Below are 71,584 nucleotides of genomic sequence, written 5' to 3'. Positions count from 1 at the left end.
CTTGAACTCTTAAAAGCCATGAACATATAAAGAAATCAGAAATTGGTTTGTTTTTTTTTTTTCAGCTCACAGAATGAATATTTTGTCATTAGAACATCATTAATGGAAAAATCCACTCTCAGCCCAGATGGAGGTTTAAAAAGAGTGAAACCAACAGAAAACAGCTGTTAAAATCAGTTTAAAGCCCCTGAAACACAACACAAGAACTACAAATTCCCATGAAACAGTGCTTGGTACTGCTGTCTTTGAAATATCATGATCCTTTACACTGATACAAAGAGCAGCTGCAGCTTGACACCAGAGTAAGGTTTACATCATTACAGCTGTTCATGCTCACGAAGCATCAGTCTGGAGATTCTTTGACACCACAGACGTGTTTCCATCATAAACCAGAAACAGAAAATCGTTTTAACACCTCTGCAGCTTTCTGCTCTCACAAAAGGAAAAAATAAACTTGAACTTGAACATGTGACTAAAGACAACAGCATGCTGTAGAGACAACACAAAGTACTAAAATACACTTTGTGTTGTAAATAATGTGGGAAATGGTTGCATGTAATTTCTCATGCCTAAAGACACAGCATACACGGACATGAAGAGGAAGATACATGTACAGGAAGTTAAGTTTCACTGTGCAGTGTGTTAAACTGAATATGAAACTGTCACTCTGTCGTCATTTTAATCCTTTGCTTTAATAAAGAGAAGTTAACCCAGCAAGGTGAGGTGGTTAGTTTGTCTTTCTAATGTCTGAGTTTTTTTACATTTACTCTTAACTTTAAATGTCAGCAAACAGCAACAATCACAGCTGATCTGCTCACTAATGCAAGTTTGTGTTAAAGGTGTTAATGGAGGAGAAACCAGGATCTGTGCTTTCAAAGGTTCATCAGTGGATCTGCACTGCTCACATCAACATCTGACCTCAAGCAGCAAATGGTTCACTGTACACTTAAATGGATCAATGAGTGAGCTCTCTGTGGATGGACAACGTGTAACGTACAACATGTCTGAAGAGAAAAAGTCAACTTTAACCATCAATGATCTAAGAGAGAGTGATGCAAACACTTACTGCTGTATGAAGACTACAGACAGACCAGGAAACTGTTCACTCAGTAACATTACTCTTCAAGTAGTTACAGGTACAGTGACTTTTACTCATGAATTACTTTCTAAATGACATCATCGTATAAGTTGTTGTCCATCATCCTCTCAGAGCTGCAGGTAAAGGTGATTCCTGCCACAGAGGGACAGACAGTAACACTGATGTGCAGCAGCAGCTGTCCTCTGACTGAAAAGCCTGCAGCCTACATCTGGTACAAGAACAGAGAGTTTCTCTATGAGGACTGGTCTCCCTGGTACCAAGAGCTGCTCAGCAGTGAGGAAGCAGTCACATACTCCTGTGCTGTCAAAGGCTACGAGCATCTCAGAGCCCCTCAAGTCTCTGTGGGTGAGTCATGATGTTTATTGTGCAACAAAACAAACACAATGAGTCACACAGTGAATCATTTGAATCAATATTATTTCTTTGTTGTACAGATTCCCTCACAGAGACCTGCTTCAGTGTGACCTATGCTAAAGGGAGAATGTGTTCTTACAGGAAGACAACAGTAGATGAGCCGTGCTCCATCACATATCCCAGAGGTGAAGCTTCAACAAATAAGCAAATATCTTCCATCAAACCTCTATATTAGTTTAATGTCATTTTCCTTATATAAGATAAGGCTAAATATTGCCTTTGTTAATAAATCTAGTAGCAGGCATTCTAAAAACAGAAATAAAATTTTGTACATTATTGTGTCTTATGAAAACTTTTTAATCATCTTTCAGAGGTTCGTGTTCAAAAAACCTCCTACACATCAGATAGTGTCACACTGACCTGTAACACCACCTGTAAGCTGTTTGACCCTCAAACTGCCTACATGAGCTGCAGAAACACAAGCGGAAACTACAAGAATCAACAATGTTTAACTCACAACAATTCAACATACAAGTTCTCTTGTGCTGTAAAAAACCACAAGTACCTTGAGTCTGCAGTAGTCTGTGAGTAATACACAACTCGTTTTTTTTTCTGTCAGTTAACTATAGATAAAAGTTTCAGCATACAGACCAATCAAACAACTCTAAATCTTCCATCTATATTTCAGGTGTTCAGGATAAAAAATGCCGGATTAGGAATTATGTCAGCAGGAGAATCTGTGCTCTGGAAGGATCTTCAGTCAACATCACATGTGAATACTCACATCCTGATAACATGAAGCCAAAGTTTAAATGTTGGAGTAAAAAATGGAGGAAAGATAAAGTGGAAGTTGAAGAGCTGATTGAGGCTGCAGGTCGTGTGAAGTATCAGGACAACATGAAGAACCAACACATCCTGACCATCAACAACCTGAAGAAGAATGACTCAGGAGGATACACATTCAGATTCAACAAAGATCATAAAGGATGGACACAGTCTGATCTGCCTGGAGTCTTCTTGATTGTCACAGGTAAATCTTAATTTCTTACTCAGCAGACTTTACTTAGAGGTTTAAGAACTGTTCAGGTCATTTAATAGCGAGAAAATATCAGCCATAACGCCATAACAAGTAAGAGTCCTGCATTTAAAAACGTCAAAATATTCAGACCTTTTAAGAAATTTATTTATCAGAATCTGAAGTACTCATTGTGTCAGTGTTTTATATTTACAGGTGATACAGTCATGTGTTCGATTCTCAGCTGTCAGTGTTTCAGGTTGTTTATTTTAAATAATCTACTTGTGGACTGTTTTAGTTGAATCTACATAAATCACATTCTTTAAGATCATCACTTCAAATGCTGACATCCTCTCACAACCATGTATCTCTGAATATTAGACTTTAAATGAACTCAGAAAAACTGCCTGTTTTCAGATTGTAGCAATTTTCCACATAATCCAGAAGGGTTTTTTTTATGCCTTACAGATCTACATACTTCAACTATCAAAATTTAAAGTGCTAATATACAAAAAGACAAAGGGATTATCTTCCAAGTTTTTTCTGCACATGAAAATGTATATGTAAACTTAACATACAAAGTAAAGAAATTTGTGTTTGGTTGATTGTTTCTTTGCTGTAACAATACATTTTATACTGTTGGAAAGCTTGTTCATTTCTCCTGAAATCTAGCCACACTGGTAATGAAAATGGATTTGTTGGTTGAGCAGAACAGTTGCGTATGTGGGCTACACCCATGAACAGCAGTTGTCAAACAGTTTATTCTCCTGTTGACTCTCCTTTAATGTTTTTTGTTGGATTGGATGAAGTAAGAACAAACAAGACAAGCATATGGAAGAACCAGACACAATCAAACCAGCCTTTCACTTCCTCCTCATACTGATCACACACTGCTGTGGGATGATATCCACAGCCAGTCAGCCAGCTTTGCCACACTTTAAACCTATGATTCAACTATCATTGGCAGAATCTAGACTCATATTGTGCAAACCTTTATTGCAAATCTGTGAAAGACAGCATAGCGGTCTTATGTGCTGAGGAGGCGAGGAAACTGTGTTCTTGCGTTGTCGTATTCTTGGGCTGGGTTAGCCCTAACACCAGCTTGAAGTTGCCCTATGGCACTGGCCCTTTCCGAATCAGTCAAACATGCTATGCTTAGAGCAGACACTGACTGTTAGCTGTAGCAGCGTCCATGCTAACAGGTGCAGCTAATCAGGCCCCAATCAGGCACACGATTGTCAGCTGCTGGGATACCAGGAGCCCAAAACAAGAGACAACATCAGAATAAGCTGTAGGGCGTGGGTGTCCAACTCCAGTCCTGGAGAGCTACTGTCCTGCAGCTTTTAGATGGATCCTTGTTCCGACACACCTGAATCAAACTTGATGGCATGCCGAAGAGGTAATCCAACCATTTGACTCAGCTGTGTTGGAGTAGGGATGCATCTAAAACCTGCAGGGACACCGGCCCTTGAGGCCTGGACTTGGACACCCATGCTGTAGGGCATTCCAGAGTGGGCAAGTTTTTTTTTTTATGCATTTAACCCACATACTCAACTCTGCTGTTTAAATCAATAAAACATTTTACTTGCAAACATATCACTATTTGATGGTAAAAAAAGGGAAAAAAAATACAGGCTTTTTTTTTTTTATATAAGATTTATTGCTACAAAGAATTGTTACAACAAAGAAATTATAAATCAAAAACTAATTTCCTACTTTTTTACATAACACTGTGCTCTTCAGGACTTTCAGATATAAAAAGTATATTTATGTGGATTCACCTCTGTTTGCACCATTTTGTTATGAGCTGTTGCGTCTGTGGATGCCAAAGAGAGAACTTTCATAATAATGGCTGGACACTGAGCTGACTCTACCTGCCTCCCGCATGTAGCACAAGCAATTACTAGTATAAGGCTGTAGAATTTGAATTTATAAAGCAAATTACAAAAACTGTTAATACTTCCAAGAACCATTGAGCAAGGCATATTACTTGATAGATGCTATTAGGAATGCTTTTAAAAGGCATCAACAGCACAGACACAGTGGATATCATTCACAGAACAAAGTTTTCAACCAGGATGTAAACATTTTTATTTCTGCTGTTATATTGATGTAATTTGACATTTTCATATGTTTTAAATGAAACAAAATTAAATGTTCACACTTCAGATGTTTTGGTAAATCCAATTATTTATTTAATGGGTTGATCGTAATTATTTATGCGTAAGATGTTATAATACCCTGGTTCACTCAGTGACTACTCTGTCTCATAAAAATCTTCTTTAATTCAGTTCAATTCAATCCAACAGTATTTACATACAAATGAACTGAACTAAAGAAAAAACCCAATAATCCCCTATGAGCAAGCACTTGGTGACAGTGGGGAGGAAAAACTACCTTTCAAAAGGTAGAAACCTCCGGCAGAACCAGGCTCAGGGAGGGGCGGCCATCTGCCGCGACCGGTTGGGGGGTGGAGCCGATGACAAAGTTATACACAACTCAATATTAAAGCAAATATTATGTGCACGGTGGCACGGTGGTGATCACTGTTGCCGCACAGCAAGAAAGTCCTGAGTTCAATTCCACCTTTCTGTGCGGAGTTTGCATGTTCCCCCCGTGTTTGCGTGGATTCTTCCAGGTACTCCAGCTTCCTCCCAGCGTCCAAAGACATGCAGTTTGTGGGGATAGGTTAATTGAGTAATTCAGATTGCCCATAGGTGTGAACGCGAATGGTTGTCTGTTTCTGTGTGTTGACCCTGCAACCGATTGGTGACTTGTCCAGGGTGTACCCCGCCTCTTGCCCTATGACAGCTGGGATAGGCTCCAGCGCTCCCCGCAACCCTGAAAAAGAGAAGCGGATGGATAAATATTAAAGTAAATATGCCTAAAAATGGATGTTTAGGCACTGGAAGTAACTGTTACTATTTAGTTGTAAATTGCTGATATTTTATTAGATGGAGTGAATAGTCTCCAAAACCAGTTGTGCTTCTTTTTCTTTTTTGGTTTTTCTTTTGGCACTTGGTCATCTCGGGCCTCTGGATTTTCTGGTTTAGTAGCGCTGGCCTCCTCTTTTTCTGGCTGATTCTCCTGAAGTGTTGCGTCTTTTTCTGGTTTGATAAACTGGCCTCTTTTCCTGATCTTGACTGATGTAGTGTCTTGTCTTGGGCTGGAGAATTTTCAGGATTGGCAACGTTGGACTGGTCTTCTTGCTTTTTTTTCTTGTCTCTTGCAGAGACAGCAAAGACTCCTGAAATGAGATCTTTTCTTACTCTGTTTGCCTGAGTTGGTTTCGGATTGTTGTGTTCTCCTGGTTTTGCTTCTCCATGATTTCCTGGTGGGAAGCTTTGGTTTCAGCTCTTCTTTTAAGTTTTGCGCCTTCAAATCATTTTTTTCACGAAGAGCCTCACTGGTGCTGAGTTTGTCTTTCATCTTAGCGAGCTCACATCGGGCTCTTTGTTCCTGATCTTTGCGCTTTGCAACTTCCTCTTCAAGATTCTTTTGAGTTTTGAGGAGCTGCTCACGGAGTTGTTCGATCTCTTCTTGCTGTTTTTTACACTGGACCTCCAACTAAGCTTCTCGATCGGTTTTCACGTCTGTAGAGTCTGTGTGTGGAGCTTCTGCAGTTCGTGTTGAAGCGTCCACACTCAGCTCTGCAGCTGTGTTGCTGTCTTCAACAGGAGCTCAGGTGTTGTTGTGTCCTCGGATCTGTGTTTCTGCAAGCCTGTTCCAGTTCTTCAAGGATGGTTTTTTTCAGCATTTTCTCTGCAGGACTGTAGCTGCAGGCGAAGCCAATTGTGGTGAGGTGTGGTGGCGGTGCCGTGCATGGAGGGCAGACGCACCTGCACAGCATCCTTAATCACGCTCGCCGAGTTAAAACCACGGGGACTCATGAGTTGGGGTGTGTTGTGGTGTGATGCAAGTCAATAATGGCTTAATACTGTGACCTGTGGACTCGCCGTGCCTTATTCACACACCACCAATTATTCTGTGTTTTAGCCGCAGCAGCTTTGTGGTTTGCAGTTGTCATTTTGTAAAGATTGGTTTTGCACATGCACTGAGCCTCCTGCAGGTGGCATCTCAGCGCACCCAGTTCATCAGTGTCATTATATGGATGACTGCCATCGTTTGGTATTAAGTGAGGTTTAGGCTGTGGTTGAGACGGCCCATCATTGGTTCTAAGGTCAGGATTGGGCTGATGTTGCACAGGCCCTTGATTTGGTAAAAACCGTGGATTTTACCATTGTTGCCCAACAATACTTTACAACACTGCCAATGTTCTTCTTTCAGAGCTGAGAGTGAAGATGAGTCCTTCTGCAGTGGTGACAGAGGGTCAGAGAGTCACACTGACCTGCAGGACCAGCTGTCCTCTAACTGACAACACAAACTACATTTGGAACTTGAACAGTCGACCTCTGACCCCGAGAGAGAACCAGAACAAACATCTGATCCTAGACCCAGTCAGCAGGGAGGATGCAGGAAGCTACTCCTGTGCTGTGAAAACCAACAAAGAGATCAGCTCTGCTCCAAAGACTCTCACTGTCCAAAGTATCACAGGAACATGGACACCAGCAGCTGCAGGAGTTTCTGCAGCTCTGCTGGTTTTAATACTTCTCACTGTCTGCTGGTGTGTTAGGTAAGTGTTGGTTCACAGCAGTAGATTCAATCTCTGCTCTGAAGTCACTAATTTTTCAGTTTATTAACTTCAACCAGGAAAAAGAGAACTTCTGGTCAGTCTCCAACAACTGAAAGGTCTGATCAAATTGAACAGGTAAAGATTAGAGTTTAAAAAAACTCATTTTTGCCAACATACAATAAAAGGAGTCAAGTTTAAAGTGCATTATAATGTAATGCTGTTTGTCTTTATCAGCTCAGTCCTGGTCCTGTGTATGAAAACGTCTCAACACAACCAAAACAGGAGGATGAAGTGCACTACAGCAGAGTCCACTTCAGAAACAAACATGTGGTTCCTCTTTGTTCCATCGTACAGTCACATCAGCCCAGACAACCGGAGTGTTCTCATTATGCTTCTGTCAGCATCAGCTCTGATGGAGCATCTGGTGTCACTCCAGCAGACACAGACTTACAGACTTACTCTACTGTGAAAGTTTGAGAGAGATGTCATGGTCAATAACTGCTTATGTCATGGCAGAGTACAACCTGAAGAGGTCACCAGAAACTCAGCCAACCTAATCAGAGGAAAAATATTTACTTGTTGAAAGCTGTTACTGTGAATGATGTGTGCATCGTGCTATTTCTCTGGTCTACATTTATTAGGAGAGTAGAAGTACATTTATTATACTCACTGCCAGAAGAGAGATAAAAGTAACTACAAAAACACATTTAAAGGATCTTGATAAGCGTGAATCCACCAAGTAGAACTACACAAATTTGATCCTTCCTCTGAAGTCTGAGTTTAATTTCCTAATTTCTTTTTCTACCGCAGGACACACCTTCTGTGTCCTTTTTTAACAACATACAAAAACCCCACCATAAATATATCTGTCACTAACTTAATTATGTGATTTTAAGCCATATTGAATATTTGTTGTTGAAAATGCTTTTCATTGTATGCTTATTATCCTAATAGTTGTCTCATAAGCAACGACTTCAGTGTTATTACTGTATAAGTTGCTAATAGGAGATGCACTGTTAGTAAAGTATATTTTCAATTCTTTTGTTGTGATAAGAGTTTTAAACTTCATTAAAGTAAAAAAAAAAACTATGATCATCCTGTTAGAAAAGAATATTGAAATAGTATAGTGTTTGTGTTTGGTAATGAAATGTTCTTTTGAAGAATTTGGTGGTAATAAACCAAGATGCACATTTAAAACTAACAAGTGTAATTCCACATTAACAATCAATAATCTAACAGAGTAATGAGAGTTTTACTGTTTTAATGAAGCTGCAAATGAGAAAACTGCCACCAAAGCAGAATTCAGCTCAGTCTTGCAGATACAGCAGACTCCACAAATTCATCCTCTATAAGGAGCGATCATTTGGAAGAACTGAAGATAATTTATTGAGAATTAATTAAGCTATTCTGCGATTAGTCTCCAATGACCCATCACGGTAGAACAAAAAGCCAGTGGTGACAGGATTTAAGATAGGACCCAGAGTCTAGATGCTGGTGATGATGAAGATGAGGCTTAGATGGAACTCGAGGTGACTTGGATGAGGTGGAGATGAAGAAGAAGATGGTTGCATGAAAGAGAGTCTGCAAGGGAGAATGACAGAACAGAATTGAGATTTAAAGTGTGAATCTTCATGCTCCATCTACCTGTCACATTGCTCCTGCCACAAAGACTGATAGAGGAAACCTTTCATGCACAACACAATGACTCTTTGCTTGCAACTCATGTGTCTGAGAATTATGATGATCTCTTACCTCAATAGTTTATGTCAACCCTGCACTCCCACTTAACGCACACTAACAAAACATTGTTGTAAAGCACCGTCTATTCTATCATTTTAAATAACCCAGTGCTTATATTATTTGCCTTCTCTCTTCAGATGAACCCAGATCCCATATATGAAAACATCTCTGCTCACCACAGCAGAATGCAGGTTAATATAAACAGTCATTCAAGATGATCTCTCTAACTTCTCTCTAAGTTTTTATGTTGGTTTTCTCTAACTTTTAAATGTTTAAAATGTTCTTTTCTAAATCTGTTGTGTCCCACAAATTAATTTGAGAATTGTAGGACATTACTATGCCAACCATTTTTAGTTTTGTAAATATCGGCTATATTGAGAGGCGTCCATGAATACTTCAGGAAGACGGCCTCTTAGATAAGCTGCTAAAAGAATGCCTCAGGCAGCTGAAGACAGATAGTGATGACAAACAGTCATAGATGACCAAGCCCCTGCATGAGATATATGGATAGATAAAGGAACTGGTTCACATCAAGAAATCCCACCAGTGGCTAGAAAAGGCCGGCTTAAAGGACAGCACAGAGGCTCTGAACTGGCGGCACAAGAACATATGCTCTTTAAACTGTGCAAAGGTGCCCCAGAGACTATCCAGCATATAGTAGCAAGATGTAAAATGCAGGTTCAGACCACACAAAAAGAGTCACAACCAAATGGGAAGTACACATTTATTTAAGGAGCTTGGAAAGAAAGTGACCTAGACTCCCAAATAAGTTGGTTTTCTGAGGTGCAAGAGCAAAGAAGCCAAATGTGAGTAAAGCAGAAACGACAGCATACACATCAGCATCGCAGGAGCCAAGCTTGTTTAGCACATGCAGAATAAAATCTGGTGTTGAATAAATGGAAACACCAGCCTCTTACAGTTGGACCCTAATCAGCTCAACAGTGTGCAGGTGTGGAACGTCTTCCAGGATTAGCAGACCTCCACAATACTCTGCATCTGCAACAAACACACTACACACTCACATTGACTGATTTGGCCTGCAAAAAGGACCACAACAGAAATAAACAGAACAAAATAAAAACTACCCAAATGGCACTTTAAAACGATGAGTCTTTAGGTGCTTTTTGAGTGAATCCACTCAACTCACAGGTCTTAGGCTGATGGGACAGTGAATTCCAAAGAGAGGGGGCCACATCTGTAAAGGGTCTGTCACCTTTAGTTTGTAGGAATGGACAATAAACCCTGATCAGATGACCTGAGAGTCCTACTGGTGACATATGGCTGCAAAGTCTATTGACACAGATGCTTTACCATACAAAGCCTAAATGTAATATAGAACCAGTGCAGTGAGATCAGTAGAGGTGTGACATGAGAATGTTTGGAGGAGAATGATTTCAAAAGTCAGCAGCAGCAGAGTTTAAGAAGAGGAGCAGCTCATGAAGACTGCAAACTAGCAAAATACAAAACATTCCTTGGTCAATCCTCACTTTCATTTAAAGGCCTCAGATTTGGAACAGTTTATGAAAACCAGAACAGATCCTAGTTTCTAAGGCTACGTCCACACATACACGGGTATTTTTGAAAACGCAGATTTCTCTATGCGTTTGCACCGTTCGTCCACACGTAAAACAGAGATTTTTAAAAACTCCGTTTTTGCATTTACGTGTGGATGAGGAAAACAGAGAAAATGCAGCGTCAAAGGTGTGCGCCTTTTTTGACATCACACTGTGCGCCACGTTATTGTTTCGGTGAAATGAATTTCTACAATGGCGGACTTAGAAAAAATACTGTTACTGTTAATTGTACTCTCTGCAGTGTTTAAATACTTACATATACACACACAGTTACTGTCCCTCCACACATAGGACTCAGTTCTACTTCTATGAGCCATCTTTGTTTATTCTTTCCCACCCAGGCTTCTAGACTTCTGATTGGGCAACATTTCTACATGGTTAGGTATATATCTCCAAAAGTTGTTTCTGTTCATCTGGACGTAACGTTTTGTGTGAGAAACGTTTCGTCACTCATCCAAGTGACTTCTTCAGTCTCAGCTGACTCCAGGTTTCCCCAAATCTTATAAACAGTACATTTGCATAATGACTGAAACCAGCCCACTGAAGGAACGATGGGCTGGGTTCGATCCTTGGCTTCCCCAGTCATCGGAGTGTGAATGTGTGTGAATGTTTATTAGTTTGCACTTGAGTTTAGAAGTGCTTGTATGAGTAGGGGAGAATGAGGAATGTTGTATACAGCGCTTTGAGTACTCAGGGTGAGTAGAAAAGGGCTATAAAAAATCAGTCCATTTACCGTTATTTACATTATTTTAATGAACCAAATGTTTGAAGAAGTTCAAAATAAATGCATCAACTGTCTCATCTCCTCAGATTAACCCTGATCTCATGCATGAAATGATCTCAGCTCAGTGAGCAGAGCAGGATGATCATCACTAAATAGCTTCATGTTTATTTAAAGGGACCTTCTCCTGTAAATGTTTTGTGTCTAAAATAACTTCAGTATCATAACAGAGACACCACAGCTGTCTGCCAGTGTTTGTATGTGGTGTTAGTGTTGTGTAAAATAAATGACATGCTTTGGGTTGAGTTACTTTCTGTGTGATTTGCAGCTTTGAATGTAAAACATTAGGACTGTTTAACTGAGAAGTTAAAGCTTTAAAGTCATCATGTCGGCAAGTTTAACATATATTAAGTTTTGTTTTTTTTAAACCTCAAAATAATCCCTGACAGCTTCATGTCTCTCTCCTCTCACTGTGAGCACTAACAGCTTTTTAATGACAATATAACAAAATGTGGTCGTATCACACGTTTAACTGGGATACTGTGATAAACTAAAACAATAAAGCCCATAATTGTGATGATAAATATGAAGTAATTCATTCAATGGTTCTGTATTATGTGAACTGGCTCATGCAGTACAATGATTCTACACTAGAGGGCTCTTCTTTTAAGGAAAATAGAAATGAGGAAGTGCTGGTGTTAAAGCTGGATGCAGTTTGTCTGCAGACACACTCACACAAGTCAGTTCTCAGCCTTTCATGTTAGACGCCTGTTGATTTTTTTAACATTTATTAATATTTTTGGTATTTTCTAATCTCTGATGAGAGCAGCAGCAGTAATCAGGTCTTTAAAATCATCATACAGTCTTCTTTCTGACTTGAGGGTTGAGGGTTCTCTGCAATATCTTCTATTGCCGTTCCTATGACTGTGCTCTTCTGTACAGAGATCTCTGATGCTGTACCTGAAATCTGATGGAGACAATCTGTTTAGCCTACTGTACATCCACCCCATTCTGCCCTTCACACACACAGTGACAGGCATGAAGTGAAGTCTGTTGTCAGAGAAAATCTACCTGAAAAACTGATAAGTGAGAAGAAGTGAGGAATGAAAGTGTGATTCCCAGAGAATAAGAAGAAACTAGCTTTATTGGTCACATACAGAGTACAACATGCCTTTAAATGTATCATGTCCGAGCAGCAGACGTGGTGTTATGGTATGGGGGACCTAGCCAGGTCCCTTGCTGGATACCAGGAGGGAATCAAACTTGAGATCTCCGCTCTAAAGGTGTGTGGTCTTACCATTATACTATCCAGCTGCCCTGAAGTACATTTTGTGAAAGGAGGTGGTCGGACATATTAATTGACATTGGTCTCTATTTTCTGTTTGTATTGCTGATTTTTACTTTGAGTGACCGTAAAGGAATGAAATTTGTTCACTGACAGTGTTTTTTGGAATTATTCCCAAACCCATGCAGTGATTTCCATGACAGAATCTTGCATATTTTCATTGCAGCCCTGCCTGAAAGCCCAAAGATCACAGGCCTTTAAGTGTTGTCTTTGTCTTGTTCCTAGCCCAGAGTGTTTTCTCCAGATTCCCAGAATTGTTCAGCGATGTGCTGTAGATTAGGCCTCGGTCACACTACAGGGGAAAAAAGGCCAACCACCAGGAAACCACGAAAAATTGGTGGTAAGCAATTAAATTTCCACTGAAATGTTTCATTTTGTGGGCACATTTGTGGGCAACCATGTGGGAGAGAACTAGGAAAGCAAGCACTGCCAAAGCCCTACAAAATGACCTCCAGTAGGCATCTGATGTTAATGTTATTAACCAAACAATTAGAAACAGACTTCCATCAAATTCAGCCCTCTGAAGGTTGATGGTTTTCATTTCCATCAAACAATGTGCCATCAGTCTGTATCAGTATAGATATCCACTGTGACGCTTTCCCCATTGAGATCAGATGAGGTGTTTTTTAAGCTTTACATTCGTTGTTTTTCTAAATTGTGTATGTATGAAAATAATACTACTGATTACTGCTGTTCTCAAAACAAATAAAGCATGTTTGTTCCCTTGCTTGGCAGGAACTGTTTACTTAAAAGAAAGAAAAACACTAAGCTTCACACTTCTCCAGCCTCAGTCAGGCAAATGTAGAGAAATTTCTGCTGTTTAAAAAAACTCCACAAGTTAAATTTAAGCTTAAGAAGTCTGCTCTTTCTAAAAAACACCATGCAGGAGGAAGTTTGATGGTGTTAAAGCTGCAGTTTATATTTGGCTGAACTAACTTTAGTCGTGTCAGTTCGGGTTTTTAAGCTTTAGTTCCTGTGTGACGAACAATGCACTTAACTTTCTGACTAGAAGCTGAAATCTGACAGTCATGATCTCGGCAGAAGATGGATTTTTGGTTTGGGGATTCATTCAGTTTGTCTCAGGTAGGAATGTTTCTCCTCCTAAAGCATTCATGGATGAATGTTTTAAACGTAGGAAAACTCTGGAAAGTTATTAAAGGATGTTAGAAAACACGAGATTCACTGTTAATCAGCAGGACTTAAAGTTTCCGCTTTGATGAGCTCTTGAAGTGAGCTAATGAATGTTAAAGCAGTTCAGGGGAAACTGAACAACAACCGAGCAGAAAGCTGGAGTCTGAGATGATGTCAATATACAAAGACATCAGAAATGGCCTCCTTTCAGCTCACTGTATAAATATTTTGTTGGTACGACATCATTACTGGAATAGTCCACTCCGAGCCCTGACAGTTATTCTAGTAAAACAACCAGAAAACAGTGATGTCAACAAAAACTTTTCAAACTCTATGACAGAGGTTTGATTGCGGAAACATGTCAGAGTTTTTTAGGCTAGATTAGTTTTTAGGTCGCTCGATAATAAATATGATCCTTTACATTGATACAAAGAGCAGCTGCAGCTTGACAGCAGAGTAAGGTCTACATCATCACAGCTGTTCATGCTGATCACTGAGCTTCAGCCTGGAGATTCTTTGTCACCACAGACGTGTTTCCATCATAAACCAGATACAGACAACAGTTTTAACACCTCTGCAGCTTTCTGCTCTTTGAACAATAACTTGTGATTAAAGACAACCTATAATAAGTCAAATACAGACAAAACATCATTATAGGAGGAATAATTGCACAAAATATTTCAGGTAAAAAGACACAACATGCACATACAAAGAAAAGACAAAAGGAAAGAAGGAAGTTAAACTTTGCTACGATGTGTTAGACAGCTGAATGTGTCATTTTCATCATTCACACTCAAAGAGAGAAGTTGACCCAGCAAGATGGAGCTAGAGCTGTTTGTATTGTTTGAATTATTTTAGATTGATACTGCATCATTTAAGCAACACTTTGTAAATTCATCTAAGATTTTACAGAACAAATATATAACATTATTATTTAATGATTAATGGAAAAAAAAAGAAAAAAAAACAGGTAATAACAGCAATCTAATAAGCAAATCTCTAATAAATCTGTTACTAATAAACTTCCTGTTAAAGGTGTTAATGGAGGAGAAACCAGGATCTGTGCTCTCAAAGGTTCATCAGTGGATCTGCACTGCTCACATCAACATCTGACTTCAAGCAGCAAATGGTTCACTGCACACTTGACTGGATCAATGAGTGAGCTCTCTGTGGATGGACAACGTGTAACATACAACATGTCTGAAGAGAAAAAGTCAACTTTAACCATCAATGATCTAAGAGAGAGTGATGCAAATACTTACTGCTGTATGAAGACTACAGACAGTGCAGGAAACTGTTCACTCAGTAATATTACTCTTCAAGTAGTTACAGGTACAGTGACTTTTACTCATTAATAACTTTCCAAATGACATCATTGTATAAGTTGTTCTCCATCATCCTCTCAGAGCTGCAGGTAAAGGTGATTCCTGCCACAGAGGGACAGACAGTAACACTGATGTGCAGCAGCAGCTGTCCTCTGACTGAAAAGCCTGCAGCCTACATCTGGTACAAGAACAGAGAGTTTCTCTATGAGGACTGGTCTCCCTGGTACCAAGAGCTGCTCAGCAGTGAGGAAGCAGTCACATACTCCTGTGCTGTCAAAGGCTACGAGCATCTCAGAGCCCCTGAAGTCTCTGTGGGTGAGTCATGATGTTTATTGTTCAACAAAACAAACAGAATAATTTAAGTAAATTAGTATAAATGTAAGAATGATCTCAGTATATCTCAATACATCTTTTGTTGTACAGATTCCATCACAGCGACCTGCTTCAGTGTGACCTATGCTAAAGGGAACATGTGTTCTTACAAGCAGAGATCAGTAGATGAGCTGTGCTCCATCACATATCCCAGAGGTGAAGTTTCCACAGATAAACACACATCTTTCACCTAACCTCTCACATTTTTGTTTAATGTCAATTTTCCTTTTATAAGATTACACTAAATATGACCTTTGTTAATAAATCTGTTAGCACACATCCTAAAAACAGAAATAAAATGATATAGGTCATTGTGTGTTATGAAAACTTTATTAATCATCTTTCAGAGGTTTGTGTTCAAAGAACTTCCTACACATCAGATAATGTCACACTGACCTGTAACAACAGCTGTAATCTGACCGACCCTAAAACTACATACACGTGGTACCAAAACCGAAGCAGAAACGTCAAGAATCAACATATTTCAATTCATATCTCTGCAAAAGACAAGTTCTCTTGTGCTGTAAAAGACCACGAGCATCTTCAGTCTGCAGAAGTCTGTGAGTAATTCATTTCATTTTTTCTTTCAGTTAATTATGAATAAAAGTGTCAGCATACAGAAAATCAAACAACTCTAAATCTTCCATCTTTATTTCAGGTGTTCAGGATAAAAACTGCTGGATTAGGAATTATGTCAGCAGGAGAATCTGTGCTCTGGAAGGATCTTCAGTCAACATCACAAGTGAATACTCACATCCTGATAACAGGAAGCCAGAGTTTAAATGTTGGAGTAAAAAATGGAGAAAAGATAAAGTGGAAGTTGAAGAGCTGATTGAGGCTGCAGGTCGTGTGGAATATCAGGACAACATGAAGAACCAACACATCCTGACCATCAACAACCTGAAGAAGAATGACTCAGGAGGATACACATTCAGATTCAACAAAGATCATAAAAGATGGACACAGTCTGATCTGCCTGGAGTCTTTTTGATTGTCACAGGTAAATCTAAACTCTTCACTCAGCAGACTTTACTCATTAATGTCTGAACAGGAGCAGAGGTGGAAGAAATATTCCGACTTTTTAATTATGAGAAAATAGCTACACCATGGAGTAAATAGTCCATCATAGCAAATGCAAGGGTAAATTTTAGATACGGTCCAATTCGGAGATACAGAGGTGGAAGAAATATTCAGGTCCTTCATCTAAAACAGCATTACCACTATGTTAAAATACTCCATACAAATTCCTGCACTGAAAGATCGACTATAAGAAGAAACAAAATATTATCTTTACTAAAAATGACAAAAACTGTGGTAAAACTTGTCATCTCATCATCATCATCATCATCAACTTTATTTATAAAGCACTTTAAAACAACCACAGCTGACACAAAGTGCTGTACATTGGAACTGTAAAATAAAATTACATGAGATATAAATAAAAAACAAATAAAAGAAGAGTGAAATCATTAATTAAATAACTACTGCATTAAAAAAAGAAACTAAGTCTCACTGAGGTTAAAAGCCAAGGAATAAAAGTGGGTTTTAAGACGTGATTTAAAAGTGGACAGTGAAGGGGCCTCTCTAACATGCATGGGCAAATTATTCCATAATTTTGGAGCCACAATAGAGAAGGCCCTGTCCCCTCTGAGCTTCCTCCTGGATCTCGGTACCTCCAGGAGCAGCTGGTCAGCTGACCTGAGAGACCGACAGGGTATGTGGGGATGAAGAAGCTCAGAGAGGTAAGGCGGGGCAAGACTGTGTAGACATTTAAAAACAAACATAAGAATTTTAAAATTAACTCTAAAAGACACAGGCAGCCAGTGCAGAGAGGCCAGCACGGGGGTTATATGCTCTCTTTTTCGAGTTCCTGTTAGGAGTCGTGCAGCCGCATTTTGAACCAGCTGCAGACGTGAGAGCAATGACTGACTGACCCCCACATAAAGTGAGTTACAGTAGTCCAGGCGGGAAGAAATAAAAGCATGGATCACTGTTTCAAGGTGCTGCCTCGAAAGAAAAGATTTTAGTCTTGCCAGTCGCCTTAAATGATAAAAACTGGACTTCACCACTGCTCTGATTTGGTTGTCCAATTTAAAATCACTGTCCAACTTAAAACCAAGGTCAGTAACAACAGATTTAAAATAGACTTCCAGGGATCCTAAAACAACAGAGGAGGACTCACAGGGACCACTGGGTCCAAACACCAACACTTCTGTTTTCTTTTTATTAAAATTTAAAAAGTTTCGAGCCAACCAAGCTTTAATGTCATCTAGACATGTCAAGAGAGGTTTTATGGAGATGCCATCCTTGCGTTTTAGTGTCAAATAAATTTGGCAGTCATCGGCATAACAGTAAAATTACTTGTGTTAGTTGACGTCAGAAATAAGTTGTGGACTAAAAAGTTTTCTCTTTTAAGATAATTTAGATTGAACTTTGACAAAACTGAAAGTACAAATATGTATGTATAACTTGTAGTGAAATACACTTCTTTAATAAATACATTTCTCCACTGAACAGGAGGACTAAAGCACCAGTTTGTAGCTTTAGTCAAAATCCATGTTTAGTGTGTGAGTCACAGAGGAGATTTACTCTGAGATTAAATGTTTTTGATCAGTGCTGGTATCGTTACTCAAAAAAAGAATATATGACACATTACTTGTTACACCTTTTAAAAGTAATACAGTATGTCACTTGATTACTCACCAGATAAAGTAAATTGTTACACTGCTCACCTGCTCGTTACTCTGTGAACACAAAGCTAAAAACACAAAGCAAAGATGAAAACCAGAACAAAGAAACTTTATAGCGATTCCCAGTGATTCTACTTTAGAAACATAAACAGGTAGAAACAGAGGCTGCAGCCTGTCTGTTCATCACTGCCTTTGTTACCTATTGAAGTTCAGGCTGCTGGGCTGGAGTCAGCATTCACTCAGCTTTATCATCAGTCTGGGTTCTTGACTGGCTTTGCACTAGCATGCTGTCTGTGCAGATGTTTGCAAAGACCCAAAGTTGTGTTAGCAACGTAATGCAGTTGTTTTTTGTTCTAGATGCAGTTTCCACTTTATCATCGCGCTCTGTTCTTTACGTGCAATAAAGATAAAAGTAATGTCTTTGCCTACAATTCGGAGAGGCTGTAGACCGCTCTACCTTTTTCCTAATCCTGCACACAAACTGAAATCAGCTGATTGTGGCAGGAAAGAAAAGTTTGTTTGGAATTTTTCTTCTTTCTCTCCACCCGGTGTGCAGATAACAGTTTTCTGTTATCTACCTTTGTAATGCAAGTAATGACATAATTGTAACTGTAATGTGATTAGTGAATTTAGTACAGTAACACATTACATTACTGAGTTACTGAAAAATGTTTTGTGTTTACAACAATACATTAAACACAACACTGCCAATGTTCCTCTGTCAGAGCTGAGAGTGAAGATGAGTCCTTCTGCAGTGGTGACAGAGGGTCAGAGAGTCACACTGACCTGCAGCACCAGCTGTCCTCTGACTGACAACACAAACTACATTTGGTACTTGAACAGTCGACCTCTGACCCCGAGAGAGAACCAGAACAAACATCTGATCCTAGACCCAGTCAGCAGGGAGGATGCAGGAAACTACTCCTGTGCTGTGAAAACCAACAAAGATATCAGCTCTGCTCCAAAGACTCTCACTGTCCAAAGTATCACAGGAACATGGACACCAGCAGCTGCAGGAGTTTCTGCAGCTCTGCTCCTTTTAATACTTCTCACTGTCTGCTGGTGTGTTAGGTAAGTGTTGGTTCACAGCAGTAGATTCAATTTCTGCTCTGAAGTCACTAATTTTTCAGTTCATTCACTTCAACCAGGAAACAGAGAACTTCTGGTCAGCCTCCAACAACTGAAAGGCCTGACCAAATTGAACAGGTAGAGATTAGATGTTTGTGGATTGTCTTAACGTTCCAGTGGTCATTTCATTTTTCTCAACATACAGTAAAAGGAGTCAAGTTTAAAGTACAGTATAAATTAATGCTGTTTGTCTCCATCAGCTCAGCCTTGGTCCTGTTAATGACATCTCAACACAACCAAAGCAGGAGGATGAAGTCCACTACAGCAGAGTCTACTTTAAAAATAAACATGTGGTTAATCTTTGTTCCACCGTACAGTCAGATCAGCCCAGACAACAGGAGTGTTCTCATTATGCTGCTGTCAGATTCAGCTCTGATGGAGCATCTGGTGTCACTCCTGCAGACACAGACTTACAGACTTACTCTACTGTGAAAGTTTGAGAGAGATGCTGTGTTCAACAGCCACATATCCATTACCCTGCAGCCATGTCAGAGTACAACCTGAAGAGCTCACCAGAAACTCAACAATCTATTCAGAAGGAAAATGGTTAGTTTGTAGTGTTGGCTGAGTTCAGTTCGCCATCTTAACTATCACTATCTGACATCACAGGACACAACACAGTTGTTGACAGCTGTTACAATGAATGATGTGTGCATAGTCTCTTTTACATGGCGTAGCTGTAGGTCAGGCGGTGGAGCAGGTCATCTACTGATCGGAAGGTTGGTGGTTCGATTCTTGGCTTCCCCTAGTCTGCATGCCTGGGGTCTTGCCCATATCCTTGGGCAAGACACTAACCCAAAATTGCTCTCCGATGCATCCATCGGAGTATGAATGTGTGTAAATTTTAGCTTAAAAAAAGCACTTAGACAAATGTGCTTGTGCGAATGGGTGAATGCACAAGTTGTATAAAGTGCTTTGAGTGCTCAGAAGAGTAGAAAAGCGCTATATAAGAACCAGTTTACCTTTCTAGTCCACATATATTGTGCTTCAGCCCGCAGCGCTTTTATCTCCATTTTCAGACTGCGAGTGTAACTACAAAAACACATCTGAAGGTTGATTATGAGTACAATCCTTCCTCCAAACTCTGAATTTCATTTCTTTGAGTTCTTCTGACTCTTACTTCAACCTGATATATAGCCTCCTACATCTTTGTCAGAGCTGCTTCTCTTCTCAGCTGTAACAGATTATTGTTTGGGATAAAAAGCTTCACTTCAGGTGCTCTAGCACAAGAATGTTGCGACAAACAACTGGGCTGTGGTTGGATTGTTAAAAGAAATAACCCTGTGTGTTTTCCAACACTTTTTTGTTGTAGGATGTCATTATTTCATAACCTTCTTAACCTTTGTTTGATCTGAGGTTGAGCAGTTCCAGTTCTTGACAATGTGTGTTCTACATGTCTGAATGCACTGATGTGATTTTCTAATTAAATATTTGTCTTAACAAGCAGCTGGACAGGCATACCTAATAAATTGGCCGGTGAGTGTTGCAGTGCTACTGCGATGTATTGTGGCAAAACCTTCTTGTAAAATAAAACTCACAAAAGCAGAACCAAGACTCAGAACAAAGGTGCAGGAAAACTGGATATAACAAACACAGCATGTTGAGAACACAGGGCTTATATACACAGGGGAGTAATCAGGGAATGGGCAACAGGAGGGAGACACGGCTGGGAGAAATTAGGCTAATGAGACAGGGGAGAGGTAAAACTGAACACAGTGACATAAGATATGAACTTTCAAAGTAAAACAGGAAACCAGAAACAACAACTAAACCTATACTAAACATGAGGGCATAAGAACAAAACCTAAACCAGAATAGGAGAAGAAACCAGGATCTGTGCTCTCAAAGGTTCATCAGTGGATCTGCACTGCTCACATCAACATCTGACTTCAAGCAGCAAATGGTTCACTGTACAATTGAACTGAGTGCAGTGCGCTCTGAGTTCGCACAGCGCTTTGGTGACTTTGAAGCACAAAAAGAGAATTTCGGGCTGCTTCGCAACCCATTTACAGTTGCCGTGGAAACTGCACCTGTGTAGATTCAGATGGAGCTGACTGAGCTGCAGTGTGATGGGACCCTCAAGGCAAAGTACAACACTGAAGGGCCCGCACAGTTTATTAGTTCAATTCCTGAAGCAATGTCCAGCTACATGCGGCTCGAACCTTGTGTATGTTTGGTAGCACATATCTGTGTGAGAAGCTGTTTTCAGTGATGGAGATTAACAAAACAGCACACAGGACTCATCTCACTGATGAACACCTGCAGTCCATCCTGAGAATCTCTACAACACAGGACCTCGCACCAAACTTAAACAAACTTGTTGCCAAAAAAGATGCCAAGCATCCAGCTCTGGCAAAATGGCATAAGAGCAAAGAAAACTGAATGTTATGATTTGTTCTTTTTTTTAATTTTATCTATATTTCCATGTTTTTTTTGCATCATGTTCATGTTTTGAATTTGTATCATTTATATTAGATATTTTTATGAAGAGCATAATTTTTGTTGTACCACCAGATTTTCATATACTTACATTTGAAAGTGTTTTTCTCTCCCACTTCAACCACTATTGTCATCAGAAGAAAAAAAAATCTCCTGTATGGCCTGCAATGAATCCTGGGATATTGTAGGACATGAAGGATACACCCAACCCATCCTTGAAATTTGGGGAAATGAAGGATGCATTTGTCGCCACATTTGGAGGACTCTTCGAATTTGGACAGCCTTCGTTGCGTCGCTGTGACATCATTACCTCCAAATACAGCATTTGAAGCATCCTTCCCCTGAATTTGGACACAGCCGTAGATTCCAGGTCAGAAACATTACAGTTTTTCTCAGTTGCTTTGGTGCATTTCTCACAACTGAATTAAACTTTGCACAATAGTTAGTTCAACCTCCACAACATGTAGTCGTTTTGGCACAACCTTGTGGCGGTTTCATGTTCATTTCATCCAAAGGCAAATGCCTTTGGACATGAAGCAGTTGAGTAAGTACAAATATCTAAAGAATGGTCACTTTTGACTTGCTATTCATCACTATCTCCTTGCTTTTATCATGAGTGTCACAATTATTTATACTTGTACCGGCTGAATAGTCATTGTCCTTACAACTAATAGTCTTCATTTCATTGCTGTGTCAGTGCACTCAAAATTGTTGAACATCTTGTCAAACAATTTGTACACCCATTTTGAAAACCCTATTTTTAAGGATTTTCCATGAAAATCTCCATAAATTACTTTTCTCAGGTGAACCTTATCTCACACTAATGAAAATTGGTGTGTGTTACTCTTACTCGCAACCAATGAAAAGCCTCCTCTACCCAGTCACAAGTGAATCGCATTACAGTATCCCCTACTCTACAAGTATATATATAATGTAAACCAACAGACAGGATTGGCATGAGGTGCATACTGAATCTACAAAACTGCAGAACATGGAACGTCAGCTGTGTGGAAGAGGGGTGAGGATCGGTGGAGGACGAGGACAAAACCGGGTAAGAAGAGACCAACCACATAGACACGTTCCTGACGAAATCAGGGCAACACTTGTGGATCATGTGATAAACCATGGCCTCACAATGGCCGAGGCTGGTCGAAGGGTGCAGCCAAATGTTGGGAGAACTACTGTAAGTTTTATTATTCAGACATTTCGTCGGGAAAACAGGTGAGCATACTGTAATGTAGTTATTCAGCACAAACTAATTTGCTCTGCACTGTCATACAGGAGACTTGCATTAGGACATGACCTTATAGATCTTTACATATAGACGTACTGTAACTGAAGTGCAGACTTGGCCCAGGTGTGGCAAAGTGTGCTGTGGTACAATACAGTAATGCTGTAAAGAAAGGAGTTTTGAATGATAGTCCTGTAACAATTACTGTAAGCATGTTTGCGCTTATTTATGTTTGTGTTTTTTCATCTGCATCTCAGAAAGGACTGCCACACAACCTAGAAGAGGTGGAAGAGGTCCACTTTTGATTCCGCAGCAAGAGGAAAGAATTTGTGCAATGGTGGCTACAAACAACGCTTTGAGACTGAGAGAAATACAAAGAACTGTCGTAGAAGATGACACCATCTTCGGAAATATTCAGTCAATATCAATTTCCACCATAGACTGAGTCCTCAGATGGAATGAAATGTCCATGAAGCAATTGTACAAAGTACCATTTGAACGGAACAGTGATCGAGTGAAGGAGCTCCGTCACCAGTATGTACAGGTAAAACATGTTTGCATATGTACCTCTGTTTACTGTAAAAGTTTAGGCCATGTACTGCACTTACATTTATGCATGTTACTGTAATCCTATTTACAATTCCAACTGTACAATCTGTTGTGCCAAATGCACCATTACAGACTTTTTTATTCTCATCCTTTGTATAGCGTATCCTGGAATTGGAGGCCAGGGAACCCCTGCACACGTTTGTATATCTTGACGAAGCAGGATTCAATCTCACAAAAGCCAGACGGCGTGGACGAAATCACATTGGAGAAAGAGCCACCATTGATGTCCCAGGCCAACGAGGAGGAAATATTGCAATGTGTGCAGCAATCTCAGAAAATGGCATTCACACCCATATTCCTCGTATTGGTGCATACAATACACAACACCTGTTGGCTTTTCTGGACGCTCTTTATAGGGACCTAATCCCACAAAATGAAAGGGATGATCCTGGTGACAATCGGACAATGTGTGTAGTGGTTTGGGATAATGTTAGCTTCCATCACTCTGCTGTAGTCAGGCAGTGGTTTGCAGCACACGGCAGGATGCTTATGGAGTTTCTTCCTCCTTACACTCCATTCCTAAATCCAATTGAGTTTTTCTCTTCCTGGAGGTGGAAGGTATATGACAGGCATCCTCATACCCAAATGACCCTGCTAGCAGCTATGGATGCAGCTTGTGATGACATCACAGCAGAGTCCTGCAGAGGGTGGATTCGACACTCCAGAAGATACTTTCCCCGATGCATCGATAGAGCTGACATTCGCTGTGATGTTGATGCAAATATGTGGGCAGACAGACGGGAGCATCTAAATATCAATGATTGATATGCAGCAGTGTCTGTTTTTCAATTTGTTTGTTTTTTGTTTCATAACTACTGCAGTAAGGTTTACTGTCTAAGTGAGTTTATGTTTGCTGTAAAATGTTTGATTTACTGTATTTCCCCAGTTGCACAATGCTGTGAACAGTTTCAATTAAATATTATCAAGAGTGCATATGAAGTGTCTTGATTTTCCTTTACAATTTATGGTTTTCAACATGCCATGCATGCTGTCCAGACTTGACATGTCATTGGGAAGCACCTACAAAGAAATCCGTCACAATGAGAACATGTTCAAACCATTTGATTTTGTGACCAAAGGTGCTGGTGTAATGACTTGTAATTGTGACAGCCCTGACACTTTGATTGATATAAGTACTTGCTTTTGATGAATATATTATCTGTTTTGGTTAAGGGACTTGCTTTTGAAGCATTGACTACTTATTTTGAACAACTGACTTTTGTTTTTGATGAAGTGACTCACTTTTGCAAGTTATCCACCATGTTTTGCAGTTTGCACTAATTGTTTTGAGAAGAGCCTTAGTAGTGGTGCAGAGATCAATTCTGTTGTGAGAAATGCACCAAAGCAACTGAGAAAAACTGTAAGACAATAAGTGCCTTAAACCTGCATTTTGTCTGAAAGCCACCAGATGGCGATATCTGGTTACTGGTATCAGTGGGTCATTTTGGGTCTCACTCAGTACCAAAATAAGACCCAAAAGATCTGAACTTCAGAGAGCAGTTACATTTTTTTTATTTTGTCTCTGGTTATTGAACAAACAGAGACCATGGTGGTTACCTAGTATTAGTCCAGAGAGAAGTCGCCTAATTTTAGATTTTGTTCATGGTAAAAATAACATTAAAGATGCTAAAAAAAAAAAAAAAGCTAATATCTTGTTATTTTTGCAATGTTTTTTTCTAATAATTTCATTCACCGACTTCTCTGAACCTTTAAAAGATAAATGTGGTTTAGGGAGTCTGAAAAATCCTCATGCAGCATAACATGATCAGCATTGAAGCATTAATATTATAAATTACAGATGGATGACTGTTAAAAGAAGATTTGGGCCATAATTTTAACAACTCGCACTCTTCACTGTTTTGTTTAGAACCCAACCTAGGCACACTGTGAGCTGCATGTTATTTTTTTATCTTAAGATATATTTTCTTTACTGAATAAGATAAAAAAATATATTCTGAGTGTTAAATAACTCACTTGCTCGTACTGTCTGTCTATTTGCTTGAATCCTAATCTCATATATGGAAACTTCTAAGCACATACAGCACAGCAGGATGTTCATCACTATAACGTCTATCTTCAGTAGGAACAACACTGATCTCTGCTCCACCATCGAGCCTCTGTCCGATCATTAAAGAATAGTTTGTTACCATAGTGGTTAAAAGGGACTTTTTTCCGATCGGTTTGGTGGTTGGAAAATCTTCATTTTTATAGCAGAGACACCTCAGCTGGAGTGCTTGTCAGTTGTTTTCACACACATTTACAATGTGTGTGGTTTTCACACTCTTTAAAACCTCAAACAGCTTCTTAGCTGTTTTTTTTTTTTTTTAATGTTTGACAGAATACCCATAAACCACCTCACGTCTCTGCTCTCACTCTTCAAACTCTTTTAACTTTCAAATGAACATGGATCAACAGCCTTGTGCTTTTATTTGTATTCTTGTTAAGATACAAAAATTGACAACTGAACCACCACTCACAACCACTAGCACTTTATATAGCCTCTGTAGAAACTATCTACACCCTCACTTATCTTAACTGCACTACTGTATAGCTCTGTGTAAATAATCATTCTGTACATACGATAATTTTTAACCCTACAACTGTTTACAACTTGCATAGTTCCCATTTCTGTATAGCTGTATATCCCAGATTCTGTAAAGTTATTTATTTCATTTCATATTCTGTATAGTTTTTCATATTTATATCCTGTTCATATCCTGTACATAGCTTGTACTCACTACAGCCTGTACATACTTATAGTTATAGAATATTCACAACATACTTCATACCGTGTACATTATAACATACCATAATAGACCCATTTCTGTAATATACTCACATATCTATATTATTGCTAATATATATTGTAATATATCTATATCACTAAAGCACTTCTGGATGGATGCAAACTGCATTTCGTTGCCCTGTACCTGTGCATGTGCAATGACAATAAAGTTGAATTCTATTCTATTCTATTCTATTCTATTAGTGTTCTGAAATATTGGTTTAAGGAATTAGCAAATAACTGCATTTTGTTTTTATTTACATTACAAACAGGGTTCAGGGATTGTTTAATCTTGAAGCTTACATGTTATATTCTAGCTTTAGAGTTTCTAATCATATAGTGGATCTTCAGATGATTTGTTGCTGAGGTTATCTGGATGTTTCATGCTGGGAAACGTTTTTGACACTTAATTATCAGTGTATTAAAGACTATTAATAATTGTAATTATCTCAGTGGTAACAGTTTTAGTAAAACTGAGTCTTTACATTTTGAATCCTGGAACCAGTGATTGTTTAAATGATTTACATTGAATAAATGTAAAGAGTGATCCCTCGTTGTTTACTTTTCTATGCTGTGGTGTGCTGGGGGAGCAGCACAGCAAAGAAGGACTCATCCAGGCTGGAGAAACTGATCAGGAAGGCTAGCTCTGTGGTCGGCATGAAGCTGGACACTCTGGTGACAGTGGCAGAGAAAAGGACATTAAAGAAACTGATGGACATTATGAACAATGCTGGGCATCCTCTGCACACGGCCATAAACAATCAGAAGAGTCTGTTCAGTGACAGGTTGCTTCTCCCCAAGACAAGAACTAACAGACTTAAAAACTCCTTTGTCCCACACGCCATCAAACTGTTTAACTCCTCTCTGGAGGGGAGAGGGAGGGGAAACAGGAGGACAAAGGAGGGGGGAACAACTAAGCTGTAGTGCCTCTTCACCTCACTGTACAATACCTTGTGCAATACTTTTTGTAAATAGTCAACAGTGCAATAGACCTCAATACTTGAAATGTGCAATTCACTTGTATTTTTATTTTTATTCCTATTTATTCTATTTATCCCCTTTGTATATTTTATTTATATTTGTCTCTGTATTTATATATGTGTGTGTATGTGTGTGTGTGTGTGTGTGTGTGTGTGTGTGTGTGTGTGTGTGTGTGTGTGTGTGTGTGTGTGTATATATATATATAACAATTCTGTAACTCTGTAACTTCTGTCGGTGCTGTGCTTTTTTGGAAATCGAATTTCCCAGAGGAACCCACCCGAGGGATTAATAAAGTTCTATCTTATCTTAACTTATCTTATTTGATCATCACTGCTGTGTGAAATGCAGAAAACTTGCATTATGTTCCAGTGAAATCCTGCAATATAACTACACAGAATACAGGGTGACATATGGATCCGTTCCACTTCTGCTGTACCACACACACACACACACACACACACACACACACGGTCATTTGTTTAATTTTCACCATTTATTTGATCGTGTTCCAACTTTTAAACTTTGGTCTTCACACGTGAAAGACAGGTACTGTCATGCGCCGTGGTGCGCGGGCACGAAAGGATCCAGGCGCAGACTCCGAGCTAACAAAAAGACACTTTATTAAAACAACGAAAGGCGACCCGGGGAAAGTAGAGAGCAAAACAGAAACTAAAAATCCGGGGAAACAATGACACGAGGAAGCCGGGATCGGGACGGCAGGGGGCTGCAATAGAAAGGGGAGATGATTACTAGGGAGCCAGGAAGCGGGGAGAACATATCAGGACTGAGTTAGAGTAGGGGCTTACGATAGAACGGAACCGTGGGAGCTCGGGAGGGAAGCTTTTCTTAATCAAATTACTTTGGACTTTTCTGCAGTACACTTAATGATCACCGAGGCAGAGTCGGAAATTCTTCATGACTGAAGTGTTTCCAGCATAAACCAAGTGCAGACAACAGTTTTATAGTTCTATATAGTTCTATATTGTGTATTTTGTTGTACAGTTATTTTATTTTCAACTTTAATTTATATATTTTATCTTATTCTTTCCCACTTAAATTTACCCTTCATTCTAATTTGTGTTGTACAGTTATTTCATTTTTAACCTTAATTTTTTATATTTTATTCCTTCCTAGTTAAATTTACCCTTTTTAATTTTTCATATATATTTCCTATCTTATTCATAGCCTTTTCCCTTTTTTTCTTTAGGTCACGAGCAGTTGTCTAAGCATTTCACTGCATATCGTACTGTGTATGACTGTGTACGTGACAAATAAAATTTGAATTTGAATTTGAATTTTATCAACTCTCCACAGCTTAACACAACTGCACAACTCACTGAAGGCTCAAAACATAACGTCAGTAAAAAAAATTATTGTTGGTCAAATCAAAGTGACAACAATAAAATAATAACCTTAACATGTTGACTCCTTCAAATTCGGGGCACACAAAAAGAAAAAAAAAAGCCCGCGCTCTCAGAGAAAAAGAGGAAGGAAGTTTTGATCGCCACATTAATGTGATACAGCAGTCCAGTTTCAGCCCTGACTATCGTTCACTCTGTGCTGCATTGTATTTGAACATAGCAGTTATTTTTTTTTAATATTCATTATTATTATTATTTATTTATTCATTCATTTTATTTATATTTTTTTCCTGCTGGAAAGTGGGACTACAGCCATCATGTTGTTGACAGATTTTCAACTGATGTTTCTGGGACTCATTTTGTGCATTTCAGGTATGAGTGATAAATTATGTACCGCTACATACTGACAGAGAAAAGTATAAAAGTTGATATGATTATTATACGTATGATTTATAAATGAGTTACTAATTTCAGCTGATTTCTTACAATAGAGAATAAAATAAATGCTCATGTTAGAAAAAAAAATCTGTTTGTTAATGAAAGTTTGTGTTAAAGGTGTTAATGGAGGAGAAACCAGGATCTGTGCTCTCAAAGGTTCATCAGTGGATCTGCACTGCTCACATCAACATCTGACTTCCAACAGCAAATGGTTCACTGCACACTGGAATGGATCAGAGTATGTTCAGAGTGAGCTCTCTGTGGATGGACAACGTGTAACGTACAACATGTCTGAAGAGAAAAACCCAACTTTAACCATCAATGATCTAAGAGAGAGTGATGCAAACGCTTACTGCTGTATGAAGACTACAGACAGTCCAGGAAACTGTTGGCTCAACAAAATTACTCTTCAAGTTGTTGCAGGTACAGTGACTTTTACTCATGAATTACTTTCCAAATGACATCATTGTAAACGTTGTTCTCCATCATCCTCTCAGAGCTGCAGGTAAAGGTGATTCCTGCCACAGAGGGACAGACAGTAACACTGATGTGCAGCAGCAGCTGTCCTCTGACTGAAAAGCCTGCAGCCTACATCTGGTACAAGAACAGAGAGTTTCTCTATGAGGACTGGTCTCCCTGGTACCAAGAGCTGCTCAGCAGTGAGGAAGCAGTCACATACTCCTGTGCTGTCAAAGGCTACGAGCATCTCAGAGCCCCTGAAGTCTCTGTGGGTGAGTCATGATGTTTATTGTCCCTACAAAACAAACAGAATGGGTCATACGGTGAATAATTTCAATCAATATCATTTCTTTGTTTCAGGTTACCTCACAGAGACCTGCTTCAGTGTGACCTATACTAAAGGGAGAATGTGTTCTTACAGGAAGACATCAGTAGATGAGCCGTGCTCCATCACATACCCCAGAGGTGACGTTTCCAGATAAACTGTCTGTTGTGAAAAAAACCTCTTAATTTTTTTAAATTTCTCTCTCCATTGATTTATAAATATGTATATTAATATATATATATTATTAAAAACATAATAAGAAGATTGTTATATCTCATAGTGACTTATAGAAAATATATTTATTATCTCTTTAAAGAGGTTCACATATTGAAGACTCAAGGGGGAAAAGCGGAGTCTGTCACACTGACCTGTAACACCACCTGTACACTGACTGACCCTCAAACTGCCTACATGTGGTACAGAAATAGACAAAGTTATAGAGAGAATCAACATTTAATTGCTGAATATCGGCTTAATTTTTGGAACTCTCGGGAAGCAAAAGTCTTTTGTGCAGTTAAAAGCAACACCTATCTTCAGTCTGCAGAAGTCTGTGAGTAATACAGAACTATGTTTATTTTGCCAGTTATTATTATCATAAAGATCATTTGTACAACTTTAAATCTTCCATCTATATTTCAGGTGTTCAGGATAAAAACTGCTGGAGAGTGAATTATGTCAGCAGGAGAATCTGTGCTCTGGAAGGATCTTCAGTCAACATCACAAGTGAATACTCACATCCTGATAACATGAAGGCAGAGTTTAAATGTTGGAGTAAAAAATGGAGAAAAGATAAAGTGGAAGTTGAAGAGCTGATTGAGGCTGCAGGTGGTGTGGAGTATCAGGACAACATGAAGAACCAACACATCCTGACCATCAACAACCTGAAGAAGAATGACTCAGGAGGATACACATTCAGATTCAACAAAGATCATGAAGGATGGACACAGTCTGATCTGCCTGGAGTCTTTTTGATTGTCACAGGTAAATCTAAACTCTTCACTCAGCAGACTTTACTCATTAATGTCTGAACAGGAGCAGAGGTGGAAGAAATATTCAGAGCCTTCATCTAAAACAGCATTACCACTATGTTAAAATACTCCACACAAATGCCTGCATTTCGGGCTTTGAAAGTCTATATGTAAATTAATTCTAATTAATTACTTAATTCTAACTCCAAGATACAAAAAAAGAGAAAAAATGATGATCTTCACAGTGTTTTATTCACATAAAATGCATAAATATGCAGTAAATTATCATTTTATATCTGTGAGGTTTTTTTTATTCAGGTCATTTCAAGTATTGTATACTGTTGGGTATTTTGGCCTGCACTGCAATATGCATACTTGCATTCAAAATGACAAAAACTGCGGAAAACCTCTTATCTGTAAAAGTACTTATAGTGTCAGACATAAGTTGTGGACTAAAAAGTTTTCTTTTTTAAGATGATTTAGATTGAAGTTACACAAAACTGAAAGTACAAATATGTTGAACTTCAAATCACTTTTTTTTTTTTTTTTTTATTGTCACATCACATGTGCAGGCACACTGGCACAGCACATGCGAGTGAAATTCTTGTGTGCGAGCCCCACAAGCAACAGAGATGTGCAAACACAACAACACAAACGAGCAAAATACAAGAATGGCCAACCTGAAACTAATAAATATATGTACAATATATAATAGTGTATGCATTTCTGGATGTGTATACTAAATATTTTCCTACGTGTGTGTGTGTGTGTGTGTGTGTGTGTGTGTGTGTGTGTGTGTGTGTGTGTGTATACACATTTTTACAAATTAAATAGTAAAAAAATAAAATAAAATAATAATAATAATAATAATAATAAAATATATAAAATATACAGAGTTGAATATGTGCAAAACAAGTGGCATTTATATACAGTGTGGAGTGCATAATGTTGAACTTGTAGTGAAATACACTTCTTTAATAAATTCATTTCTTCACTGAACAGGAGGACTAAAGCACCAGTTTGTAGTAAAGCTTTAGTCAAAATCCATGTTTAGTGTGTGAGTCACAGAGGAGATTTACTCTGAGATTAAATGTTTTTGATCAGTATCGTTACTCAAAAAAAGAATATATGGCACATTACTTCTTTTATAAGTAATGCAGTATGTCACTCAATTACTCACCAAAGAAAGGGATTTGTTACACTGCTCACTGCATTGCTTTCTGGTTACTCTGTAAATTAAAACTGAAAAACATTGTCAATTATCTGTCTTGATGCATGCTCAATCATCCAGCTGAGTAAATCCCAAAAGCTCGATTCTGTTCTTCTGGATGTAGCGTTTTCATGGCAGAAACGTTGGTCTTTGATCAGTAGTTGTTGATCAATGGTCATGAGAATTTGCATGTTAATGATCAAGGAACTGACCTAGTTTTAGTCATTATGCAAATGTCCTGTTTATAACGTTGGGGAAACCTGCAGTCAGCTGAGACTGAAGAAGTCACTTGGAGTGATGAAACGTTTCTCCCACTGAAAACGCTACGTCCAGATGACCAGAATCAACCTTTTGGCACTGTCCATTATTTATTGGTTAACAGTATAAACCTTTGGTTAAAGTCCCACACACCAACACAAATCCCTATTCTATGAAGACACATATGATCTTTCTTATTACTATTTTGTAATGGACATAAATCTGCAAACACAAAGCAAAGATGAAAACTGGCACAAAAAACTTTGATCCAGAGTGATTCTACTTTAGAAACATAAACAGGTAGAAACAGAGGCTGCAGCCTGTCTGCTCATTGCTGCCTCTGTTACCTGTTGAAGTTCAGGCTGCTGGGCTGGAGTCAGCATTCACTCAGTCTGTGCAGATGTTTGCAAAGATCCAAAGTTGTGTTATCAACATAACACAGTTGTTTTTTTGTTCTAGATGCAGTTTCCACTTTATCATCGCGCTCTTGTCTTTACGTGCAATAAAGATAAAAGTAATGTCTTTGCCTACAATCCGGAGAGGCTGTAGACCGCTCCACCTTTTTTTCTAATCCTGCACACAAACTGAAATCAGCTGATTGTGGCAGGAAAGAAAAGTTTGTTTGAAATTTTTCTTCTTTCTCTCCACCCGGTGTGCAGATAACAGAAAAACCTTTGCAATGCAAGAAATGACATAATTGCAACTGTAATGTGATTAGTGAATTTAGTACAGTAACACATTACATTACTGAGTTACTGAAAAATGTTTTGTGTTTACAACAATACATTAAACACAACACTGCCAATGTTCCTCTGTCAGAGCTGAGAGTGAAGATGAGTCCTTCTGCAGTGGTGACAGAGGGTCAGAGAGTCACACTGACCTGCAGCACCAGCTGTCCTCTGACTGACAACACAAACTACATTTGGTACTTGAACAGTCGACCTCTGACCCCGAGAGAGAACCAGAACAAACATCTGATCCTAGACCCAGTCAGCAGGGAGGATGCAGGAAGCTACTCCTGTGCTGTGAAAACCCACAAAGATATCAGCTCTGCTCTAAAGACTCTCACTGTCCAAAGTATCACAGGAACATGGACACCAGCAGCTGCAGGAGTTTCTGCAGCTCTGCTGGTTTTAATACTTCTCACTGTCTGCTGGTGTGTTAGGTAAGTGTTGGTTCACAGCAGTAGATTCAATCTCTGCTCTGAAGTCACTCATTTTTCAGTTCATTCACTTCAACCAGGAAACAGAGAACTTCTGGTCAGCCTCCAACAACTGAAAGGTCTGACCAAATTGAACAGGTAGAGATTAGATGTTTGTGGATTGTCTTAACGTTCCAGTGGTCATTTCATTTTTCTCAACATACAGTAAAAGGAGTCAAGTTTAAAGTACAGTATAAATTAATGCTGTTTGTTTCCCTCAGCTCAGCCTTGGTCCTGTTAATGACATCTCAACACAACCAAAGCAGGAGGATGAAATCTACTACAGCAGAGTCTACTTTAAAAATAAACATGTGGTTCCTCTTTGTTCCACCGTACAGTCAGATCAGCCCAGACAACAGGAGTGTTCTCATTATGCTGCTGTGAGTTACAGCTCTGACGGAGCATCTGGTGTCACTCCTGCAGACACAGACTTACAGACTTACTCTACTGTGAAAGTTTGAGAGAGATGCTGTGTTCAACAGCCACATATCCATTACCCTGCAGCCATGTCAGAGTACAACCTGAAGAGCTCACCAGAAACTCAACAATCTAATCAGAAGGAAAATGGTCAGTTTATAGTGGTGGCTGATGATGAAACAAGTTCTCAGCAAGGAACAAATGCCTGTTAATGAATGCAGCACATAAACCTACATGACTGAATGCAGCAGGGTGTTACATGTCTGTTTATCAGTTCGCCATCTTAACTATCTCTGGACGTCGTTTTCCTTCTCTCTTTTATGACACCACCCTCTACTGGTGCAGTTTGGTATCTAACATTACAGGACACAGCACAGTTATTAACAGCTGTTACAATGAATGATTTATTGTGGGATGCCCTTATTTCATAACCGTGTTAACCCTAAAAAAATATTTCCTATGCATGAAATACAAAGGAATTACAGTGACTCAGTATCTTGAACTGAGTTTGAGCAGTTTCATCTTAACAATGTCTGCTGTAGATGTCTGCATGCACATTTGTCTTAACAAGCAGCTGGACAGGCATGCCTAATAAATTGGCCGGTGAGTGTTGCAGTGCTGCTGTGATGTATTGTACAGTAGTTGGTGCTACTTTCTCATTTTGTTTTTGCTCTCCTGTTTTCTGATGCATATATTATTTTGCTTTTCTCTATTTCAGAAGTTGTATTTTTGTAAAGTTTCACATAAATCCTTCACATTTAATGTTTATGTCTGAACTCTACATGAGGCAAACTTTTTTACAAAGTGAGAAGGTTTTGATAAAAGGATTAAACCATTTGATGTCAAAGTCTCAAAACAGCATTTAAAGGTTTTTATTCACAGGTTACAGAGCTGAACTGATTTACTTGCATGTTTTAAAATACATGAAAAAGCTTTGATTTTACAGTTTGTTGAGACTCAAAATAAACAGTCATGAGGTAACAAAGGGGGGAGGAAACAGGTGGGAATGCAGCTGAGAATAACTAACATTGTGATCTGAGGAAGTAAAACTGAAGACAAGAAAGCACAACAATCATTAAAATAAAACAGGAAGAGAGACATGACTAAAGGAGGCAAGATCAACGTGACACAACTAAATGGGAAAATAAGAAAGACGACCATGAAGACAGGACACTCAGAGTGAAGACAGGACACGGGGACAAGGCTGAAGGAACAAAAAGGGATCAAAACAGGGAACTAACAAACCAGTCAAGGGAAGCTGAGCAAGGGACTAAAGTTATACATTGAACAATCTCAGCTTTTTATCTTCCACTTTAACTTTTCTCCATCGTTTTACTCCATCATTAGACTGAAAATCCTTCCAGAGCATCCTGCTGATTTAATTCACTCCCCAGCAGTTATTATCCAGAACACTGGAAATTTAAATGGGAGATTTTAAAGTTGATTCAGTGCCCTGTATGAAAAAAACTTGACTAAAGTAAACAGATCTCTGTCTTACTCAGAGACGTCTGCTGTGATGGAGCAGGACTCATTCACTGATCTCTGCTCACCTTCTTCTTGGTTTCCCCAAAACACAGGTCTCAGCATCACAGCAGAATAAGCTTTACATCATTACACTCGATCATTCTGCACAACCTCATCTCACTGATCTGAGCAAAAATGAGTTACGTAAAAAAAAAAAAAAAAAAAAAAAACACTGAACACCAAAAATTGAAACAGTCACATGTATTTATACAATATTCATGTACTATGTTCACTGATCATTTCCTACAGTGTGTTTACAGACCACTACGGCTGAAGCTGGAGAATCTTCTTCATCACAGAAGTTTGTTTCCATCATAAATGCAGAAAACAGTTTTATCACCAACACCTCCACAAATTAACACAACTGCATGCAGCTGAAAGAGACACAACGCAGAGCAGATGAAATAAAAAAAAAATGTTGCAAACATTAAAGTGAGAAATGAGAGAACAGCTACAGGTTGTATTTCCATGTAAACATGTTACAGATTGACTCTTGACTTTTCTTTTCTTTTTGTGAACTGCAGTCGCCATGTTGTCTCAGTGTGTTAGTGATCATATTATAGAAATATAGAATATTTCTATAATATTCTATATTTCTATAATAATAAACCTGTTTGAAAGCTTCTGCTAAAGGTGTCATTGGAGAAGAAACCAGTAGTAAGTAGCTGCTTCTTTCTGTCAGTGTTTTTCTTCGGGCTGATTATTTTGTTGACACCTTCTTGTTGGTAGATAGAGCCATTTCTTAACTTAAACCCTCTTAGTAAAAGAAATAATTCTGAAAAGTGTTTTTGTTTGTTTTTTCTTACAACTACAATTGATTATTACTCGCCTCATGCACTCGACCTTTTCTGGCATTTTTTTAAAGCACTACAGATACATCCAGATAGAAAAATGGAAGGAAGATACATCTCCTTTCCACTAGTGGGCGATGACATGTTCTCTGTATCTTCTCGGGTTTTAGCAGGAAGTAGCTAAAGGAGGGTACAAAAACTACAAAGACCTGGACAGGAAATCGGAAATCTCCGTTTTGTTTTCTGCTTTTTCTGTGAAAGGATGCAGCTGTAAAAGAATCATCCAACCAACTTTCTGACTGGAAGCTGAAATCCACAACAGTCATCATCTTAGCAGAAGCTGGGTTTTAGGTGAGCATCACTCTGTTCTCTTTCAGTCACATTTAAAATGTGTTTTGAAATCTGTTGTTCACTCACTGTTTAATTTATTTTTATGAATCAGAAGAAACAGGACTTCCAGTCAGTCTCCAAGAAGGGAAACATCAGACAACAAACAGCAGGTACAAACACAAACATCTCCTCATCTGTCCTGTTTCCCTTAATCTGAACGATCATTTATTTGCCATCAGGAATCAATCTTAAGCTTTTGTTTTTCAGCCTTTTTCTGTGCCTCCACTTGAGCCCTGTATTAACTGAGTTCTTTATTCTGTTATCTGGATTCACTTACTTTAACTTCAGTACTCAGGATAACACATCACAGTTGGAGCCACAGGAAAACGATAACGTGTGTAAAGAAGATCATAATCTCCAAAGTTAAAGTTAAAAAAGCTTGAAGTAAAAGCATTGAGGATACCCTCAGGGTAGAAAGGGCATTCGACTGAACAAACTCAAAATCTCACCCAAAAATGCAGTATAAAGGTTGCAGTAATGTCTACCTGCCTTAGTTGTCTGAGGTACATTTGTACTTCAGCACTTTTGAAAAGATAACTATCGTTCCATTTGAAGTGCTTAAAGAGATAATTTTGCACACTTATATACTTGTACATGAGGCCTACAGGCAGAAATTTAGAAGTGAATCATTCAGTATCCAATGAATGATGCTCATCAAGGAAACTTTAGAAGATTTTGGAAAAACTTTAGACCATTCAGTTATCCTCGCAGAGAAAGTCTGTAGTTTATTTGTTTTAGCAGCTCCAATGGCTCAAAACACTTGTATAATTAACATTCAATGGTCATGTAACCCATGCGAAATACAGGGCTACAAAATCCCTTTTTATCATCTAAAGCTATAACCTGTTATTGTCACGAGGACAATAACAGGCTTTGATGCAGTCTTGTGTTACAAGGACCATGCGCCTCGTGCACAGGAAGCATTACCTGTCTCTTCCTGTGAGATCTTCCCTCTAATGGCGGTCAAGTGTGTCACAGCAACAGAAAAATATCTCAGCCCCGAACTCTGACCACAAAGAGAATGTATGTGTTTATGAATGGTACTGAGAATAAAGGTCCCAGTTGGTTACTTCCAAGCCAACTCCTTTTGTGAGTCGCAAATCAAAACCTCCTTCTGAACCTATAGTTAGATGACTGTCAATGGAAAATTGTACTTAGTAGTCAGTATAATCTTTTAATGATGTAAGTTTGCATATGGTAGAATACTGCATGTAATCATTTGTGTTTAGAAGTATATAGTTGGTGGCATATTGAAAGAATGTCTCATCCTAGGAGGTCTGTAACAACTTGGTGTACATTCCAGGGTGTTCTGGCGTTCTAGGAGCATGGAAAAGGTCGTACCTTCTTCTATTGTTTTACGGTAGGATTAACATAGCTATGTCAGTTTTAGTCTAAGTGCCTTTTTTACATATAGATGAACTGTTGGATTTTCCAGACCAGCAGGTTTAGGGAAGTCGTTTATGGGGTCACACACACACACACACACACACACACACACACACACACATACATATACACATCCACATTCCAATGTAAGGAACAAACACCCACTGATGTATAAATAAAGACCAGGGCAGTCACAGAGCTGCTAGTCTCAGAGCCCTCACTCTCAGTGCGAGTGCTCTGTGCTGCCCTTGTATACAAGTAAAACTGTGTGTTTCTCCTCTCTGATTCTCAGCTGAAGAAGTGTCTTAGAATGCATCTCTTGACAATGACTGAGACAGGACTTATTTTTGCCACATTACAGAACTTTCCAGAACATCATCTCATATCATATCTGACTCTTCTTGGCCTCACTATTGTGTATATCACCTTATACATTACAGTTTGCACTACTCCGGTCACTCTGTTGTATTACTCTGTTTACATCACGCTGGGCACTTGTTTACACCACCTGCACTGCTCTGTCAATACATTGCAGTGGTAATATGGCACAAGACACTTTAACATTCCACTCACACAATGTGCATTTTCAGACTTTTAATTAAAAATTTCCAGATTGCTTTATTAAATTAACTTATTGTATATATTTTACTTACTTAGAGTATATAATGTCCTCTTTAATCAGGGAGCGTTTCAGGACACAATTCATTTCACTGCGTGTTGAACTCGTACAACTATGCATGTGACAAATAAAGAATCTTGAATCTGCAAAGTGAATCATCCAAATCATTTATAATAACTGTCTTGTCTCTGCAGATCAACCCTGATGTCAAGCATGAAAACATCTCAGTTCAGTAAGTAGAGCAGAATGATGATCATGAAAACAGACTGCACTTCACTGAGCTTTTTCTGGGTAATGTGCAACTTTTTTTTAACCACAAACAAACCACTGACAGGATCAACACTAGCGGGTATTTGAAAACAATATAATAAAATGTGTAAATTGGAATCCTTAAAGTGAAACAATAATAAAGCCATCAATAGTGATAAGGAGCAAATGCAAAGGTATATTTGTAGATTTGCTCCTGCAATATCTCGATTCTTCACTAGAGGGCTCTTTGTGGAGGGAAAAAAAGTAAATGAGGAAGTGATGGTGTTAAAGCTGAATGCAGTTTGTCTGCTGACACACTCACACAAGTCAGTCATTCCTGTCAGACAGATGTTGATTTTTAACATTCACGTTTCTGATATTTCTGAAACTCTGAGAGCAGCAGTGATCGGCTCTTTATAATCATCATACATCAACTTTCTCATTAGAAGAGAAAATCTACAGCAGCCATGTTGTTGGCCGAAGCTGGATGTTTGTTCATGGGTTTCATTCTGTGTCTCTCAGGTAGGAATAATTTGTTTCTCCTCCTCATGATGACTGTGATGATGTTTCTGGACGGCAGGAGTTTTAGTGTCAAACCTGCAGAAAGTTACAAAATGATTTTAGAAAACAGAAGATTGACAGTTAACAGGATTTGTACTTTTACTGTTCTGAACTGTCAAGTGTATCAAAGCACCAGATTGTGATCCTTCACAGTAACATGCTGTCATCACAGATTAGCACAGAAATGAAAGTTAGCATAAATGTTCACCATGTTTTCTAATCACATGTTGTGTTAAAGGTGTTCAGGGAAAACCAAACAGCATCTGTGCCTTGAAAGGTTCATCAGTGAATCTGCCCTGCTCACATCAACATCCCACTGCAAGAAATAGCTGGTACACTGGACACGATACTGTCTCCAAGATAAAGTTCTCAGTAGAGGAAACACATGTAAAGTACAGCATGTCAGCAGAGAGTAATTTCACTCTAACAATCAATAATCTGACAGAGAGAGATGCAAATTTTTACTGCTGCATTAAAACTGCTGACAGATCAAAGTGCCAACAAAGTGGAATTCATCTCCAAGTTACAGGTACAGTTCTTTTTACAAATGCATCACAAATGAATGATTTTATGAATGATCAGTGTATTCATGTTGGTCATGTGACCTCTCAGAGCTGCAGGTAAAGGTGATTCCTGCCACAGAGGGACAGACAGTAACACTGATGTGCAGCAGCAGCTGTCCTCTGACTGAAAAGCCTGCAGCCTACATCTGGTACAAGAACAGAGAGTTTCTCTATGAGGACTGGTCTCCCTGGTACCAAGAGCTGCTCAGCAGTGAGGAAGCAGTCACATACTCCTGTGCTGTCAAAGGCTACGAGCATCTCAGAGCCCCTGAAGTCTCTGTGGGTGAGTCATGATGGACACCTCCTCATCATGTTATGAGATGTTAAACACAAACACTTTACTCTTCAGACTCTAATGAATTTACTGGAAGTTGTTGGTTTTTCTCAGGTTCCATCACAGAGACCTGCTTCAGTGTGACCTATGCTAAAGGGAGAATGTGTTCTTCTCAGCAGACATCAGTGGACGAGTCCTGCTCCATCACATATCCCAGAGGTGAAGTTCTGGACAAACTGCACTTTGAAACTTCATTTTTATTTGTTAATTTATTTGACATGACAGAGATGAACTGGTGGAAAATGTGTTCATCATCTCCCAACAGAAATTCATGTCCAGAGGACTCCTGCTGAACACAGAGGTCACATCAGACTGACCTGTAACAGCAGCTGTTTTCTGACTGAGCCTCTGATTTCCTTTGTGTGGTATGAGAACAGAAAGCCTACAGTGCAGGAGGGAAAACAGATTCTAGTTTCCAGCTCTAATCATGACAGTTTGTCTTGTGCTGTAAAAGGTCTTGAGGATGTGCGCTCTGCTGACGTCTGTGAGTAAACTTATTGTCTCTCCACTTACAAAGTATTACCACCACTTCTTGCAATTAAGACTAATCATCACACTGGTTTCCTGTAAAGTTCAGGATCAGTTTAAAATGCTGGTGATCACATCACAATTCTTATTATTTTCATAGGGTACTTAGTTGTTTTTTATTAGTAGTATTAGTAATTATTGGTATAGTTTAAAGCTTTTTTTACTTGTTGTGCAGTACGTTGGTCAACATCTGTTGTGTTTAAATGTGTGATAGAAATAAACTGATTTGACTAATTAAGTTAAAATATCTCTTCTCTGTTTCATCCATATTTCAGGTGTTAGTGATGATTCCTGCTGGGCGTTGAATTATGTCCACAGCAGAATCTGTGCTCTGGAAGGATCTTCAGTCAACATCTCCAGTAAATACTCACATCCTGACTACGAGCAGATACAGTCTAAATGTTGGTATAAAGTCAAGAGAGAAGCTGAACAGCTGACTGAGGATGCAGATCATGTGGAGTATGATGACAGCATGAAGAACCAACACATCCTCAGATTAAAAAAGCTGAAGAGAGATGACTCAGCAGAATACAGGTTCACCATCACAACAGAAAATGTAGAAGTGAAACAGTTTGATTTTCCAGGAGTTACTCTGATTGTCACAGGTAATTACAGCTTGTTTGACTCAGTGTTCAGGTACCAAAAATGACCTCAAATTATGTAACAGCTGTCACATGTACAGTAACATTTTACATTTCTGGCCCTTGGATCACTTGCTGCCACAGGTAGGTGCATTTTTGGTTACCGGAGCAGAACCATCCACAACAGCATCCATGATAGAGTCACCAAACGTCTCCAGATCTTTATACCAAATTACGCAAATTAATTTCTGACACTGCCAGATTTAGACACTCTATATTTACTCTGTAGATTCTTTGTGTTTCATGTTCTGGTGAGTGATATTATAATATTAATATGATGAGAGAAAAGTCTACCAAATCCTACAAATAAGTTAAACCTGCGTTCTGTTATCCATTTAAAATCTTAATTAGTTTTCTTTAAACAACTTTCTCATGCTTTGAAAAAGAAAAAGATTACCTGAGCAACTTTGTAATGTTGAAATGGTTGTTTTGGGAAACTGACAACTAACCTTATGTTTGTAAATAGTACCTTTAAAATGCAGTTGTGTAGGTTGGAGAGTACAGCCTTTTTAAAGGGCTAATGTTTTGTGTATCAGGGCATGATGTAAGAAACATGATAAACATGACCTGAGAAGAGGTTTGATCTTGTTAATCCCTCCAAAGAAGCCATACTTGTTCAGTTTTTTTCTAAATATGGCATCATAAACGTTGACCTTTGACATGCTAGATGTGACCCTGTGGTTTTTTGCAGTTTCTCTGAGCATTATATATATATATATATATATATATTAGGGGTGCAACGATACACAAAATTCACGGTTCGGTTCGATACTTTGGTGTCACGGTTCGATATTTTTTCGATACAAAAAAATGTTCATGCCTTTTTAATTTGTCATTTATTAAAATTATAAGTATATATTTTAACTCAAAAGTACAGTTTTTAAATTTAACCCTAACCCTTGTGCGTGTTTTTTATTTTGACAGCGAATGCGCACCTGCGGACCACTTATGTGCAGCCCTGGTTATTTAGCTCGTCATATTGCAGCCACAGAAATTCTTTTGTCCATGAAACCATAAAGCTGCACTTTCTTTTTGCCTTATAGTCTGATTTGTCATAACTTCTCCGTTTTGTGGTAAGCTTTTCTTTGGCTGTCACTTCTTCACCCCGACCTGTCTTATTTGGCTCAGCAGAACTAAAATATATATACTGCTGCTTTTACACACGGACTCACATAACGCTCAGCGATTCTCTGTGCGATCAACCTCTCACATGTTTAAGCTTGCTGCGGGAGATTTCACTTGTCATGTTTGCATAGTAAGCTAACGATTACTAAGACGATGTCAGAGGAATTGGTGCACAAATTATCATCACTCACAGATCAGTGCTGTCGCTCTCTATACACAGTTCGCACGATTGCAAAGTGAAAGCAAAAAAACAAGCGCAAATTCAAACGCGATTTCAATATGTCACATATTGACAGTGGCTCACCGATGCCAATGACATAATTACCCAGCTACATTTCTGAAAGAATGCAAAAGCATTGATATATATTTTTCCTTCCTACAATAGCCCGACGGGCAGGGTAGCCCGTCTGAAAAAAATCGCTAGCCCCAGGACGTCGGGCTAGCGATATTGCAAGCCCTGTATCTGATTGAGGAATTACTCATCTTTGGAAAAGAGAGTTTATTACAGAGAAATGTCTCTTTCCAAAATAAAAGCTATACTATCCGCTTCTTCTGGGCTATATTCTCAGCAGCATATTAAACATATAAGGAGAATCATGTGCTAACAGCTGTCTAAATGACTCGGCTAAAGTTAGTAGCATGCTTGTTGTTTTTGTCTTTGCACTAGGATGATGTCGGCGTAAATGTGCAGTCATATTCGTTGTGTTCCCACTAGTGCTTTCAGGTTAATCTCGTTGAAATGACCTTAACGCCACAACACGGCAAATCTCCGTTAACGAGCTACCGCCGATCGCCCCGTGCATGGGGCTAGACGGCCAACACGTTAACGAGCTAACTGCGCTAACACACTAGTTCCCACCCATGTAATTAAGCATTGCGTGGCACAGCCAACATACTGTTTTACTTTAGTCCATGACTCACTTACCTTCAGGGTCATACGTCACATGAAAACCAAAATAATTCCAAACGCCAGATCTGAATGAGAGTGGGGGAGGTCCATCTTGCAAGGAGAGCTTAACTTCTGTCTTGCTAGCTTGCCCTGTGCTCTTCCTTCTGACTATGCTGTCTGTGTTGAGCGCTCAGTGGATCTGCGCTCGACAGTGCAGCCTAGGCGGAGTAGTCGAACGCAGATTCACTGAGCGCTCAACACAGACAGCATCGTCAGAAGGAAAGTTGATAAAATAAATTACAAATGTTGTATTGTTCGATACATATGCGTACCGAACCGAAAGCACTGTATCGAACGGTTCAATATCGATACGAATATCGTTGCACCCCTAATATATATATATATATATATATATATATCATAGTGGTTAGACTACACGCCTTTGGAACAGAGGATCGCAAGTTCGATTCCTGCCTGGAGCGTCTGTATCCAGTAAGGGTCCTAAGGCTAGACCCCCTATGCTAAGCAAGCCTACCGCAGACATGAGCGAGACAGATAAATATGAAGGCATGCCGGCTCGGACGTCGCCCGGATCAACAAGGTCCGCGTCAGGTGTTGAGGAACCAGGGCACCCTGACGAAAAGTGGGCTACTGGAACAAGAAGGCATCGGTGGGCAAGGGACGAAAACAGGGCGTTGTTGGAATGCTACTACGCAAGTAACCCCGGCGGAAGGGGCTACATGAATAGGATGAGGGACCTATGGATTCTTCGATACCCAACATCCACAATGACGGCGAAACAACTAGTAGCTCAGTGTTCCAACATTCGAAAGAAGGGACTGCTCTCACAGCTAGAGATTGACGAGGTACAACACAAATGCTACGGCAAGGAGGAGTCAGGACGCCAGGTCAGGGGGGAGATATCATCACCCCCACCCGAGATTGGGTACATAGCCCCAAGTGTGATAGGAGAAGGATCGTTGAGTGCGAGAGGAACTGACCTGAAAAATAGGATCATGGCCAAGCTTGAAACCTGGATCCCCCGTAGCCGGTTACCAAGATTACGTGAAGTACCCTCAGAAGGACTGCTAGATGATGTTAATGCAGCACTACGGGCAATACCTACAACCACGATTACCGACACTAACAAGCTGATCTACAATACGGCAGCAGTGATCAGTGAGATGCTTGGCTACAAGTTGAACAGCCACAAGGGGCAGTACCCTCCATGGAGAAGGAGGCTAGAGGGCAAGATCAAAGTAGCACGGAGAGAGGTTAGCCAACTAACGGAGTTGCAGAAAGGTGCGACGAATAAGGTGCCTAAGAAATACAGCAAGCTGTCCATACCTGAGGCCTTGGAAACTGCCAAGCAAAGACTCACAGCCTTGGCCAGCCGCTTGAGGAGGTACACCAGAGAGATAGAAGGCAGGAGAATAAACCAGCTGTTCTCCACAGAACCAGCAAAGGTGTACTCTCAGTGGCAAGGGAACAATAAGAGAACAGCACCACCAAGGCTGGAGACGGAGCAATACTGGAAGGGCATATGGGAGAAGGATGCAACCCATAACAGCAATGCTCAGTGGCTAGAGGATCTGAGGGCAGACCACAGCGACCTCCCTGAACAGGGTCCAGTAACCATCACAGTGGCAGATATCCAAGAAAGGGTCTCCAGTATGAAGAGTTGGACAGCACCAGGGCCCGACATGGTTCACGCCTACTGGCTGAAGAAGCTAACTGCACTCCACGAGCGTCTGGCAGCACAAATGAACCAGCTGCTAGTTAACGAGAGACACCCGGAATGGCTAACTGAAGGCCGGACGGTCCTGATCCCCAAGGACCCCAAGAAGGGACCGGTCCCCTCCAACTACCGACCAATAACCTGCCTCAGTACTACATGGAAGCTCCTGTCAGGCATCATATCGGCTAAGATGAACAGGCACATGGGTCAATACATGAGCGGGACACAGAAAGGAATTGGCAAGAATACCAGAGGCGCAAAACACCAGCTACTGGTAGACAGAACAATCAGCCGAGACTGCAAGACCAGACTGACCAACCTGTGCACTGCCTGGATTGATTACAAGAAGGCCTATGACTCAATGCCCCACAGCTGGATACTGGAATGCCTAGAATTGTACAAGATCAATGGGACCCTAAGAGCCTTCATCAGGAACTCAATGGGGATGTGGCGTACAACACTAGAGGCCATAGCACAAGTCACCATCAAGTGCGGGATCTACCAAGGAGATGCTCTGTCCCCACTGCTGTTCTGCATAGGCCTGAACCCCCTCAGTGAGATCATTAACAAGACTGGCTACGGATACCGACTACGGAACGGAGCAGTTGTCAGCCACCTCCTGTACATGGATGACATCAAGCTGTATGCCAAGAGTGAACGAGACATCGATTCACTGATCCACACTACCAGGCTATACAGCAATGACATTGGAATGTCGTTCGGACTGGAGAAGTGTAGTCGGATGGTAACAAAGAGAGGGAAGGTAGTCAGAACTGAGGGGATTGAACTACCAGAAGGCAACATTGCAGACATAGAGGACAGTTACAAGTACTTGGGGATCCCGCAGGCGAATGGGAACCATGAAGAGGCCGCTAGAAAAGCTGCAACCACCAAGTACCTGCAGAGGGTCAGACAAGTCCTGAGGAGTCAGCTGAATGGTAAGAACAAGATCCGGGCCATCAACACGTACGCCCTGCCCGTGATCAGGTACCCTGCTGGGGTAATAGGCTGGCCAAAGGAGGAGATAGAAGCCACTGACATAAAGACAAGAAAGCTCCTTACCATGCATGGAGGGTTTCACCCCAAGTCCAGCACCCTGAGGCTGTACGCTAAGCGGAAGGAAGGGGGCCGGGGACTGGTGAGTGTCAGCACCACAGTCCAGGATGAGACAACGAACATCCAAGAATACATTGGGAAGATGGCCCCAACTGACCGAGTGCTCAGTGAATACCTCAGGCAGCAGAAACCCAAGAAAGAGGAGGGAGACGAGGAACCATCATGGAAGGACAGGCCCCTGCACGGTATGTACCACCGGCAGATAGAGGAGGTGGCTGATATCCAGAAATCCTACCAGTGGCTGGACAAAGCTGGACTGAAAGACAGCACAGAGGCACTAATCATGGCAGCACAAGAACAAGCTCTGAGCACAAGATCCATAGAGGCTGGGGTCTATCACACCAGGCAAGACCCCAGGTGCAGGCTGTGTAAAGATGCCCCAGAGACAATCCAGCACATAACAGCAGGGTGCAAGATGCTAGCAGGCAAGGCATACATGGAACGCCATAACCAAGTGGCCGGCATAGTGTACAGGAACATCTGTGCCGAGTATAACCTGGAAGTCCCGAGGTCAAAATGGGAGATGCCCCCAAGGGTGGTGGAGAATGACCGAGCTAAGATCCTGTGGGACTTCCAGATACAGACGGACAAAATGGTGGTGGCTAACCAACCGGACATAGTGGTGGTAGACAAACAGAAGAAGACGGCCGTAGTGATCGATGTAGCGGTTCCGAATGACAGCAATATCAGGAAGAAGGAACACGAGAAGCTGGAGAAATACCAAGGGCTCAGAGAAGAGCTCGAGAGGATGTGGAGGGTGAAGGTAACGGTGGTCCCCGTGGTAATCGGAGCACTAGGTGCGGTGACTCCCAAGCTAGGCGAGTGGCTCCAGCAGATCCCAGGAACAACATCGGAGATCTCTGTCCAGAAGAGCGCAGTCCTGGGAACAGCTAAGATACTGCGCAGGACCCTCAAGCTCCCAGGCCTCTGGTAGAGGACCCGAGCTTGAAGGATAAACCGCCCGCAGGGGCGTGCTGGGTGTTATATATATATATACCATATATATATATATATATATATATATATATATATATATATATATATATATATATATATATATATATATATATATATATATATATATAGATATAGATATATATATAGATATCTATATATATATAGATATATATATATATAGATATATATAGATATAGATATAGAGAGAGAGAGAGAGAGAGATGAATACACACAGACACAGGTGGGCACATGGACATGAAAACATATAAATATACAAATTCTTACATCATCTGGAAATGGTCTTGCTGATATCTTTTCCTCCTCGTCATTGTGTTAACTCACAAACTGAAGGATCCAGGCCTGCAAACTGCTAAAACCTCTGTTTTTATTGAAGTGATCACACTTGCTGATGTTACCTTGGTCATCTGCTTGGTTCTTAGCCTCTTAAGTCCTCATAAGCAGTACAGGTGTCTTTAGTTGAGGTCCGCTCAATATTTATTACATAAATAATTGCATAGTGTAACATGTCCTCTTGGATTGTTCATCTGTGGTTGTATTTACCTTATTTCAAGACCTGGGGCCCGTTCTTCGTACCTCGCTAAGTAGGTTAGCCGGATTAGATTGTTGACGATTTCGCGTGATCCTGGATCAGTCGGTTCCCCGAAGCTCATCCGGGACTTGCTGTCATAGCAACAGAGCCGTAAGCGTAAACCTGCTCGGGAGCAGGTTTACTTTATGTAAACAGGATTAGATCGCGGCCACGCAGGTATGTCCGCGTCATCATACGAAAGCAACAGCGACATTCCGCCACCGTTTCACCACAAATAAATAACATCAATGTAACTAAAGATAATGCAGCACTTGATCCTTTTATTGATTCCACACAGATACATACAGGTCATTTCCTAAAAAAGGGAAATGTACTATTAACATTCTATTACATGTATGTGATTATTACAGATGTAATTCATATTTCAGAGTAGTAATTGTAAATTACTTCATGTAATCAAGATGAGAGACCACGGCTATAAAAGCGAAGGTGGATTTGGGAAGCCTGTCGCAGCCGTGTCCTGTCCGTATACGCGAGCCACCCATTGCGGAAGGTGCAAGATTGATAAGGAGAGTTTTCAGAATTCAGCGTATATTACGGGACAGACAGGATCCTTTAGCTCAGCGCGACAGTGTGCTCATAGAGAGATATCGATTTTCCCGTGAGGGTATTATTTACATAACCAACTTGTTGACGAGGGGGTGCAGGACCACCACCTGTCTTTTTGTCCTCTGCCCTTTTCTTGGTTGCTGTTATGAACAAACTAACAGAGTATTACAGGCCAGTATTACCTTGCCAAGAGACGAAAAGCAATCTAAGAGATAAATATTACCATTCTGTAGAATACTCCTGTATTCCACTTTTACTTGTTCCCATGTTCTTGTGGGTCCTGTTGTGGCTCTAATGTGAAAGGGGATATAATATAACATATTATAATATAATATAATGCCATATGATATTGGACAATATAGTGTCATATGATAGATCTACCCTACCTCCTACTGGTGTTGGCCAGAGGGGCCGATGGCGCGATATGGCAGCCTGGCTACAACCGTAGCTGCCTCCACCAGTGTGTGAATGTGGGAGTGAATGAATAGTGGTATCGTAAAGCGCTTTGGGTGCCTTGGAAAGCGCTATATGAACCCAATCCATTATTATTAGTATTATTATTAAATTACCTACGAGTTTGATTTGTCAGCAACTTTCTGCCAGCCCTCTCTCCTTGCTTCTGCAGCCTTTGCAGTTTTCTCTTGCGTTTTAATTAAACTCTGAAACTCCTGAAATCCCTCACTCATGAGGTCTTGCTCTGCTGCCGGAAAATACCGAGCGCGCCCCTTCGACATTTTCGCCGACCAATCAGCGGGTTGCCGATCAATGTTTCTACTATCGATGCGTAGCCCCTTTTACGACACCCAGTGATGTCACATTACTGCGTCCAGCTGTAGTAATCGTCAACAGCAGGTGTGTTCGGGGAACCGGATTAGCGAGCTCACGGTTAGCGCGATGATTTGATCTTGGATGTGTCATTTGATCTTGGATGTAGTAAGCGACGTACGAAGAACGGGCCCCTGCTGAGGACAAGATCTATTTTGTTTTTTTTCCTAATTCATAAAATTCTACAATTAAAACAGTTTCTTTTTCACATGATTGTATGTTTTACATTTATTGACCAGTCTGGGTGTTTCAGAGCTGAGAGTGAAGATGAGTCCTTCTGCAGTGTTGACAGAGGGTCAGAGAGTCACACTGACCTGCAGCACCAGCTGTCCTCTGACTGACAACACAAACTACATTTGGTACTTGAACAGTCGACCTCTGACCCCGAGAGAGAACCAGAACAAACATCTGATCTTAGACCCAGTCAGCAGGGAGGATGCAGGAAGCTACTCCTGTGCTGTGAAAACCAACAAAGATATCAGCTCTGCTCCAAAGACTCTCACTGTCCAAAGTATCACAGGAACATGGACACCAGCAGCTGCAGGAGTTTCTGCAGCTCTGCTGGTTTTAATACTTCTCACTGTCTGCTGGTGGAGGAGGTGAGGATGAGCCCTGTTTTCTCTCTCGGTTCAATCAGATTCAGTCTCAAATTCTCAGACTAACCACGTGTTCATCTTTGTATTTGTATCTTTTTTACAAACCAGAAAAAAGAGTAATTCTCACAAACCTTCAAGACATGAAACTCTGGATGACTCGCACCTGGTAAAGAATAACATATATGTATACATATATATAAAACTGTACTATAACATAAAACATCAGCATCATCTATCATGCTTCTTTCACACCAGCTAGGAGAGCAGCTTCATTTTAAAATAATGTCCAAATCATTAAAATCAGAGAATTGTTGATTTCTGGTTTTCTTCTCTTGTTTTAGTAGGCAGTGAGTTTGTTCTGCTGACAGTAATATTTTGTACCAAATATTCCACGTCCTGTACTTCACAGTGGAGGTCATAAATCTGTAAAAATTTCCATGTAAATGATTTTAAACATTTTATTAACTTACCACCTCATACAGCTGAGCTACCATATAAGAGCTATGAGTGAGTCTGCTTTGTGTTAATCCTCTCTCCAGCTGAGCTCTGCACTGAAAGATCAGCAATAAGTTCAACAATAATAACGTCTCAAATTGTTATTTCTCTCTTTTTTTTTGGTTCCAAGTATGATGAAATCTCACCCCAACCAGCAGAGCAGGATCATCACTACCCCAGACTTAATTCTTCAGAGGATGAAATGGATCATCTCTATTCCACCATTCCTCCATTTGAGCCCCCTGACCATGCCCACTGTGGACAACTTCTGACCCAGTATAACCCCTAAGTGAGTCTTTTCTGTGAGTCCAATTTCACTAACCACACTCAGGCCTGAATACTGTCAAATCTCTTAAATAGAACCTGAAGCAGGCTAAAAAGTCCCAAAAAGCAGCATCATGTGATGGTTCAACGAAACTCAAGAACAGCTGAGAAGATATGTCATTAACATCTATCAGTCAGTCTAGAAAGGTTTACATAAGATATTTCAAAGGCTTCGGACTCCAGCGAACCACAGTAAGAGCCATTATCCACAAATGAAGAAAATGTTTTGTGGCTGTCCCCATCTAGACACCTTATCTCCACCCACTCTGCCTCCTGCAGTGACCCTGATCAAACCAGGATTTGTGGCATCTTTGTAGAGCGTGACTCCACCATAGCTTTCCCAAAACTTCCCTGTGATTCTTGCAGCAGGCTGAGCCTTGCCGTCTGTAACTCTCCCAATAAGACGAGCAGCAGCCGTATGATCCATTCAGTCATAGGCCACCAGCACGCCTCGACCATGGCTTAAAAAGACTAAAAAAAGACTGGAGATCACCCCCCTCTCTCATCCAGCAGCGGCGGCAGGCCAAGACCCAGGCCAAGCAAGGAGGTTTTCCAAGACCTGCCTCTGGCACTCAGTCTCCTCCTGCAGTGTCTCTGCTGATGCACCACCACCTGCTAACACTGCATCATCACCAGGTCTGCCACCATCTGCACTAGCACCTCGACCATCTGTATGTGTTGTGGATTCTGCTTGATGTACTGTGATGGACGTTTTTAAATCCTATTTATTCTTTTGATTTTGTGCAACCTGTGTCTGTGCCTACACAAAAATGTGAGCACACGTTGGATCTTGATTTGACTCATGGTTTACCTCTAACTTAAAGGTTTTGTGATGTTGTATGGTAGGATCATAAGCCTGTCTTGTTTGAGGTTTCCCTTCCTTCCTTGCTGCCAGAGGAAGGTTTAGGAGAGCTGAACGTAAATGGAAGAAGAATCAACTTCAGGTGTCATACCAAACATTACAGTATTACTGGAATTCATATCAGAAAACTTTTAAAGATGCTAAGAGAAAACGTTTTGCTGCTGTTATTCAGGCAAACTCCTGTAAGCATTACGCCTTATTTAAAACCACTGACATGGTCCTTCATGCTCCACAGACTGTTGGTGTCGAGTCCTCTCAGGAAATTTGTGAAAATCATCGGTGAAAGCGCAGATTTCCTATTCCGTTCTCGACCCTTCTATGCCTTTCCATATCTCTGTTGACTTTGACAGGTTTGCACCAGTTTCTTTGCTTTGCCTGCAGGAGTTGGTCTCTCACCTGAAGCTCTCAGGTTCCCCTTATGATGCTCTCCCTCCTCAATTTTTCAAAGAGGTTTTCCTCACTACAGCACCATTTGTGCAATCCATTGTAAATAGTGGCTTTCCCTCTGGTGTTGTACTCGTGAATCTTAAACATGCATTGATTCAGCCTCTACTCAAGAAACCTGCTCTTGATCCTGATATTACTGCAAATTACAGGCTTAATCTCCAAACTGCCTTTGATCTCAAACATTAATGAAAAGCAGATTACAAGCAATTAATGTCCTTTTTAGAAGAACACAGTATTTTAGAAGTTTTTCAATCTGGTTTTAAAGTTTTGCATAGTACAGAATCTGCCCTTCTAAGAGTTTTTAATGATGTGTTTTTAGTAACTGTCTCGGGTGAGTCTTATTATCGTGCTTTTACATTTAACTGCTGCCTTTGATAGAGTGGATCATAAGAGTTTAATTTACAGCAGTTGGCGGGTGTTAGGAGTACCACACTGCAGTGGTTCACATCCTATTTGGCACAGCGAACTTTCCCTGTGAAACTTGGTGAATTTTTTTGTTTTTAAATCTCTGAATGACCGTGGGTTTGCTGTAGCCGCTCCAAAGTTGTGGAATGATCTGTCCTTGTACGTTAGGCAGGCCTCTTCTTTCTCAGTTTAAAACTCTTATTATAACATATTTATCTGCTGAAGCCTTTGGCACTCTTTGAGGGGTTGACTCAACTTGTTTTATCAACTTGTTTTAACATGTTTTGTTTTATTTTTATTTTATTCATTTATTTATTTTATCTTATTTTGTGTTATTTTGTTTTATTGTGTTTATGCTATTGGTATATGTACATGTAACCCATGTGAAATACAGGGCTGCAAAATCCCTTTTTGTAATCTAAGGCTATAGCCTGTTATTGTCACAAGGGGGCGCTGTGATGCAGTCTTGTGTTCTGACGACCTTGCGTCTAGTGCGCAGGAAGTATTACCTCTCTCTTCCTGTGAGATCTTCCCTCTGATGGCGGTCAAGTACGTGTCGGAGCGCATGGAAAAAGTATCTTGGTATGCAATACTGCAACCCGGTTAATGAGACCAGATTGTTTTACGTATAAATGCTAATAAGGTACTCTTTTATTAGGCCCCGAACTCTGACCACAAAGGGAATAACGTCTGTCAAGTTATTTGTGTCTGAAAATCCCGGTGAGTCACGTGCTTTCGTTAGCTACCTGTTAAGTTAGATAATGTATTTCACTAGCCGATTCAGCTCAGAAACCTTTGAACAAAAACCAATCGGGAGCTATGAGAATCTGGCGTGTTGTTTCACTTCTCCTGTTGTTCTTTACAGTGTGTTATAAGTGTTGAATGCTTTGAGCTAAACGATGCCGATGCTAGATGCGATGCTAGCTGCTAATAGCTGTTAGCCACCCCACCCCGCTGAAGCCATATTCCGTTCGGGGAGGTATTCAAGTAGAAGCAATAGCTCTGTTTATATTAGAATGGTTATGTCTTAATAGATATGAGCATATTTCAAGTTTAATAGTATTTGCACTGAATTAAGTTACATTTTCTTGTAAGCCTTAAGGATGAATGTCACTTTCATTGCTATGACTGTTTACATTACAGTTTAAGCTGCTGATGTTCCTTGTTGTGATATAATTTTGATAAAATTGTTGATACTGGTACAAACAAGTTACTGTAACTCTTGTAACTTGGTAAAGCTAAAGGGAATGCCATTTGTGATTAATACATTTGGAAAAGAAGTTAATGAGCTCATGTTAAGAACACAAAATGGGAAAAGAAATTGATTGTTCTGCACTGTTTGTGTAGATTGGTTTTTTGAACTACTAGAAGAATTCTGGAGAACCACTGACGGCGAGAACAGCCCAAATGAGATCCTGGATGATCGTGAAATGGTGTGGCCAGCCATGCGATCGGATTGTGGGATTTGCCTGAGAAACTGATTCAAGCAACCCTGGATTACAGATAAGCCCTATGCACTACTTTTCCTACCCGGATAATAGGGTTTGCACACTGACAATTCCCCTACAGTACACCTGTTTGGGTTTTCAACGACTTTAAAGGACAATTCAGACTGGACAATTCAAACTTCACAACAGGAACACTTTAATCTGTTTCATTCATTCCCAAGAGCTCTGATACTGTTCAGTATAAATCTTCCATTTAAATGTCTTTATTTTGTTTTGTTTTACATGTATTCACCTTTAAAATGCACTATTAGTGTGCAATTTGGGTTATTGTGTTGTATATGTATATAAATGGTACTGAGGCAATAAAGGTCCCAGTTATTCACTTCCAAGCCAACTCCTTTTGTGAGTCCCCAAAACAAAACCTCCTCCTGAACCTAGTAAGATGTCTAGGGTCTCTATTTGAAGTGAGAGTGTACTGGTCCTGAGTAGAGGCGCTACACAAAACGTGGCGAGCCAGCCAGGAGGTTTAATTCCTTTTATTTTGGAAGTTGAGCAACTGGTGCTTTCATGCCTTTTGGGTCAAATCATTACAATTGTCCATGACATTCTGGGTTGGAGCAATAAGACAACATGGATGTAATCCAAAGTGAAGGTGTCAAAGTACCTAACTCTGTCCTAGTAGGAGGGTTAACAGGCGATGAGGTTGACAATGAGGTTATTGATTACTTAGGGCAGTTTGGTTCTATTGGAAGAGTAATCAAAGTAACTAGCACAGAGGCACAGTTTAAAAACACAGCCATTGTGGAGTTCCAATCAGGTGAACCAGTCCAGTTCCTTAAGGATAGCTTGCCTTGCAAAAGACAAAGCCGTAACCCAAGTGTTGTCCATCATATCCAGCTTCTGTCTGCGCTGTATGCTGCAGACAGGGGTTCATGTTTAACCCATTCTTACCTAACTGAACTGAAAGGGCTTGCTAAACTGAGTGGTGCAGATTTTGAGAAGGTTTTACTAGATGAGCTGGCCAGAATGAAGAAGTCCACTGAGAGTGATCCCGCAGTTGGGCCAAATGTAACAGTGCCTAATCAGAATCTGCAGCTCACTAGTGACACAGACCAAGATGAACCAGCCATCATAGAGCATCAAAGTCCTCTTAAACTGGGCAGTGATTTAACCCACTTGCCTGAGCATGACTCTCACTCATCCTCTCCAAGTGTAGAAGTGACTCCCTCGCACAGAAAAACCACTATCTACTTACCACCTGAACAGCTCACTACACCTGAAGTACAGAGAGTAGTAGTTGAGCATGTCATTAAGAACAATGAAATGCCTTCTCAAGGTCATGCAAAGCTCAGGCCCTTCTCGGGGAAAACCCCTTGCTCTACTTTCGAAGCTGATTATGATACGTGGCGCAACAATGTTGAATTCCACCTCATAGATTGTACCATATCTGACAAACATATGGTAAGGAAAATAGTTGAGAGCCTTCTTCCACCAGCTGCTAACATTGTAAAGCACCTTGGTCCTAACGCTTCTCCCCATGACTATCTCAGCCTTCTTGACTCAGCGTATGGTACTGTTGATGATGGGGATGAGCTTTTTGCCAAATTCCTGAGCACAAACCAGAACTCAGGTGAAAAGCCTTCTGCCTATTTACAGCGGTTGCAGATAACCCTGAGTAAAGTCATTAAAAGAGGTGGCATCACTACAAATGATTCAGATCGCCAACTGCTTAAACAGTTTTGTAGAGGTTGCTGGAACAACAGCTTGATCACAACCTTGCAGCTTGAGCAGAAGAAGGACAAGCCACCTTCATTTCCAGAGTTGCTCCTCATGCTACGTACTGAGGAGGACCGGCAAGCAGCAAAGTCCAGCCGAATGAAACAGCACTTAGGCATTTCTAAACCTAAGGCACATTTGAACTCCCTTGAAGTAGGAGAGTATGTCACTGATGATACAGACGTATCAGCTGTTAATGATAGGCTAGTGCCTTTTGATGCACATAAGTTAGAAAGGAAACTTGCAAAGCTACAAGCCCAAGTGGCTTCACTGAAAGCATCAGCTATTGACAGTTCAAGCCAGAACTCTGACAAGCCAAATAAGAAAACCAAACCTAAGTTCAAGATTCTTCCTAAAGAGAAATCTGACCCAAGTGAGACTAAGCCCACTAAGAAGCCACGCCCATGGTACTGCTTCAGGTGCGGCGAGGATGGTCATATTGCTCCCTCTTGCAGCAATGAACCAAACCCTGAACTAGTTGAAATGAAACGTAAGGAGTTCAACCAAAAACTACAAGTCTGGGAGGAACAGAATATGTCAGCTTTAAACTAAAATCAGTTTCTGGGGAGGGACTACCAGGAACTGAAAGTAATCATGAACGTCCCAAACCGGAACCTCAGAGCAAAGTATCTTCTCTCTCTCGTGCAGCACGACCCCAGATTAGGTTACCCAAGGGACTTGTAGGACAGAAATGTACAGCAAATGTCACCGTGTCGGGAGTCAATTGCAGTTGTCTCCTTGACACTGGGTCTCAAGTGACCACAGTGTCCGCTTCATTTTACAACACCAATCTTTCAGAACATCCCATTCAGCCTATCAGTGGCCTGGATGTTGAGGCTGCTAGTGGCCAAAATGTTCCTTACTTGGGATACATACCCATCAGCCTTAAGTTTCCAAAAAGCTTTATTGAAACTGAGCCTGAGGTTTCTAGCCTTGCTTTAGTAGTACCTGACTTACGCTCTAACTGTGACTTGCCTGTGCTGATTGGGACAAATGCACTTGATGTTCTGTACGACGAATATTGTCAAGGTAAAGATCCCAATGATTTGTCGTCGGTCTATGGCTACAGGCAGATCCTCCGTACACTCAAGGTCAGGAGAGAGATAAACCTAGCCGGAAACGATGGCTTTGTAACTCTTAAGGGCAAGGTGCAACACGTAGTACCAGCTCAAGGGAGGGTCCTCCTTGAAGGCTGTGTCAGATCCAGCAGTGCTGGTGAATGTGCCATTGTTGAACAGCCAACGACATCCACCTTACCAGGGGGAATTTTTGTGGAGTGCTGTCTTGTCACTTTGCCCAAGAAGCATCCTCATAGGTTACCTATATGGGTGAGAAATGAAACTGAGCATGACGTAACACTGCCTTCTAGATGTATCATTGCAGAGCTCCATAGTCCTGCAAAGATATATGACGAATCACCCATTTCAACCAAAAATGATGACACTGTGAAATGTTGTAATGTTACTGCACAGCCAGTTGATGAACCTGCTCACCCAGATTTGACATTTGACTTTGGCAATTCTCCCCTCCCGCAGGAGTGGAAAGAGAGGGTTACCCAGCGTCTAAGTGCCTATGCTGATGTTTTTGCCCAGCATGATTTGGATCTTGGACATGTATCTAAAGTCACACATCACATAAACTTAAAGGAAGAAGCACCCTTTAAGCAAAAGTCCAGGCCAATCCACCCAAATGATTATGAAGCTGTGAGGAAGCACTTGCAAGCACTCCTTGATGCAGGAGTAATCCGTGAATCAGAGTCCCCTTATGCTTCACCGATTGTGGTGGTTAAAAAGAAGAATGGAGAGGTCCGTCTTTGTATTGATTATCGTAAGCTCAATGCGTTAACAATACGAGATGCGTACGCACTTCCAAACCTTGAAGAGGCTTTCTCAGCCCTTGCTGGATCCAAATGGTTTTCAGTAATGGATCTCAAGTCTGGTTATTACCAGATTGAGATGGAGGAATGTGATAAGCCCAAGACAGCTTTTGTGTGCCCCTTGGGATTTTACGAGTTTAACCGTATGCCCCAGGGGATCACCAACGCTCCCAGCACCTTCCAGCGCTTAATGGAACGGTGTATGGGCAGCCTCAATCTGAAAGAAGTTCTGGTGTTCATAGATGACATCATCGTGTTCTCCAGCACTTTGGAGGAACATGAAACCAGGCTTCTACGTGTCCTTCAGCAACTGAGAGAATATGGGTTGAAACTTTCTCCCAAAAAATGCTCCTTCTTCCAAAGTTCTGTGCGATACCTAGGACACATCGTGTCTACCAAAGGTGTAGAGACCGATCCTGAGAAGGTCAGAGCTCTCAAAACCTGGCCAAGACCCCAGACGCTCAGTGACCTCAAGTCTTTCCTAGGCTTTGCAGGGTACTATCGACGGTTTGTGAAGGACTATTCAAAAATTGTCAAACCCCTGAATGATCTTACCAAAGGCTACCCACCATACAGGAAGGGCAGAAAGGTGACACCCGGTCCTAGCGGATACTTGAACCCTAAAGAGCCTCTTTCCAGCCGTTGGACACCTGCTTGTCAGGAAGCTTTTGAGGTAATCATAGAGAAACTGACATCAGCTCCAGTGCTTGGATATGCTAACCCAAAATTACCATACGTCCTCCATACTGATGCGAGCACCTCTGGGTTAGGGGCAGCCTTGTATCAAGAACAGGATGGTGAAGTGAGGGTTATTGCCTACGCAAGTAGAGGACTTTCACCCAGTGAAAAGCGGTATCCAGCTCATAAACTGGAATTTCTTGCATTAAAGTGGTCCATTGTAGAGAAGTTCCAAGATTATCTCTACGGGAACACATTCACGGTTTTAACGGACAACAACCCATTAACCTATGTTTTGAAGTCAGCCAAGCTTGATGCTGCCAGCTACCGCTGGTTGGCCGCTCTCTCCACCTTCGACTTTAATATTAAGTATCGTGCTGGTAAGAGCAATCAAGATGCAGATGGCCTCTCTAGGCGGCCACATGATACTGTGGATGATGACTATGCTTCTCTTGAAGAAAAAGAGCGAATGAAACAATTCGCTTCCCATCATCTCTCTTCATCTCCCAACAGACAAGATGTGACAGCTGACACATTCAGTGTCTTGTGCCACCGTCATCTCTTAGGTGAATCTGACAATAGCCTACCTTCTATCACTTTGGTAGAGTCCCTTGCTCTACATACCGATGCGGTGCCAGACGTCTACGCAGATGATGGAACATTAGGTTGTTCTGTCATACCTACCTATAGTGAGGTAGAACTCCAACAGCATCAGAGGTCTGACCCAATTATTGGGTATGTGGTCAACATGTTAGAAAATGGAGGTGAAGCAAATTCCAATCCTAACTCTGCATCCTTAGAGCTTAAACTAATGCTCAAAGAGTGGAAACGTTTGGAACTGAAAAATGGTCTCCTCTACAGAACCCGCAAATCAGGTGAAAATGTCACCTTTCAGCTTGTCGTCCCTGAGTCTTTAAGGTCCACCATTCTCACTTGCCTTCATGACGACATGGGGCATATGGGTTTGGAAAGAACCCTCGACTTGGTTAGGTCAAGATTTTATTGGCCTAAAATGGCAACTGATGTAGAGAGAAAGATTAAGTCTTGCGGACGTTGTGTTAGAAGGAAGACCCTTCCTGAAAGAGCAGCACCTCTTGTGAGTATCCAAACAACCCGTCCCATGGAACTGGTATGCATGGACTATTTATCCTTGGAGCCTGACAGTCACAACACCAAAGACATTCTGGTCATAACTGATCATTTCACCAAATACGCTGTTGCTATGCCAACAAAAGACCAAAAGGCTACAACAGTTGCGAAGTGTCTTTGGGAGCAGTTTCTGGTGCATTATGGTTTTCCTGAGCGCCTGCTTAGTGATCAGGGCAGGGATTTTGAGTCACAACTCATTAAAGAGCTCTGTGCCCTAGCTGGTATCACGAAGGTGCGCACCAGTCCTTATCATCCACGGGGAAACCCAGTTGAACGGTTCAACCGAACTCTTCTTGGCATGTTAGGAACTCTACGAGACAAAGAGAAAACTCATTGGCGCGATTATGTGAAACCACTAACTCATGCCTATAATTGCACCAAGAACGAGACCACTGGGTTTAGCCCATACGAGTTAATGTTTGGTCGCCAGCCGAGGCTTCCCGTGGATATTGCATTCTGCCTGCCAGTTAAAAATGGCTCTCCTACATCTCACTCTCAGTATGTGAGAGCTCTGAAGGCTCGCCTTCAAGAGAGCTATCAGATCGCTGCCAAAAACTCTCAGAAGGTTGCTGAACGGAATAAACGCCGTTTTGACAAAACTGTCAGGGAGTCAACTTTGGAGAAAGGTGATCAAGTGCTAGTGCGGAACCTGCGACTTCGGAATAAACACAAACTTGCAGATAAGTGGGAGTCAACCATGTACAGAGTGGTGGAAAAGATGGTAGACCTACCTGTGTATGTTGTACAGCCTATGAATGGAGATGGTCCTATTCGAACTCTTCACAGGGATCTCTTACTCCCTTGTGGTGACTTATCTGAAGCTGAGGAAGTTGACCAGGTCAAGCCAAAGAGTTGCAGGCCAAGAACGAGGCGCAGTCAGCCTCTGTTACTGGAGGAGCAATCAGAATCTGAAGACGACTCACCTGTCTATCCTAGGCAGTCTTCTGTCATTCCTGGAAAGTTGGTTCAGGTGTTTGAAATCCCGAAGAGACGACAGCAAACCGGAAAAACAGTACCGGAGGGTAGTTGTATACCAGCTACGCCAGCAGACTGTGTAAACCCTCAGCCTCAGAATGAGCCTTGCAGAGGCAGCTCCCCTTTGCTGCCTGCAGAGCCTGTAGGGGTACCTCCTGAAGTAGCTGAAGGAGAGGAGCCAGATGTTGTGGCTGAGCAACACCCTACTGAAGACGATGTAACTTTACCAACTATGACTAATCAAAAATCAGCTGTGGCCGAAGACAGCATTGATGTACCGTCCATTGATGTAGAGGCTCCTATAGCTACGGAAACCATTGATCTGAACCCACAAACCCCTGAGGTAGCTCTGGAGCATAAGGAAACTGTTGACAGTGGAGAAAAAAATGACCATGTTCGTAAGTCAGAAAGGACACGTCGACCACCAAGGCGCTTCCATTATCCTGAGTTGGGAAATCCCTTAATTTCCTTTGCGCAGAGCCTCATAGAGAGCTTTAACCAAGCACTTTATGCAATAGGTGACTATGAGAGTTCATCTGTAGACCACAGCGTGACGCATGAAGGGGCTCATGCTGGGTCAAAGGGGGAGGGTGTAACCCATGTGAAATACAGGGCTGCAAAATCCCTTTTTGTAATCTAAGGCTATAGCCTGTTATTGTCACAAGGGGGCGCTGTGATGCAGTCTTGTGTTCTGACGACCTTGCGTCTAGTGCGCAGGAAGTATTACCTCTCTCTTCCTGTGAGATCTTCCCTCTGATGGCGGTCAAGTACGTGTCGGAGCGCATGGAAAAAGTATCTTGGTATGCAATACTGCAACCCGGTTAATGAGACCAGATTGTTTTACGTATAAATGCTAATAAGGTACTCTTTTATTAGGCCCCGAACTCTGACCACAAAGGGAATAACGTCTGTCAAGTTATTTGTGTCTGAAAATCCCGGTGAGTCACGTGCTTTCGTTAGCTACCTGTTAAGTTAGATAATGTATTTCACTAGCCGATTCAGCTCAGAAACCTTTGAACAAAAACCAATCGGGAGCTATGAGAATCTGGCGTGTTGTTTCACTTCTCCTGTTGTTCTTTACAGTGTGTTATAAGTGTTGAATGCTTTGAGCTAAACGATGCCGATGCTAGATGCGATGCTAGCTGCTAATAGCTGTTAGCCACCCCACCCCGCTGAAGCCATATTCCGTTCGGGGAGGTATTCAAGTAGAAGCAATAGCTCTGTTTATATTAGAATGGTTATGTCTTAATAGATATGAGCATATTTCAAGTTTAATAGTATTTGCACTGAATTAAGTTACATTTTCTTGTAAGCCTTAAGGATGAATGTCACTTTCATTGCTATGACTGTTTACATTACAGTTTAAGCTGCTGATGTTCCTTGTTGTGATATAATTTTGATAAAATTGTTGATACTGGTACAAACAAGTTACTGTAACTCTTGTAACTTGGTAAAGCTAAAGGGAATGCCATTTGTGATTAATACATTTGGAAAAGAAGTTAATGAGCTCATGTTAAGAACACAAAATGGGAAAAGAAATTGATTGTTCTGCACTGTTTGTGTAGATTGGTTTTTTGAACTACTAGAAGAATTCTGGAGAACCACTGACGGCGAGAACAGCCCAAATGAGATCCTGGATGATCGTGAAATGGTGTGGCCAGCCATGCGATCGGATTGTGGGATTTGCCTGAGAAACTGATTCAAGCAACCCTGGATTACAGATAAGCCCTATGCACTACTTTTCCTACCCGGATAATAGGGTTTGCACACTGACAATTCCCCTACAGTACACCTGTTTGGGTTTTCAACGACTTTAAAGGACAATTCAGACTGGACAATTCAAACTTCACAACAGGAACACTTTAATCTGTTTCATTCATTCCCAAGAGCTCTGATACTGTTCAGTATAAATCTTCCATTTAAATGTCTTTATTTTGTTTTGTTTTACATGTATTCACCTTTAAAATGCACTATTAGTGTGCAATTTGGGTTATTGTGTTGTATATGTATATAAATGGTACTGAGGCAATAAAGGTCCCAGTTATTCACTTCCAAGCCAACTCCTTTTGTGAGTCCCCAAAACAAAACCTCCTCCTGAACCTAGTAAGATGTCTAGGGTCTCTATTTGAAGTGAGAGTGTACTGGTCCTGAGTAGAGGCGCTACATACAGAACTTTGTGAACCCTGGTTTTAGTGCTTCATAAATAAAGCTGGTATGGTATGTTTGGCTCCACTGTAGCAAGTCTCCAGCTACTGAGGGGACCCACCACGACACGTCAACACACAGGATGTGGATGAGTGCACAGTTCACTGCATTTAATTGGTTGAGGTTACAGAAGCCACGCAAGCCTCTATCTTTAGACTCTAGCTCTGTTCTGTTTTCAGGCTACTAAAATAGGGGAGGCAAGATTAGGTTCTGATAGCTTTCTTCCTTTAATAACTAAAATCATCAATTAAAAATGTATTTTGCATTTACTTATCTTTGTCTAACAATAAAATGTATTTGATGATCTGATCATTTTAAGTGTAAGATATAAAAAAAAATCAACAAGGGGGTGAATAGTTTTTCAAGGCACTTTCATGGTCTGTAGAAGAATCAGCCAAAGGTTTGAAGCAGTTCAATGTAAAATTAGAATAACTGTCTTGCCTCCTCAGCTGAACCTTGACTCTATGGATGAAAACATCCCAGCTCATCACTGTACAACACTGCACTTCACTGATAACCACACGGGTGACTTTGAGTCCACAATCAAGTCACTGCCTGCTCACTAAAAAAAAGAGTTTGTAACCAGTGATGGTTTTATTGTCTGAAATAACTTGAGCATCAAAACAGAGACACCACAGCTGGTATATCGGTCAGTGTTCACTCTGTGTTCGGGGATATTATACAGAAGAAATTAGAAGAAAAGTAGCAGTGCTTGAATTGTTCAGTTGAAAAATGTGTAATAATGAAATTCATGTTTCACAAATGTCCTGCAAAATGCAAGAAAACTTGCTAGTGCTTCAAAAAGGGCAGTTTTCATGCATGCTGTCAGAAATGAAAACTTCTGTCATCATGTTTCTTTATTTTTTTACACCACAAAAGAAAAATCCAGTAACTGTCAGGGTCTGTGGGATGAGCAGACCAAGTGTAGAGGTCGAGGACCCAAATTCGGACAATGGGAGACAATAATACTATAATAAAGGCACCATTTATCAGGTTGGTAATCCAGACAAAAAAAATTACAATAAAACTAAAACTTTAAAGAACTACACTAAGCAAAACATTAGGAGGCACAAGAAGCTAGAAAACACTGAGGGAAGGTGAGCTGATGATCCATAAAGGACAAAGGGAGACTGACACAATATATACACAGGAGAGAGCTTAGGGGATATTGATCCCCTGATCCACACCATGAAGATATGCAGCAACAACGTTGGAATGCCATTCATACTGGAGAAGTGTAGTCAGATGGTAATGAAGACAGGAAAAGTGGTCAGAACTGAGGGGATCGAATTACCAGAAGGCAACGTTCCAGACGCTGAGGACAGCTACAAGTATCTGGGAATTCCACAGGCAAATGGAAGACACAAAGAAGCCGGTAGGAAAGCTGCAACCACTGAGTACCTGTAGAGGGTTAGGCACGTCCTGAAGAGTCAGATGAATGGTAAGAACTAGATCCGGACTATCAACACCAACGCCCTGCTGGAATAATAAACTGGCCAACTGAGGAGATGGAAGCCACTGACATCAAGACAAGGACGCTCCGAACCGTGTATGGAGGGTTTCACCCCAAGTCCAGCACCCTGAGGCTCTATGCTAAGCGGAAGGAAGGAGGCCGGGGACTAGTGAGTGTCAGCACCACAGTCCAGGACGACACAACGAACACGCACAAATATGTCAGGCCGCATGCTCAGTGAATACCACAGGCAGCAGAAACCCAAGAAAGAGGAGGAACCATCACAAAAGGACCCGTCCCATCCTGGCAACAAACTGTTCCAACTTCTGCAATCTGGTAGAAGGTTCCGCATCTTCCGGGCAAGGACAGAGAGACTCAAGAGGAGCTTCTATCCCCAAGCCATCCGTGCCCTAAACACACACACCCGCCCTCTCACATCATCTATAATTGACTGAGTCAGGACTCTTCCAGACACTAAACCAAGGCACAATGTACATTTCAATTCCTTTAATTTTAAATATGTTTATATTGTCTATCCTGTAAAATAGTCAGATGTCTATTCATATTAATGTACAGAATTCACCTGCTTGCTGCTACTACTGCACATTCACCCAATGTACATACTACATATATATATATATACATATATATAATGTTTTTCCTCTACACCCCCCCCCCAATTTTTTTGCACATGTCAAGGAGCGTGTCAGGTTACATTTCACTGTGTGTTATACTTGTATAACTATGCATGTGACAAATAAAGAACCTTGACCTTGAAAAGGTTAGTCCCCTGTGCAGTATGTACCACCATCAGATAGAGGAAGTGGCTGACATCCAGAAATCCTACCAGTTGCTGGGCAAAGCCGGACTGAAAGACAGCACAGAGGCACTAATCATGGCAGCACAGGAACAAGCTGTAAGTACAAGATCCATAGAGGCTGGGGTAGGCAAGACCCCAGGTGCAGGCTGTGTAAAGGTACCCCTGAGACAATCCAGCACATAACAGCAGGGTGTAAGATGCTAGCAGGCAGGACAGAAACATCTATGGCCTGGAAAATGGTCTGGAAGTCCCAAGGTCAAAATGGACCTCCCTCTAGGGGGGTGCTCGAGAATGACCAAGACTGACCGAACTCAGATCCTGTGGGACTTTGAGATATAGATGGACAAACTGGTGATGGCGAAGTGAATGGACATAGTAGTGGTGGACAAGGAGAGGAAGATGGCCATAGTGATAGACGTAAAGATACCGAATGACAGCAACATGGGTAAAAAGGGACATGAGAAGCTGGAATTCTTATATATAATTTTACGGTACTGAACTTTTACGTCATTTAATTGTTTACTTATTACTTAATTACTTTAGTGTAGTATGGTGTAGTATACATTGGTGTTGAGAAACTTACAGTTAAAGATGAGATCTTCAATATCATAATGTCATTACTGACTAATTAGTCTAAAGAAGAATTCCGTAGAGTGAACAGTATAGATCCAGATGTGTGATAATAATTCTTTCAAAAGTGTTGCTCTGCATGCATCATAGTGAACTACAGTATCATAGACATCATCTGCCTCTTTCTCTTGGTTTCTTTTTCTCACGCCACAAGATAATCACAGACAGCTGTGTTACAAGTCTCTACTCTCATTCTGGTAAAACTCTCATAACTAAATCAAATTTGCTGTTGCTGCAAGTTTTATGAGCATATCTTGTGATTTTTTTCTTTTTACAGGAAAGAAAGAAAATAAGAATCATGGTAAAGTACAGAGCAGCAAAGAATACTTCAAGTTGATTTGAATGATGGCAGATAGCTGCTGCACTACACTGACTGTTCATCATGTCACTTTCAGGTCGTCATGTCTGCAGGTTTCTCGTCACTTGAACCACCAAATAACCACATGAGATTCACGTTGCAAGTAACACGTTTCTGCCTCTAAAAGAGGAGTGTGGTGGAGAGATTCTAAACACAACATCCATGCAGCACAACCGGACTGCTCCTAGTCAAACACTTCTTCTAAATGTAAGGACGACAGCATCTTATATCCATCTAACTTCAGGGTCGGGGGGCCCGCTGGAGCCTATCCCAGCTGTCTTAGGGCACCATGGACAGGTCGCTAGTCTAATACATAGACTGAGACAACCATTCACACCTATAGGCAATTTTAGTGTTTCCAATAAACCTAACCCCACTAGCTGCATGTCTTTGGAAGGAAGCCAGAGTACCCAGGGAGAACCCACGCAAACTCCACACAGAAAGAGGCTGATGGTGGAATTGAACTCAGGTCTTTCTTGCTGTGAGGCAACAGTGCCAACCACCATGCCGCCACGTTGCCCAGTATATTATAGCTGGGGACCATAATTTTAACAGAATGTACTCCTTTTTCTTTTTCAAAGAAGACAACTGCATCAATGATGGTATTTTAAAAAATTGACAATACTCTCCAGATGCTTGAAGCTTGGTACGAGACACACATATGTGGATAATTAGCTTAGACTTTCACTTGTAAAGAATAATCACTGATTTTTATTTCAGATTTGTATTTCAGAAATTCTGCAACAACGTGTTTCTTTTACATTACTACCATCTTGTGGCTGCAGTTTGATATTTTCACTGAAAACTGGGCTTATTTCAATTTCACTAGAGACTGTGAGTATCTAGTCAAGACTTTTAATTGCTTATCAGCTGCTTTCCTTTCTATAAAAGTCACTCCATGCCACTGCTAAGTAGTGTGTCAGAAAAATGCTCTTATAAAGGGAGACAGTTACACAGTGAGCATAACAAGTTCATTCTCTGTCTCCAAAAGTTGATTCTGTTCATCTGGACGTAACGTCTTCACTGGGAGAAACATTTCATCACTCATCCAACTGACTTCTTCAGTCTCAGCTGACTGCAGGTTTCCCCAATCTTATAAACAGTACATTTGCATAATGACTGAAACCAGCTCACTGAAGGAACAATGGGCTGGGAGGTCAGTTCCTTCATCATAATTTTGCAAATTCTCATGACCATTGATCAACAACCACCATCTCTGAATCGAGCAGGGGGCCTAAGTGTACATCTTTCACCATCTTACAATGCTGTCATTGCAGCCATTCCCCAACTCTCAGTGAATGGAACTCATAGCCATTGATCAGCGGTTGTTGATCAATGCTTGCAATGTTGTTGAAAATGTTTACATCCTGGTTGAAAACATTGTTCTGTGAATGATATCCACTGTATTTGTGCTGTTGATGCCTTTTGAAAGCATTCCTAATAGCATCTATCTAGTAATATGCCTTGCTCAATGGTTCATGGAAGTATTAACAGTTTTTTTTAACTGCCTTTATAAATTGAAATTCTTCAGCCTTATACTAGTAAACGCTTGTGCTACATGCAAGAGGCAGGTAGAGTCAGCTCAGTATCCAGCTGTTATTATGAAAATTTTCTCTTTGGCATGCACAGATGCAACCGCTGATAACAAAATGGTGCAAACAGAGGTGAATCCACATAAATATACTTTTTATATCTCAAAGTCCTGAAGACCACAGTGGTTATGATGGCGTCCTTATATGCCGACACCCGTGTTTTAGCTAGCAAAGCGGTGTGGCCGATGTGGAGTGAAGACACGCTAATGACAACGAGATGTGAGCAGGGCAGACGTTAAATTAAGGTGAAGTTTAAGTTCTCAGTCAAATATGTGCTTATCTAGTGTCATTTAGTTCCAATATTCATTTGTGGATATTGATCATTAAATACTGACACGAGCTTATGAGTAGTGGAAATGCAGGTAATCGTGTCATTATCAGTGGTGGGAATAACGGCCGTTACTTTTTTCAGTAACTAGTAATCTGAATAATTACTATTTCTATTGTTACATCGCCGTTACTAAGAAGAAAATGCGGTGTGGACAGATTAGCTGAGGAATAATAAAGAAGTTGTGGTAAACCAATCACATGACCAATTTAAGGTGGCATAGCAACAAGATGTTATGTCAACCCAAGACTCAGGGTGGTCAAAAACCAAAAGAAAAAATCTCCACTGCAACGTGTCCAAGCACACTGGCTTCACCTGCACAGCGGTGGTACCAAGGTAGGTATCCCCAACAAAATTTTAATCCCCCTGCATCGTGAGCATGTTTTGCACAGAGAAGCATTTTTTTGAAAAATGCATTGATAGCACAAAGATTTTCTTGTAAAGCAAAGGGGGCCGAGCAAAAAAAGTTTGGGAACCACTGTAATAAATAAACTTGGATGGATTTGATGCTGGCGTGACCAGAGTGCACACATCTGCTGTTGCTCACAGTGGTCCAAGGGTCCGCTCAGGGAGTTTGTGTGTTTGCTCAGGCACATGAAAAATTAGAGGGAACATTGTCTGTGAGTCAATGTCCCTGACATGGATCCTGGAATGCCTAGAACTGTACAAGGTCAATAGGACCAAAGACCCCTCATCACAAATCAGTGGGGGTGTGGGGAACAACTGAGAACGTGTATTGGATTAATCCCTGTTTCCCCCTGGCCCCTGGTCCCCCGGACCCTTTCCCCCACCACACTGTATATATATTCTCACCTGGTGTCTCACTGTAAATAAACGCACTTTCTCTTTGCCAAGAATACCTGGTCTGCACGTGAGTCCGTTTCAAACACTGTGACAGTTTCTTTCTTCCCCCATATCACTGGAAAAATGCTTACCTGTTGACAGTGCAAGCCAGACCACAATACACTGTGTTATTCAGCTTATTCTACAATACAATTCATATAGCACATTTAAAAACCCTAAGGCACACCAAAGTGCTTCACAATAAAACAGTAAAATAATAAATCTGAGACCAGATTTTTAAAATATTTTTGTTATTTGGTTCAAATGCTGATTTTTCTGAGTTTATGAAGAAATTCTTTTACTATGACAGCAGGACTTTACACTCTTTTCTTTTTCAGATGTTGTATTAACAGGAATAGTGAAGTGCACTGAACATACCACTGGATGGCACCAGAGGAATTTTCCGCACTCATTTTTTTTAATGTGAGGGTTATGTACTTTCACTTCACTGAGGCAATGGAACCTGAAAACTAAGCCTGTGTGTGAACACAACACTGAAACTGAGACTGTGTGCTGTTCATGAAGGAGTCGTGTCCTGTGCTGTTTGAGTGCCAGCTTTGTTGTTGTTACAGGCTGGGAGGATGAGGATGTGTTAATAGTAGGATACACAGAAGAGCCATCCGGAGGGCATAAGAAGGTGACAGATGAAGGTGTGTGTTTGTGCGTACAGAAGCAAGTCCTGGAAAGTTGTGAAAAATAATTTTTAAAAAGGATTTTTAGACAGACAGGAAGTGATAAATATGAACTCAAAGTAAATATGAATATAAATATGAACTCAAAGCAGGGTACTTATATTTACTATGGATTACCTCCTTACCATATCAGAACAACTTGTGGGCAGAGCTCCCTTGTGTGCCTTATTTGGGAACAATGAATATGATGATTAACATTTTGAATTTTTCCAGAACATAAACCCTTTGTGATAAAGAAGGTAAGATTAACTGGGCCTCGGCTGAACTCACTTTACTTTTTGTTCTTTTAAATATTATTAAACACTAAGTAAATGTAAAAGTAAATGTACCACTTTATTAGGTACACATTGGTTCCCCATTTTCCCTTCAAAGCTGTCTTAATTTTGGAAACATTTCCCACATTTGGTCCATATTGACATGACAGCATCAAACATACTGTGCAGATTTATCAACTGCACATCCATAATGTCAATTTTCATCCCACCACATTCCAAAAAGTGCTGTAAATGGCCTGCATTTGTATAGCACTTTTCACTACATTCAGTCATTCACCCATTCACACACACATTCAGACACTGGCAATAGCAAGCTACATTGTAGTCACAGCTGCTCTTGGGCGCACTGACAGAGGCGAGTGCTGTAATGGATTGAGTTCTGGTTCCTGTGAAGTAAAGTAGTACGGGGAACTCATTGTCATGTGCAGTAGAAAAGAAGCATGAATGCAGATCCAAAACCTCTTTAACAACAATGGTGAACTTTTACTGTACTGGTGTTTTTAGAGACAAATTAACTGTTTTTATTTAGAGTGATTTTTACATATATACACTTTGTCAGCTCCTTTCTCCGCCTTGCACATACCACACATCTCTCTTCTCTGGGCCCCAGTAGCTACTGAAAATAGGAAAGGTGTAGTTGGTGTGAAGGCTGACAGACCTAGCTGTGCCAGGTTCCCCTGGCCAATTCACAACCCACTGCTCCACCCCTAACCTGCAGCTAAGCCACACACCATACCCTGCATACCCCCATCAATCAACTTGGCCAGCCAAGCTCTGTCTGTATTATTGCCTCTGGACCTCCCCTCACTACAGACCCTCCCTCATTCTTCCACTCTCGCTCCCACTTTTCCCTCTGTGAACACCGCCCCCCTCCTCGGGCACATACCGCCTGGTATTTGGGACAGAACCTGGCTTCCAGCACTGGATGATGCAAACCACAGGGCAGTTTTGTCATACCCCATGTGACAAGCCATCAGGTTGTAATGAGCCACCTGGAAAATAATTTCCTGGCAGCTTTTAGGCACCGACAACTGGGTGTGGTCTTCCTTATTGTGATTGTCAAGACTAACGCTATATAATCTGACCCTGTGTGCAGGGTCAGATTTAAGGTGCACTGTTTGACCATCAATCATCATAACTTAGTCAAAGGCTGAGTGTAGAGTGATGTCACAAGACTGCTCCAGTGGAAGATCTTCTGTGGAGCACCCACACACATTGACGCAGTCCTAGTGGATGTTTTGGGACACTTAGATTATTTGATGAGAACAGGGAGGTCCTCCAGTCTCTGGCAAAATTACTATTGACAAACTGAAAGCACAAGAACATCACAAATGGAGGCTGTGAAAAGTGTTTGAATGGAGCCTACTGAGCTGTGTGTCTGACTAAAGACTGTAATGTCTGTGTTAGTGTGCTCTCTTTACTGAATGACAGTTTGACCACAGTGACTTCCACTTTTACTATGAAATATGAGTGTGAAGTGGTTTAAAGCTGACTCAGGAAACAACCGACCCACTAAAGTCTGTTTAAAGATGTTTCATGTAGCATCATGTGACCTTAGCACTGATCCTGTTGTGGTTGATCAGGTTTACTTCTAACATTGAACCAATAAAGAAGTTATACAGCTTATCCTTTTTTGGACCGAGTATTAAGGAAATGTAAACTCACTGTGACAGTGTCACGTAAGTCTCTGCCTCTCCCTACACTGTGGGTTAATCTACCTCTGATTGGTTGATGTAAGTCTGCAGTATTTGCTTCCCTTTTCTTTTTCACTTGTTCTTCATATTCACTCCATACATACACTTACAAATACACTCAAGTCATTGAAGGTTTCCCTTAAGCTGTGCGATCAAAGGGACCCTAAAATGCCACCAGACCATCAGCAGTATATGGATCCACATACCATAACACAACCTCCATGGTGCTTTACAGCTAGCTGCAGACAATCACTGAACCACTATATTCACATTGGATTGAGTCCATTAGACCTGTTTTCACTGATTTTCAGTCCAGTTCTTGTGTAAATTAGCACAGCTCAGCCTTTTACAGAAGATAAAAGTGTGTTTTTAAGGCCTGCCACCAGTTTCATCACATTTCCTTAGAGAGACACTGCACACCACACATATAGCTCTATGGGAATTTTCTTGCAAGTGTAC

The 71,584-nt window shown here is 40.8% G+C and overlaps 5 protein-coding genes across 5 annotated transcripts; all 5 read left to right on the top strand.

The window, feature by feature from the left end:
• Positions 1-820: 820 nt before the first annotated feature.
• LOC147327359 (B-cell receptor CD22-like) lies at positions 821-8,311 on the top strand. Its single transcript, XM_086294982.1, has 8 exons — positions 821-1,136; positions 1,211-1,444; positions 1,534-1,638; positions 1,825-2,037; positions 2,142-2,483; positions 6,756-7,101; positions 7,179-7,236; positions 7,336-8,311. Exons 1-8 carry the CDS (start codon positions 821-823, stop codon positions 7,576-7,578), a joined length of 1,857 nt encoding a protein of 618 aa, XP_086151108.1. The 3' UTR covers positions 7,579-8,311.
• Positions 8,312-13,509: 5,198 nt separating this feature from the next.
• On the top strand, positions 13,510-19,582 carry LOC147327358 (B-cell receptor CD22-like). The gene is made up of 9 exons (XM_086294983.1): positions 13,510-13,564; positions 14,648-14,944; positions 15,019-15,252; positions 15,361-15,465; positions 15,657-15,869; positions 15,968-16,309; positions 18,725-19,070; positions 19,148-19,205; positions 19,328-19,582. The coding sequence occupies exons 1-9, from the start codon at positions 13,510-13,512 to the stop codon at positions 19,565-19,567; spliced, it is 1,890 nt and encodes a 629-aa protein (XP_086151109.1). The 3' UTR covers positions 19,568-19,582.
• Positions 19,583-28,632: 9,050 nt separating this feature from the next.
• Positions 28,633-34,050, top strand: LOC147327357 (B-cell receptor CD22-like). The gene is made up of 9 exons (XM_086297518.1): positions 28,633-28,905; positions 29,089-29,394; positions 29,469-29,702; positions 29,791-29,895; positions 30,072-30,305; positions 30,395-30,736; positions 33,011-33,356; positions 33,434-33,491; positions 33,614-34,050. The coding sequence occupies exons 1-9, from the start codon at positions 28,851-28,853 to the stop codon at positions 33,851-33,853; spliced, it is 1,920 nt and encodes a 639-aa protein (XP_086153644.1). The 5' UTR covers positions 28,633-28,850; the 3' UTR covers positions 33,854-34,050.
• A 5,087-nt stretch (positions 34,051-39,137) lies between these two features.
• Positions 39,138-49,807, top strand: LOC147327356 (B-cell receptor CD22-like). The gene is made up of 7 exons (XM_086294981.1): positions 39,138-39,290; positions 39,568-39,858; positions 39,942-40,175; positions 40,281-40,385; positions 40,492-40,710; positions 41,030-41,359; positions 49,458-49,807. The coding sequence occupies exons 1-7, from the start codon at positions 39,236-39,238 to the stop codon at positions 49,805-49,807; spliced, it is 1,584 nt and encodes a 527-aa protein (XP_086151107.1). The 5' UTR covers positions 39,138-39,235.
• Positions 49,808-52,310: 2,503 nt separating this feature from the next.
• On the top strand, positions 52,311-56,109 carry LOC147327355 (zinc finger CCHC domain-containing protein 12-like). The gene is made up of 2 exons (XM_086294980.1): positions 52,311-53,053; positions 53,681-56,109. The coding sequence occupies exon 2, from the start codon at positions 54,412-54,414 to the stop codon at positions 56,107-56,109; it is 1,698 nt and encodes a 565-aa protein (XP_086151106.1). The 5' UTR covers positions 52,311-53,053; positions 53,681-54,411.
• Positions 56,110-71,584: the final 15,475 nt, after the last annotated feature.

This window comes from Aulonocara sp. 'chitande type north' Nkhata Bay, linkage group LG6 (genome assembly GCF_057382095.1).
Source record: "Aulonocara sp. 'chitande type north' Nkhata Bay isolate Kocher_YH1m ecotype deep benthic linkage group LG6, A_spYH_male_GT1.1, whole genome shotgun sequence".
NCBI lineage: Eukaryota > Metazoa > Chordata > Actinopteri > Cichliformes > Cichlidae > Aulonocara > Aulonocara sp. 'chitande type north' Nkhata Bay.
Note: the sequence above shows the minus strand (reverse complement) of the source record. Positions and strands in the feature narration are given on the sequence as shown.

What these genes read in the sequence shown, in the direction of transcription:
- LOC147327357 (XM_086297518.1), top strand. Translation starts at nt 28,851, where the DNA reads ATGTTGTTGACAGATTTTCAACTGATGTTTCTGGGACTCATTTTGTGC. An exon ending in AGCCCCTGAAGTCTCTGTGG is followed by an intron (nt 29,703 to 29,790) that starts GTGAGTCATGAT and finishes TCTTTGTTTCAG; the next exon opens with GTTACCTCACAGAGACCTGC. An exon ending in TCTTCAGTCTGCAGAAGTCT is followed by an intron (nt 30,306 to 30,394) that starts GTGAGTAATACA and finishes TCTATATTTCAG; the next exon opens with GTGTTCAGGATAAAAACTGC.
- LOC147327359 (XM_086294982.1), top strand. Translation starts at nt 821, where the DNA reads ATGCAAGTTTGTGTTAAAGGTGTTAATGGAGGAGAAACCAGGATCTGT. An exon ending in CTCCATCACATATCCCAGAG is followed by an intron (nt 1,639 to 1,824) that starts GTGAAGCTTCAA and finishes ATCATCTTTCAG; the next exon opens with AGGTTCGTGTTCAAAAAACC. An exon ending in GGTCTGATCAAATTGAACAG is followed by an intron (nt 7,237 to 7,335) that starts GTAAAGATTAGA and finishes TGTCTTTATCAG; the next exon opens with CTCAGTCCTGGTCCTGTGTA.
- LOC147327355 (XM_086294980.1), top strand. Translation starts at nt 54,412, where the DNA reads ATGGATGTAATCCAAAGTGAAGGTGTCAAAGTACCTAACTCTGTCCTA.
- LOC147327358 (XM_086294983.1), top strand. Translation starts at nt 13,510, where the DNA reads ATGATCTCGGCAGAAGATGGATTTTTGGTTTGGGGATTCATTCAGTTT. An exon ending in CTCCATCACATATCCCAGAG is followed by an intron (nt 15,466 to 15,656) that starts GTGAAGTTTCCA and finishes ATCATCTTTCAG; the next exon opens with AGGTTTGTGTTCAAAGAACT. An exon ending in GGCCTGACCAAATTGAACAG is followed by an intron (nt 19,206 to 19,327) that starts GTAGAGATTAGA and finishes TGTCTCCATCAG; the next exon opens with CTCAGCCTTGGTCCTGTTAA.
- LOC147327356 (XM_086294981.1), top strand. Translation starts at nt 39,236, where the DNA reads ATGTTGTTGGCCGAAGCTGGATGTTTGTTCATGGGTTTCATTCTGTGT. An exon ending in TGTGCGCTCTGCTGACGTCT is followed by an intron (nt 40,711 to 41,029) that starts GTGAGTAAACTT and finishes TCCATATTTCAG; the next exon opens with GTGTTAGTGATGATTCCTGC. An exon ending in AGTTACTCTGATTGTCACAG is followed by an intron (nt 41,360 to 49,457) that starts GTAATTACAGCT and finishes TGGGTGTTTCAG; the next exon opens with AGCTGAGAGTGAAGATGAGT.